This window comes from Silene latifolia, chromosome 6 (assembly GCF_048544455.1).
Source record: "Silene latifolia isolate original U9 population chromosome 6, ASM4854445v1, whole genome shotgun sequence".
Classification (NCBI taxonomy): domain Eukaryota; kingdom Viridiplantae; phylum Streptophyta; class Magnoliopsida; order Caryophyllales; family Caryophyllaceae; genus Silene; species Silene latifolia.
In genome coordinates, this window is record NC_133531.1 from 56,173,942 (window position 1) to 56,246,030 (window position 72,089).

Below are 72,089 nucleotides of genomic sequence, written 5' to 3' on the forward strand. Positions count from 1 at the left end.
GAACAGTGTATTGCAAGAATAAAGAGGGAGGAAGGGGCAAAACAGGAGAGGAAGTGCCCAAAAGGGTTTTATAATAGGAAATAAAGCCTTGGGAAACTTCTTTAAAACCAGTGCACAGCTTCCCATTCTCATCCTGAATAACACCAATACTATTCTTAGCTCTCCTATCTGCTAGCCTGGAATAGAAAAATGTAGTGCTAAGATCATCAAGCTGAAGATTCTGAACTTTAGCCCTCTGATAAAGAACTTGCATTTCAGCTCTCTTAACCATCAGGTAATCCTGTAAAAGAGTTTTTTCCATAGCAATAAGGGTAGGGTCCATAGGGGAGCAGTTAAGCTGATCTTGACATTGTTGAAGAGCTTGCTTACCTTCTGCGACCCTGGCAGAGAGATTAGTAAAGTTAGAAGTATGAATTCTCCTTAAAAACCTCTGAGCTTTTTAAGTTTCTGAAACAAAGTGGCAATATGATTCCCATAATACTGATTACCTCATCCATCCTTAACAGTATCCTGAAATTGAGGGGAAAGAGCCTAACAATTCAAGTATTTAAAAGATGATTTCCTAGAGGCAAACATATCAGCAATATTTACAAGATAAGAAGAATGATCTGAAACCCCAGCAGTGAGAAAAGCCGCAGTAGAATGAATATTGGGCAACCACTAAGGGGAGGCCAAAACCCTATCCAGCTTAGCCCATCTAAGGCCATCACCCTGCTTGTTATTCCAAGTAAAATGACAGCCAGTAGCAGGGTGGTCAACCAGACTACAAGAATCTAGACAGGTTTTAAAATCATTACTATCAGCGAGCTTCACATGAGAGCTACCCAATCTTTCCTCCATGTTCAACACCACATTAAAATCTCCTACATAGAGCCAAGGCTTGGAGACGTGAGAAGAAATACTATTGAGTTGCTCCCAGAGCTCCTTTCTATCCAGTCTAGCATTAAAAGCATATACAAAGGTCACTTCAATAAACTTTTGAGAAGCTATGTGAAGCAACAAGCAATGCATATGCTGAGCAGATTTATGCAAGACAGTAAGAGAAAGGATATTAGGCTTCCAAAAGATCCATATCTGTCCATTATAATGACTATCATTGTTATGAACTAAATTATAACCAGAGAAATTCTGACTAACATCCTTAATTAATTTGTGCTTCACATGTGTTTCAATCAGAGCACCACAATCCACCTTATTCACCAGCAAGAAATGATGAGCTTCTTGCTGTTTTAGGGGGTCATTAAGACCCCTAATGTTCCAGGCTATGATGATCATGGGATGCTGCAGCTTCCCCAGGATCCAAGTCAATACCTTTATCTGCCAACTCTAAGTCTTGATCATCCCCTGATTCAATTTCATCAGACACTAGGTCAATATAAGCAAGCTAAATGAGATCCTCATTCTGAAGCAATGAGAATCTGTTGGAAAGATTAGTAGCCACTTTCTTCTTTACTGGAGATTTCTGAGCAACCTCCTTTGGGGGGCTAGTTGAACTAGTCCCTGCATCTCCAGAGGGTCGAAGTGCTACAGGTTGTTTTGGCCTATAGACTGCTCTGGTCTTGGGTTTACCCGGATTACACCTATCCTTGGTGTGTCCAATCTTTTTGCAAGTTGTGCAAAAATGGGGCACCCATTCATATGCTACAGGTTGCATAAGAGTCCCACGGTAAGGAGTATTAAGTTTGATAGCCTTAGGTAATTCCTTAGACAGGTCAACATCTATCAAAATTTGAGCAAAAGCCAGCTTACTTTTGTTAGTAGTATGCTCATCAACACAGATGGGGTTGCCTACAACACTAGCCACCTTGCTCAGCCCAGCCTTAGACCAAAAGCAAGGCTCAAGATGGGGCCGGTTATTATTATTATTATTATTATTATTATTATTATTATTATTATTATTATTATTATTATTATTATTATTGTTCTTATTGTTATTATTGTTATTTTTTTTTTTTTTTTTTTTTTTTTTTTTTTTTTTGCAGAAAATGCAAGGTATCTTCTCATTAATAAATAGGAAGTACAAAGCAAGACCCACTAGACCACAAGCATCCTACAAAGGTAAGCCATAGTAGCCACCTAATCCAAACATACATTCCAACTAGAAACCTACCATACGATGATACATTCTGGTGGTAATGTCATAACAAATGCGAGAACTAAGAGTGTGAACAGAGGTACTCTGCCCCCTAAAGATGCGTTTGTTCCTTTCCTTCCAAATTGTGTAGAGGGTACACACAAAAGCAACCCTCCTTTTCACTTTGTCTCTAGCACAACCCATGTTTATTTCCTTAAACCATTGCATCAGATGACCCAGATTTGAAGGTAGGTCAAAAGTACACATCCTGCTGCTAACCACAGTCTAAACCTGCAAAGAGTAAGAGCAGTCGAAAAAGAGGTGTTGAACATCTTCTTCAGCAGCCTCACACAGCACACAACAGTTGGCCATACTCATACCTCGGCACTTCAGATTGTCCACTGTAGGGAGCTTGTTTAAACAGACCATGGCCCTAATAACAGCCTGCTTTGGGACAACAGCAGGGTCTTGGATTGTCCTTCCCCAAGCCACCACAGCAGCTTTAGGCCTCATTAGCTCATACAAACACCCTACATCCAACTTACCATAGGGAGAGCAGCTAGCTAATAGTTCCTCAGCCCTATTAGCAGACCCAACAAATTGAACTAGATAGTCCTTAACCTGAATAATCGATTTCCAAAACCAGGAGTGAGAAATAGTACTTATGGCTTGCCATATGGTATCCCCTTTCAACATATAATGCCTGAACCATGAAGTCCATAGACAGTCTGGTTTGTACTGAAGTTTCCACACCCAACGTATCAATTGACATTTATTCCAGCTTAACAATTCCTTGATATCTAACCCTCCTTCCCTTTTAGGTTTGCAAAGACCCTGCTGACAGGGCTGTCGTATACCTATCAAAAATAACTAACTAAACTAACTATATAGCTAGGGAAGTCAGGTCGATCTCCTCAGGGAGGCAAGATATCTGTAAGAGTCCGTCTATTTGGTCACAAATGGGGGGGGGGGGGGGGTTTGTAATTTGATTTTCTAAACTAATTAAGGCTTTAAAAGAAAAGAAATAAAGGAAGAGCAGTAAAGGCAGAAAAAGAGTGATAAACTATCAATAAAGAGGGGACATGTTAGGATTTCGGTTCACTACGGTAGTCCAGTGACTCAACTGTAAACAACTTAGATAAATTACTGCGAGACGGATATGGAAAGGTCCTTCCGGTCCACTTTCTATCCTAAACTTCCACTAACTTAACTTCCGTCCTCGTCAGGGTAGTCTACTGTTCATAGCAGGTCTATTTAGTCCAATCTTTCGATCCAGGATTAAATTTAACCAGATTAAAAAGATGACTCAGAAGCGTGCACTCAACTAAGTCGGTAAATACAGTTATATTGCTATGGGGACAGAGTCTCACAATTAATTCATCTAACCTATTTACTACATCGTCACATTTCTACCGTAGATCCCCTAATCCTAACATGAAACAGATTAGCTACTCATGCTATTAATATTGTCAAAACTAATAACGATGAATGAACTAACAATAAACATAATGAAACGATAATTAAATTGCATAAAAGTAATTAGGGCAGAAAGTAAAAGGAACAAAACAAACAATTAAAATAAATGAAAGAGAGATTAATATTAAGAAAGGAGAAAGGGATTACAATCGCAAGAATCCGGCGTAAAAAATAAAAAATCCGAGCTAGTAACCCCCGAAAGCAAAAGTTACAGTGAAAAGAAAAAGCAACGCAGCCTTTATTGTGAAAATGAATAATAGAATAAAACTTAGATAATGAAAAGAATTGATAATAGATGCTAATGACCTAGCTAATGTACGTTTAAATAGAAAATATGCTAAGTCCAATAACTAAAACAAGTTCACGGGCTAATTAAAGCCCACGCCAGCCAAAACCACTCGATCGAGTAGTCTGAAACCACTCGATCGAGTAAAACTCCAAGAAATCTACTCGATCGAACATAATTGTTACTCGATCGAGTAACTCCTAAATCCAGCTCTTCTTGATCGAGTATAAAACTACTCGATCGACCAACTCCAGCTATAGAAACCACTCGATCGAGTAATAAAACCACTCGATCGAGTACTCTTCCTCCAAAACAGCTCAAACATCGTGACCGACTGCTCCGTAGACCGTGCCTTCACGCATCCCAATGCAATATCTCACTCTAGAAAATCCCGTCTCTTCAAAATGCATGCAAAAAGGACGAAAATGGTACGATTCCACTACTTTCGCGTTCATTTCTACAAAACGGACAAAACGAACCAAAGTAGCCAATTCGGGGGCAAAATGCAATATAAACACTACGAAAGTACATAGAAATACGTGCTAAAATAGGCTAAAAAGACTATACAAAATGCACGTATCACCTGCCGCCCTTGGAAAACCATTCTTCTCTTGCCCTCAGCTATCCCCCAGTAAAAGTCCCTGCAAATTTTATGAATCTTCTTTACAATCCCCTTAGGGAGAAGGATGCTAGCCCCCCAGAAATTTTGGATGCCAAAGACAACAGAATTGATCAGAGTAGCTTTTCCAGAGTAACTGAGACTATGGTTAGCCCAATGCATGATTTTAGCTCGAATTCGTGTCAACATAGGCTGGAACATATTTTCAGTGAATCTGGAAGTTGAGAGAGGAAGGCCAAGGTACCTAAAAGGGAAATCCCCTTCACTAAATCCAGTGGTACCCATAATCAGATCCTTGAGATCCCTAGGGACACCCCCAAAGTACATACAAGTCTTCATAGGGTTAGCAGTGAGCCCAGATAAATTAGCAAACTTATCCAAACAAGCAGCAACTGCTTTGACAGAAGGTAGGTCACCCCTAGTGAAGACAAGTAGGTCGTCAGCAAACACTAAGTGAGTGAGATGAAGCTTCACATACTTAGGGTGGTAAGAAAACCTAGGGGAAGAAGGCAACCTCCTGAGCAGTCTTAAGAGGATCTTCATAGAGAGGAAAAAAAGGTAGGGGGAGAGGGGATCACCCTGCCGTAGCCTTCTCTGCCCCTTAAAATACCCTTCAATCCCACCATTGACAGCTAGAGAAAAGTAAGGAGTGGTAATACAAGCTAGGATCCATTGCACAAACCTGCTAGGAAATCCATAAAGCACTAGGCTATGCTTTAGAAACTCCCAATTAACCGAGTCAAAAGCTTTCCTGATGTCAACCTTTATAAGACATCTAAGAGTTAGTCTGGCCCTACTGTACTTTGCTGTAAGCTCAAGAGCCAGAGCAGAGTTATCAAACAGGTCCGTATCTTTCAGAAAAGCTGCTTGCTCCCATCCAATCAAATCTGGAAGCACATCTTTTATCCTATTGGCAAGCATTTTGCTAATAACCTTGTAAAAGGTAGTGCAGCATGAAAGAGGCCTGTATTTTGTAACAGAGGTAGGGGTCTCACACTTGGGCACCAGCACTAACAAAGTCAAGTTAGTAGCTTTAGGGAGCTTACTCTTAGAAAAGAACTTAGCTACAGCCTCCTTGAAATCAGTTCCCACCACATTCCAAGCATCAATGAAAAATCCAGAACCATAACCATCCACCTAGGGCTCTTATGTCTATCAATAGATCTAAGAGCATCTATCATCTCTTTTTCAGTAAATGGCTGCTCAAGGAGTTGTTTCTGAACCCCAGTTAAAGTCCCAATGTCAAACAAACCATGAGGTAGAGGTTGAACATCTGTAGTAGACCCAAGGAGGTCTTTGTAAAATTTTGTGAAAGCTTCTACAATCTCCAGTTGCCTAGTACAGATGTTTCCCCCAGCATCCTTAATGACCCCAATAGAGTTCCTAGCTTTTCTTTCAGCAACCTTAGCATAAAAATATCTTGTATTAGTATCAGACAAGTTAGTATGCATCACCTTGGCACGCTGCTTAAGGATACTCATCTCAACTTTCCTCAGAGCCACATAAGAATGAGTTAAGGCATTAACCTTATCAGCCAGCATAGAGTTCATAATATCACCCCCAAGATGGGCTTGACAAGATAGTAACTCATCTTTAGCAGCTTTCACCCTATCACTTATCCCACTAAACTCCTTTCTATGGACCTCCTTTAAGCCTTTCTTCAGCTGCTTGAGCTTTTGGAAAAGAATACTAATTCTTCCCCCCATAGAATTGGCTATCCCAGTACTTCCGCACACAAGGGTGGAAGTTTTTGGACTTAGACCAACTCTCAAGGTATTTAAAAGCATTCCATTTATCTTGAACCCCACTCTGGACCTGAACCCACATGGGGGAGTGATCTGACACTCCAGCAGGAAGGAAACAGGCAGTAGAATTGATAGTAGTTAGCCAGTTTGAGTGGCCAAGGATCCTGTCCAACTTAGCCCATTTGAGATGACCACCCTGCCTATTTGACCAGGTGTAGGAAAACCCAGTAGCAGGAAGGTCAGATAAGCCACATGCCTCTAGACAGTCCTTGAACTCCTCCATATCCCCATAATGCACCTGGTCACTCCCTAGTCTCTCCTCAGCAGTGAGAGTGACATTGAAGTCCCCTAAGCAAATCCAAGGGAAAGAGACACCCAGGGCAACCTTATGCAAATCCTCCCAAAGAGCTTTCCTCTGAGACCCCAAATTGAAAGCATACACAAAAGTTATCTCAAAAGTTTGCTGAGATAAGTGGTGAAGCACTTTGCAATGAAAATGCTGTGCTGATATCCCACAAACCTCAATGCTAACTCTAGCAGGTGATCATAAAACCCAAATACGTCCATTAGAATGAAACTTATTATTAGTAATAAGACTAAATCTAGAGAGCTTAGCCTTCCAGACCAAATTTATTGCATCCTCTCTAACATGAGTCTCAATTATTGCAGCAATCTCCACTTTATTATACAGCATGAGATCCAAAACCTCCTGCTGTTTCAGAGGGTCATTTAGCCCCCTGATATTCCAAGCTAGAATGTTCATTGGGTTGGAATAGCTTGACCCCTACTAGGATCAAGTGCATCCTCCACCATTTCCTCAGTTTCCTGTTGAACCTTCTCATTTTGCCCCATGTCATCAGTGGCAAGCTCTTGGAATTTATTCTCTAAATTCACAGAGACCACTGTCTTTGTTTGTACTGGCTGACTTTTGGTATGTGGCCTTCCAAAACCTTCCCCATCCAGATGGATTGCAGGAGGTGTATTCAACTCTCCTTCCACAACCTCTGGGGTAACATGAGCCTTGTCCTATTGGTCTACCAAAACTGGTGCCTCAGTTTCCAAATCCACCACCACTAGTACATGAACCACTTTAGCTACCTCAGTAGCAGGAACTGCACTCTGAGTAGGTTTGTGCATGTAGACTCTCTTATTCCCTGCTCTGCACTTTTCTTTGGTGTGACCAATCTTCTTGCATTGACTACAGAAGTATGGGACCCATTCATAAACCACTTTCTGCAGGATACGCCCCCTGAAAGGAGTATTAAGCCATATTGCACCTGGGAGCTCCTTTGCTATATCCACCTCAATTAAAATCCTAGCAAAAGCTAACTTACTCTTCTCAGTAGTGACCTCATCTGCACAGATAGGCGTCCCAACAGAGCTAGCCACCTTACTCAACCCTGAAGCAGACCAGAAACAGGGATCCAGGTTTGGGAATAATACCCATATAGGAGCTGTGGAGACATAGGCCAGTTCTTCAGCAATTGTGGGACTCCAATCCTTGAATACCAAAGGGAATCCATTTAAATTCCAGGAGTCATTCTTAATTTTAGTCATGTCCTCCTCATATAAGAAACGAGTTATTATTATTATTATTACTATTACTATTTGACAGGCTAGTCGTGTACCTACCAAAAATAACCAACTGGCACTAACTAATATAGTTAGGGAAGTCGGGTTGATCTCCACAGGGATGCAAGATATCTGTTAAAGGTCCGTCTATTTGGTCACAAATGGGGGTTTAAATTTGATTTTCTAAACTTATAAAGGTTTAAGGGAAAGAGTAGCAAGGAAAGAGCAATAAAGGCAAGAAAATGTAATAAGAGTGATCAATAAAGGGAGAACATGTCGGGACTTCGGTTCACTACGGTAGTCTAATGACTCAACTGCAAATAGCCTAGATAATTTACAGTGAGATGGATGTTGAAAGGTCCTTCCGGTCCACTTTCTATCCTAGATTTCCACTAACTTAACTTCCGTCCTCATTAGGATAGTCTACTGTTCATAGCAGGTCTATTTAGTCCAATCTTCCGATCCGGGAATAAACTTAACCAGATTAAAGGGTAACTTAGAAGCGTGTACTCAACTAGTCGGTGTTATAATTAAATTGCCATGGGTACAAATTCTCACTAATAAGTCATCTAGCCTATTCGCTACATCGTCACATTTCTACCATAGATCCCCTAATCCCAACATGAATGGAATTAGCTACTCATGCTATTAATGTTGTCAAGATTAATAATAATGAAATAACTAATAGTAAACATGATGAAACAATAATAAAATTGCATAAACAAATTAGGGCAGAAATTAAGAGAATAAAACAAGAGAATTAAAGCAAACAAAGGAAAGATTAAGATTAGAAGGAGAAAGAGATTACAATAGCAAAAATTCTGGCGTAAAGAACACAAGATCCGAGCAAAATAATCCCAAAAGCAAAGTTACAGTGAAAAGTTTAAGGGAAAGATTCAGAGAAGAGAAAGTGGCGTAATACCAATGTTAAGCAGTGTAAAACGTAGATAAGAAGTGCTAATGACCTAATTAGTTCACGCTTAAATAGAAAAACTAAGTCCATTAACTAAATAAGCAACACGGACTGATTAAAGCCCGTGAAAACTCAAAACCTCTCGATCGAGTGGTTTGAGACAACTCGATCGAGGACTTCAGCAAGTAAACCACTCGATCGACCAAAAATGTTACTCGATCGAGTAAACCTGATTTCCAGCATTTCGATCGAGTACAATAAAGTACTCGATCGGCCTCCTCAGCACGTGAGACAACTCGATCGAGAACTTCAGCAAGTAAACCACTCGATCGACCAAAAATGTTACTCGATCGAGTAAACCTGATTTCCAGCATTTCGATCGAGTACAATAAAGTACTCAATCGACCTCCTCAGCACGCGAAACCACTCGATCGACCAAGAAAAGCCTTTGATCGAGTGTTCTTCCTCCAAAACAGCTCCAAACTCGTTGGCGACTGCTTCGTAGACCATTCCTTCACGCATCCCAATGCAGTATCTCGCTCTAAAGTTCTTGTCTCCTCAAAATGCATGCAAAACAGGACGAAAAAGGGTACGATTCCACTACTTTCCGGTTCATTCCTACAAAACCGACCAAACGAACCAAAGTAGCCATTTTGGGGCATAATGCAATATAAAATAGTACAAAAGTACATGGAAATACGTGCAAAAATAGGCTAAAAAGACTATATAAAATGCACGTATCAAATCTCCCCAAACCGAACCTTTACTCGTCCTCGAGTAAACTAAATGCAAACTAATGGAACGGAAATGACAACTCAGAGCTAGCTATAACTTGTCTACTTGAACCAATTTAATGTAACAGAAATCAACAGCTACAGCTACAGCAGTCAGTACGCAAACGAGTTATAAGATGTTCAGAAACAAAGCTGACCTATCGACCTTGCAAGACCAACAAAATCAGACTCTCACTGTTGGAGTTAGTGTCCTCCACAATAGTGCATTTACATAATAAATCTCATTAAAGGAATATCATCAGATATTTAATTATTTGATCCTCGTCAGTTGATTAACGTAAATCGATAACGGTTGGCTGACTAGAGTTTGACGTTATTGTCGTGAGACGGCGGTGATCAACTGACTCCTTTCGGTCACACCTAAAAGAACGAACCCCAATTGACAACTAATTAATTGTATGAGATACAATTTATTTAGTCCCTTGATTTATAGACTAAAAGGTTAGTCGATTATTTTTAGAGAGATTTCGAGTTGCGAACTCGAGGAGGATAGCGATTATTATTTAATTACGTGATAATTAAATAATAAATTTTATGAGACGGGTTTTAGTTAATTAATTGTTAATTCACTAAAATTGTACTAATTGATTAATGTGATTAATATTAGTACGTAAATAATATGTGTAGCGGTACATGTATATTTACGGAGTGATTTGGACGAAATTAATTGGAAGCATTTAAACATGAAACGATGTTTAAATAAAATTTACACGTATTTGTGCGACAAATATAAGAACCAAAATAGACCCGTAAATGGGATATTGGACCGTGTAAATGGAGTGTAGTGGATGATCATGATCATTACACTTTGCTTATTTTTCTTCCATAATTGTCATGTAATCATTATGTGTGTCATAATGCATTGGACAAAAAAATAAGGAAAATCAATCCTTCACTCTACCTTACTCCACCCGCCACTTCTACTACTACACTCCATCTTTTTGTTCATTTTTCTTCACTTCATTTTTCACTTTTGCATGTGAACAAAAATTTGGTCTATCTCTCTAAAATTAATATACACCATTTACTAAGAAGTTAGTAATCAAAAACAAAATTATTACTAAGATTGTTAGTAATATTTACATATTATCAAGTGTAATCTTATTAATATCTAGTTAATATTAGTAAGGTTGTTGGGTAAGTTCTTGGGTGCTTAAGAAATGAGGTGTTCTATTTTGGACACTTGAAGATGGAGGATCTTGCCATTTATTTTAAGCTCAAGAACAACCAAGATGGGTGATCTTGGTTGTGCCCAAATACTACCTGATACCCGTCGCTGTGAGTACCAAAGATAAAATTTATAAACTCCTATTAAGACTAACCTAGGCTAGTGGTAACAGGGTCGATCCACAAGGAGGCAGTTGTAAATTCTAGTTGTTCTATGATCAGTCTAAGGTAACTATTATGGGGGTTGAATTGAGTTGGTCTAAGTCTAAAGCAAACAAAGATAATAAACTAAAAATACGATCAGATAAAAGAAAGGTACTAGGATATTCGGGTCATTACAGCTTCGGCGGCAGCAAACTAGGTCGGTCTGAAATAAACACAAGTAAGGCGGGAAATAAGAGGTCCTCTCGGTCCACTCCTAACAATTAGCATCTCTCGATCTCGCTAAAGGTCCCTAATGTCACTAATACTAACTTTCGTCCTGAAAAGCGACTAATGGTCTAAACTATACCTATCTTTCGATCTTAGCACAGTTTAGTCGAATTAATTGACGGTCAAGCAACCTACCCTACCTCTCGGTCTAATGGGTCAGTCACAAAAGAGGTATCTAACTGGTCGCATGCATTCGATTTGTTAAATACAAGTTTAAAAGCAATTAAAACGAGGGTAACCTTACAAGGTCAGTCGATCGACCAACTATGTCAGTCGATCGACTGACACGCGGGTTCAGTCCGTGTCTAACCTATTGCCGCCTAGCCATAAATCGCCTACATCCTAGCACAAGCTATTTAGCTACTCATGGCGAAGGTAAAAACAACAATAATATTAAAGATTAAGACTAAAGGATTCATGCTTGAATTGATAAAGAAGACAATAAACATAAACAATAAATCGGCTTAGGGAATTAACTAACAATTCTATATTAACGAAAATAAAGCAAAACAGGAACTAGGGCAGGATGAATACCGAGATTTCAAAGGAAGATTAAGATTAAGAACTCAAAGATCCGATGCAAAAGTCGATATAAAAACCCTAACTCGAAATAAACTAGAACTTAAAGCACTGTATCGTGTTGTGAAACTTAATGTGTTTTCTCTGATAGAAGACTTGATACTTATTCGATATGCTGCCGTTACGTTATATAGGAACTAACGCAACAACTTATTCCAAAAACCTAAAACTTCACGGGCTTTCTAAATCTCGTCTGGAATCGAAATCTGGTCGATCGACTGAATAGGCTGGTCGATAGACCGAATGTCAGCAAACAGTAGCTTCTGGGAACCGAGCCTTGGTCGATCGACTGATGATACTGGCCGATCGACCGGATTAGCTGCTACTCGACTTCTTTAAACTCGTGGATTCGTCTTTCGGGCCTTGGATTGCGCACCAAGCTTGTTCCTTAAGCGGTTCCTTAACGTCATTTGCAATGCAGCTTACTCGGGAACAGATTTGGCTTGATTTCCCGCTAAATTCTCCACATTTCTGCAATAAAGTACAAAAGCACGAAAGTAGAGGAAAATAGAGAAATATGGGCATATATAGCACAGTTGAGCTCTGAAATGCGTGTAAAAAGAGATGTAAAACATCATATAAATGACACGCATCAAATCTCCCCAAACCAAACCTTGCTTGTCCCCAAGCAAGAACTAGACTCGATCTAATGACCTAATGGAACGAGTTCAAACTCAGAGCGAAATGCAAACTGTAAGGCCTAAACCAATTTAATGCACAACCAACAATCAACTAGTAATGTGAATCATGCAAACGAATTACAAAGTCGTCAAAAATTTGAATATTGACTATAGAGACTTATCAAATTGGACTCGCGGGTCGCTCAAATCACTCAATCAAGCACGGGTGATATATTTGTAAGATAGAAAGAATTAATATTGTAGTGACTCTCACCTAACTACGACCTATGAAAACATGCCAGCAATAAATTATGAAGACGACCTCTATGACCGTACATACGCATTCCAACCAAACAGATGACCATTGACACATGCCGAGGTATAATTATGGAAATGTGAGGTATGGGTAAGAAGAGGCAAAACATTTTATGGTAAAGTGGAGGTACAGGTGATCAAGCTAGTACCAAAACGGAACCAAAGTAACAACATCCAACTTCTTGCTCAATATCGAACGAAACGGTGCTATAACGAGCACAGAACTCACAATCTCCAAACTATCAAATCAATAAAACTCCCCATAGGATATAAATAAATCATGGGAGCAAAAATCGCCAAAAGATACAGGATAAAGTATGCGAATTGATTTTTCTCTTTCTTTTTCTTATTTCACGCACGTCAGTCGATCGACCTGAATGAGCAGCGATCGATCATTGCGTTAAACAAAATCTGAAACTCTTCTTTTTTTTCTTATTTTCATTTTCATTTTTTTTTTTCTTTTCTTTCCATCTTTTCATCTTCCCAACAATATCTCAAACATGAGCAAATGCTACCAAAAATGCGTAACAATCCCAAAAACTAAGCTACTAGCTTGACAAAGGCAGGCTATGAATAGTATGTAGTAAATAGGACAAAAAGGGGTATTTTTGGCAGATGTGGAGCTTATGGGTAAAATGAGAAAAGGGGACCTCTACCACATGTGTCAACTAACCACAAACCGAATGCATACGGGTATTAAGTAGATCAAGTTCATAATCATGCAAATTAAGGAAACATGTCTCATAAGGAGTACTACTCACATTCCTAGATGAACTGGTCATGAATGTCACCAGTTATAAGCTCTAAAAACTCAGAATATATGATGTAGCTTGCCAATTATTAAAGTCAAGTCTCAGGCTCAGCAGTTAAATTAACGAAAAACTCGTAGATATGCACTAACGATTCTACTAATAACATGTAAGTCAAGCAAGGCTCAGGCAAAACAGATGCAAATGCTAAATCATCATAGAAGTACTACCGTTCCGACTCGACCTATATGCTAAAATAAACGTGCGTTTTATGGAATTTTTTTTTTGAAATTATTCAATTTTTTTTGATTTTTGTATATATGTGAAATGAACAATGCAAAACAGAATGTAAACGTGAATGCAAGCAAATGATATGCGACGCAAAACCCTTCCCCAAACCAAATCGCACAATGTCCCCATTGTGCAAAATCATGTAATGAAGAAAAATGGAAAACGGGAGTTTGCGAGAAAAAGGGAAATAAAAACAAAGACGTAAAGTAAAGACTTGGGAACTCACAAGACTTTAAGCGCAGCAAAGGAAACCTCCCCAAACCAGCGTGAGCTAGGAGGTTTCGATGGCTTTGATGCTACCAATAAGAATGCCTGAAAGACAGAAAGTACCACGCATAAGACTGAGAGAAACAATTTTGGAACGTAAATATTGTGCAAAAATGAAGCAATAGAAGAAATAGACAATATGACGGAAATGAAGTGGAGTAGAAAACTCCCGTAGGTCCGCATATCGACCAAACACAGCAGGGGAAAGGTCGTGAATGAACATAGCAGCAGCAGCAGTCGATCGACCTACAGGGGCAGTCGATCGACCAGATGATCTTGAACAGTAGCTCCTGTAACCCGCAACTCAGTCGATCGACCAAGGATACCAGTCGATCGACTGAAAACTCTGCTGCAGTGTCTTATTTCTTCGTAATTGCTCAATGATTGAGCTAATGAGCTCTAAATACCTGCAAATGCACAATAGTACGCGCCCAAAATTGCGCAAAACCCAGAAAAAGTCTAAAATGCATAAAAAATCTAAGCAAACAAAATAAAAGCGAAGTTTTCGCGCACCCAAAAGCAATAAAAAAATAGTTCGAAAGCAATAAAATGAAGTTTATAACGAAAATTGATCAACTAATAGTTGATCAAAAAGGACCATGGTATGGCCCACTTCGTCGGCTTCTGGCTACTAGAGGTAGCCTCAATGGTGCTCATCTTATCAGTTGCACCCTTCTCAGCTTCAACAGTTGGAGAGTTCAGCTGATCAGCTTTGTCATCTCCCCAATCAAGGACTTCCTCGGAATCATCGGACTCCAAATCTGCCCATCTCACCTTGGTTGGCTCATCTTCCACTTCCTCGTCAGTTCCATAACTTAGGCATCCAAGACCTCCTCTCGAAACAATAGGCTCTGTGCACTGGAGCATCCGGCGCTCTTCCTTCCCAAACCAGCTCTGCATTATCTAAAACAACAAATTCTTCCTCCTTCTTGCTCCCAATCTGGGGCGGAGGGGTTAATATAGCAGTAGTAATAGGGACAGTCAGTTCAGGAAGCACAAAGTATGATTTCTTTTCAGAAACCGTGTTACAGGTGACAGGCCACATGGGGTCCTTTTTCTTAGCCGGCTGGGCAAAAACAATGGAGTGCTTTCCCACTTTGAAAGTCAGGGTACCTTTACCGACGTCGATGACTGCACCAGCAGTGTGCAGAAATGGCCTACCCAAAATGATGGGTATATGGTCATCCTCAGGCATGTCAAGGACAACAAAGTCAACGGGGAAGAAAAACTTCCCTATTTGGACGGCACGTCCTCTAGGACTCCTATGGGCTCGACCGCAGATCGGTCAGCCATCTGAACTGTCATCTCGGTAATCGCAAACCTGGTCAGTTTAAGCTTCCTAGCTAGGCTTAAGGGCATGACACTTATGCTAGCTCCTAGATCACATAAAGCCTTTTCGATAGAAAAGGTACCTATGCTACAAGGGACGGAAAAAGCGCCGGGTCTTCTAACTTATGGGGCGCAGTGTGAGACAAGTAAGAGCAAGACTCTTTAGTTAATGCAACAGTATGAACTTGTTCAAGTGATTTTTTCTTTGACAATAACTGTTTCATAAACTTAGTGTACGCTGGCACTTGGTTAACTAACTCAAGAAAGGGTACACGAACATTTAAGCTACGAATAACTTTCTCAAATTTGCTAAAGGATACCTGTTCCTTGGTTGGCAAGAGTCTCTCCAGGATATGGGGTGTAAGGAGTACCTTAGCCCTCTCTTCTAATTCGCGCGCGCCGACGTCCTTGGACTTAGGCTGAAAGTCCGTCACCTTCTCTTTGTTGAAGCTGGACCCCTCCTCAGACCGTCTCAAATGAGACCCATTGACCGTCATTGGGTCGAACTTCGGAGCCGGGACTGACCCATCGATACTCGGGTGCCCCTAAAATCTTCGGATTGTGGTACCCGAAACAAGTGATCTCGTAGGTTATTTGGCATTAAAGGACGAGACTCTTCAATATCAGCGATAATGGTGGTCGATCGACCACCTTCCTCGATCGATCGACCGGTATGCACAGTTCGAAGCTCCGGAACCCGTATTTCGATCGATCGACTAGGTACTCGATCGATCGGCGAAATTCTGTGACGCCTTTTTCTTGAATTGTTCGTTGAAGCTTTCTCTTTGCTTGTTTCTGCCTCATCTTTCCCAACAGCATCCTTAATCATAGCAGGACCGTCAAGGGTGGACCCGCTCCTCAATGTGATGGCATTTAGGGTCTCCTTTTGTTCGGGTTGAGTGGGTAAGTGCCCGGGAGCTCGAGTGTTGCTTTTGCTAGCTAGTTGAGCAATTTGGCTCTCAAGTAACTTCATCCCGGCTTCTCTTGCTTGGGACTCCTTTAGCAGCAGATTCTTGAGCTCAGAAAACTCAGAATTTTGTGATTGTTGCTGCTGCGGCACATAAGGAGGCTTCGGCATCATGCTCTTTGTTGCTTTTGATGAGGCGGAACATACTTTCTTCTTTGTGGTGGATGTTGGGTTGGATTTTGGACATTTTGGCTTCTCCAACTCAAATTCGGGTGGCTCGGCTCGAAGTATGTGTTCGTCTGCCTATAGTGTTGGAAGGCAGCGCAAGATTCGAATGGACTAGGGCAATTTTTCGAGACATGGCCCTCAACTCCACACCTTTCACAGACGAAGGGACCGTCTGTCACAGCGTTGACTTGGTATATCCCACCTTTAGAGACCCCTCCTAGCTCATACTTGTCAAATCTTGCAGTAAGAGCCTCAAGTGCAGCTACGAGAGGAAGATTCAGCAGCTCTCCCTCGATTTCCTCTCGAATTCCCATACTCGGCCTTGTGGGTAGCGAGATCATCAATGATCTTCCACCCTTTGGTTGCTCCCAAATTTTCAGCGAATCTCCCATTGGCAGCAGCATCCAAAATAGCCCTCTGATCGTCGTACAACCCATTGTAGAAATGATTGCACAAACTCCACTTCGCAATCCCATGGTGCGGTATGGTCCGCACCAACTTCTTGAATCGGACCCATGCCTCGTGGAAATTCTCATCTGGCCCTTGTTTAAAGCCCGTAATTTGAGCTCTAATGGCGATCGTCCTTGAAGCAGAGAAGTACTTCTTGTAGAACGCCAATGCCAGTGTATTCCAATCAGTGATCTCCAGAACGGTCTTGTCCAAATCCCTATACCACTCCCTTGCGGCATCACGAAGGGAAAAGATGAACATGGTCTCCTTGATTTGGTCCGCGGTCACTCCAGCTGGTGGGGGAATAGCGCTGCAGTAGTCAATGAAAGTCTCCATGTGCTTTGCTGCATCTTCATTTGCAGCTCCCCCAAACTGGTTTCTCTCGACCATAGTAATGTAGGCGGGCTTTGGTTCGAATTTCCAGCTTCTCCCGTGTAATTCGAACCCTTTGTACAAATCGGCGGGTGTCGGCTCGGAAAAACTAGCTATACTCGCTTCCTCGGCCATGGTGAAATTTTGAGAAGTAACTGTCTCGGCTGAAGATGTAGAAACGGGTGAAGAAGGTGGATTCTCCTCGAAGAGCTCGTTCTCGTAAAAGCTAGAGTGAGAACTAGGCTCTTCCAGCTGTTGCTCTTGAAATAATCGCCTCTTAACGTGCAAAGATCTTTCAATCTCGGATCAAATGGCGTAATGGACCACCCCGAGACTGCGCATAAGAGGAAACTACAACAAAATATAAGAACAGTTTAAGGAACGAATGTTCCTTAAACTAAGAAAGACTAAAAATAAAGACAACTAAAATTAGGACTATTGCCTCCCCAAGAACGGCGCCAAAATTTGATACCCGTCATTTGTGAGTACCAAAGATAAAATTTATAAACTCCTATTAAGACTAACCTAGGCTAGTGGTAAGTGGTCGATCCACAAGGAGGCGTTGTAAATTCTAGTTGTTCTATGATCAGTCTAAGGTAACTATTATGGGGGTTGAATTGAGTTGGTCTAAGTCTAAAGCAAACAAAGATAATAAACTAAAAATACGATCAGATAAAAGAAAGGTACTAGGATATTCGGGTCATTACAGCTTCGGCGGCAGCAAACTAGGTCGGTCTGAAATAAACACAAGTAAGGCGGGAAATAAGAGGTCCTCTCGGTCCACTCCTAACAATTAGCATCTCTCGATCTCGCTAAAGGTCCCTAATGTCACTAATACTAACTTTCGTCCTGAAAAGCGACTAATGGTCTAAACTATACCTATCTTTCGATCTTAGCACAGTTTAGTCGAATTAATTGACGGTCAAGCAACCTACCCTACCTCTCGGTCTAATGGGTCAGTCACAAAAGAGGTATCTAACTGGTCGCATGCATTCGATTTGTTAAATACAAGTTTAAAAGCAATTAAAACGAGGGTAACCTTACAAGGTCAGTCGATCGACCAACTATGTCAGTCGATCGCCCGACACCTGGTTCATTCGATCGTGTCTAACCTATTGCCGCCTAGCCATAAATCGCCTACATCCTAGCACAAGCTATTTAGCTACTCATGGCGAAGGTAAAAACAACAATAATATTAAAGATTAAGACTAAAGGATTCATGCTTGAATTGATAAAGAAGACAATAAACATAAACAATAAATCGGCTTAGGGAATTAACTAACAATTCTATATTAACGAAAATAAAGCAAAACAGGAACTAGGGCAGGATGAATACCGAGATTTCAAAGGAAGATTAAGATTAAGAACTCAAAGATCCGATGCAAAAGTCGATATAAAAACCCTAACTCGAAATAAACTAGAACTTAAAGCACTGTATCGTGTTGTGAAACTTAATGTGTTTTCTCTGATAGAAGACTTGATACTTATTCGATATGCTGCCGTTACGTTATATAGGAACTAACGCAACAACTTATTCCAAAAACCTAAAACTTCACGGGCTTTCTAAATCTCGTCTGGAATCGAAATCTGGTCGATCGACTGAATAGGCTGGTCGATAGACCGAATGTCAGCAAACAGTAGCTTCTGGGAACCGAGCCTTGGTCGATCGACTGATGATACTGGCCGATCGACCGGATTAGCTGCTACTCGACTTCTTTAAACTCGTGGATTCGTCTTTCGGGCCTTGGATTGCGCACCAAGCTTGTTCCTTAAGCGGTTCCTTAACGTCATTTGCAATGCAGCTTACTCGGGAACAGATTTGGCTTGATTTCCCGCTAAATTCTCCACATTTCTGCAATAAAGTACAAAAGCACGAAAGTAGAGGAAAATAGAGAAATATGGGCATATATAGCACAGTTGAGCTCTGAAATGCGTGTAAAAAGAGATGTAAAACATCATATAAATGACACGCATCACTACCATTTCTCAATGTAAGGAAAATTGTTTTCTTCTTCTTTTATACTCCCTCCTATTCACTATATTCTTCCCTATTTCCTTATTCGGATTATTCGGGTTTTCTTCCTTATTTCCTTTTTTGGGTTGATTTGTGTGGTCCAAATTAAATTGCATGTGGGGTAGTGTGTTTTGTGTGGTCCAAATTTACTTTCTTATTTCTTGTGCAAAAAGGAAAGGGGAAGAATATAGTGAATATGAGGGAGTATTAATATGCTTTTATATTGCATGCATATTACATAGATCACCAAAATGATAAATTATGAGATAATTTATTTTTTATTAGAGAGTCTAATATGGATCTATGATCTTTCAAGTGTTATCAGAGCATAGGCTTGTAATTTGCATGTTGATTTTAAGCATATTAATGAATTATGAGATAATTTATAAAAACTCAAAAAATGTGTTAGAAGAGGTTTTAGCACGAAATTTTTGGGGCATGAATACCTACGGATCTCAAAAGATTTGTGGTTATGTTTGGTGATTTATGAAGTTATTTTGCTATTTTTAAGGATTTTTGGTAGAAAACCGAGTCAAAATGCCGTTTTTTAGTTAAAAATTGACTAAAAATAGTTAAAAGTTAATTCGGGCCATGAAATTTTTATGGTATTTCATGCATGTTTTATACTGATTGTATGCAAAAGGTTGAAGGTTGGTTTGAAATTTTTTGCATGTTTATTGATTTTATGAGATAAAAGTCGATAAAAGTGAAATAATTTAGTCATAATTTCGAAACAATTGATTCTGCCCATGATAAATTTATGTACATTTAAAAATATTATTTAAATGTTAAAAGTGAATTTTAAAATGTGTTTTCACCTTGTTTTGATGTTTATTGGTTTTAGTGGTTAAAAACCGATAAATATCGATCTTTTTCATCATAAATTTTATCCGGATTTTTGGGGAAATTTTTCTGACATTTTAGTGTTCTTGGGAGTGTTCCAGAATACTCAAAATTTTTGTTTCAATTTTTTGGGTAATATTTCAATTATTTTAGATTTTTACTTAAAAATTATGATTTTACCGATTAAATTAGCAAAATATCACCAAATCAAACTAATTATTCATCATAAAATTAGCGAGGAATAATTTTGAGGTTCAAAATAGTTTGGACAATTAGTTTGGACTTAAATGAGATTTAAGAGTTGATTATTGATTTTTACATGTTAAAAATCGATTAAATCCACAAACACCGAGATGGATACCAACGATTGATGGATAGGGCGATTTTGGCATCATTTTACAGCATTTTAAGCATATTTATTTAAGTTCAATGAATGATTGTCATTTATTTAAAGTATTTATCTTGTTGTACCTAGTATGGCCTAGTTTATTTAATCGTTATTACCCGAAATGAATGGGAATATCGATTTGTTTGTAATTAAACACGATCTCGTATCGTCTGTTTGTAATTAATTAATAGTTTTATTTATTTTATTAATTAGTGTATAATAGGAATAGCTATGTAATTCAACTGTAATAGTTGTTCTTACCGGCGTTTCCAAAAGACGGATTACATCGAGACGGAGTCTATTTTTGGAAGGTGTTCCAAATCCCACAAGAAGGAGCCACTTTTGGAATGAAGAGGCAAGGGACCAAAGAGTTGGTTTCCGAAATGTAATAGACTAGTTTTTATTAACTAGGTGGCCATACTAGGATTTATTCATATGCTTACTTGTTTGCTTGTTTTATTCTCGCGCATGCCAAAATTGCCATTCACATGCATTTTATCTTCGCGGTTGTCAATTCACGTCATTTACATTTGCCAACTTAGTTCACTTATAGGGAATTTATGACTAAATTGACAAGATCTCTCACATAACTAAAATTGAGATTAGCCTTACCAATTAGTAACACCTATGAATCTCTTGTTCATTAGAGCCACGCTCACCCAAGCGGGGTGTTCTCTTTTTACCTTGAGTAAGTAGGGTGGTAAGCGGTTATCACACGCCAAAATTGGTTGGACTCAACGGGATATTAGACGGTCTTGTGTTCCGGGGCTAGTAGATGGATTTAAGGAAATTCGTCGACCAAGAGTTCTAGTGGTAGAATTAGTCAACGTGACTTACCGAATTTACACAATTGTGGGATGTTTCGCCCAAGCGATGCTCATTTTTGTTTAATATTTGGGTCTTGGAATCATTTATATAATTTAGTGAGAGATCATTATATAAATGTTAAAACTTGTTAAAGATGTTTCACAAGTAAAATTAAAACATTGAATGTTAATTTTTCCTATTTTTCGTTCATTCTCATAAATGTATGACATCGCGCACTTCATCCTCCTTTCTCTATTTATTGTTATACTTTTTTCATTCTTTCATAGAAAGCGGTTTCTTTGAAGGAATTAATGATTGGTAACATGATTTACCAATTCACCTACATAAGCTTACAACGATTTTTGCGGTTATTATATAACTTAATTAACGTCCATACATATTAAAAAGGGGTTTCATGTTGCAAACTCATATTACGAGTTTAAAAGGAAGTCACATTTTATCAAGAGAGTCTTGATTTCGGAAGTGACACCCCCGTCATGATGATGATATATTAGTTTTAATTACTCAAGTGTAATTCAAAAGTTTGCGAAAAGAGTTTTCAAAAACACTTATAATACTCCAATATGATACCGTCAAATGGCTCACTTCGAGAAAGGCCAAATCGATTGTTTATGCGCTAAAGAGTTTAGGCATATGATAACAATTGAACGGTTAGGTAGTCCAATTTCGCAAGAAGTTGAGATTTTGCCACATGTTACACTCACTTTATAGTAATTCACTCTTACTAAGTGTATAAAATATCACGAATGACATGAAGAGAGGTCTTCATGAGATTCATTTTTGCTTGATTGAAGCAAAGAGGAATGTGAAAGTGAGAGGGAGTTAAGAAGTATCAACCCTAGATGTATGCGATAGAACAAAAGTTGAAAGAGACATCTACTCAATGGATAGGCTAGTTCCACTATCTTGGTATGCGATACTAAGTACGGGTCATTCTTTATAAAGAAGTTTACATGAATTGACAAAACGTAAGACGTCTAGCATAGGACATTTTTGTATCGAAATGGTGCTAGAGTAGCAATGATTTCGATAGGGACAAATGTACCTAAATTTGGTTTTAAAAGAATGTAATCATCTATGTTTATACATAGAAGGCATCACTCATGTGATTTAAAACAAAAGGTTGTACCTACTCCTATGATAACTTGGTGGTTGGTTTAGACCACTCAAGTTAGAGGAATTTTACATTCTTCACGAAAACTAAATATTATACTATCTTGTAGATTTTTATGTCTCTAATTCGGTGAACCCAAATTGATCAAACCTCAAGTAAATTCGTTTAAACGAATAAACGATAAGCACATCGAACAACCATTTGATTGAGAATCTTATGGTGTGTGTGCATAAATTATGTTTTCGTTTGAAAAGAAACACAATAGTGAGGTGATTGACCATATACATACGGATGTGTAAGGCCGATAGTTGGTTATAAATATACTTCGTTACTTTTACCGTAATGTTAAGTAGATATGAAAACCTCATATCTATTTAATAAGACATAAAAGTGATTTTTGAAACGTGGAATATTTTCAAAATGAAGTAGTAAACCAAAAGCACGTCAAGATCAAGATGTTGATCGGAAGTTTCAAAGTAATGACTTTGAAGATCAAATGGGTAATATCAAGTAATGACCTTGATAATCAATAAGAATATTGTGAACCAGTTCACATAATACCTTCTCCTTGGGACATCATAGAGTATGGTGTAGTCAAGTATATAAACCGAACTTTATGAGATATAGTTTGAGGTTTTTTCGCAATTTTTGTAAGCTATTTTCTCACTAAAAGTTTAAAACCCGACTATAATAGCCTAAATGACTCCATATGAGATATGGATAGGGAGAGTCCCTAACTTGTCTTTTTATACATTTGGGATCATAAATGTTTATGTTCAGAACCAATTTGTGTATTTGTGAGGGTTATCCAAAGTTGAACCACTTGGTTTTTACTCCTCCAAAACGAGAACAAAGAGTTTGTGGCTCATAATACTGTCTTTCCAGAAAGATTTTCATTTTCTGGAAGACATAGTGGGAGAAATTTTGAACTTACGGAAGTCCAAGACCCACAAACTGAGTATAATGCAAGAAGACGTTCTTTATTGTGGCTCAGTGGTTATAAGGAGATAATTTTGCGATAATATTGCGTTACTTTTCAAAAGTGACGAATCTTAAACCCTCATCAAAGGCTTTTCTATAGTATGAACTCTATGTGATGGCGTGTCACCATGCAATTCGAATTGGTCTCCTTGCACACGATGCGATAAGGAAGGAAACACGAGATGTTTTCGAGACTTGATTTAAGGTGAATACTTTGGTTGGTTACCTTGATCTTGTCGTAAAGGTTACATAAGATGTTTAAAATTTGGGTTGGTTATAGAGAGTTTGTGACAACTCAAATGCCTTTATCAATTCGTATGTTCTTAGCAATATAGCCTCTCATGAGGATGAGATTCGGCAAAAGAATAACGAAACTTTCTCCTTCGGAGAAGTTTTGTTGATCTTGTCAATGCTAAGAAGCCCGACATGCTTGAAAGATCCCTTTTGTAATCTATATACGTCAAAGAGTTGGAACTTTGGGTTCAATCATGTAGTCTATCAAAATGGTATTACTCGAGTTTCGAGGTACCATGATGATACATGGAGTTTAGTGGGAGCTAAAGTGAGTTTCTTAGTCTAAATATGTGCTTGACATTTTAGTGACTAGAAATGTAGCTAAGGTGATGTTTCTTAGTCTAAATATGTGTTTGACATATTAGTGACTAGAAATATTCTCGGGTGAATATTTGAGAGTAGCATGGCGCATCTTAAACATCCGGATCTAATGAGATAGATCTCCAAGGATATTAGCATTTTAGTCAATAGACTTATGTGATAAGATTCTTGACTCGTTCAAGTTGTTGAACAATTAATATGATCTCTTGTGCTTCCGCTGCGGGATCTATTAAATATGCTAAAAGCTTCTCTCGTTGGGACTTATCATATTGAGAATATGATAAGTAATTACCAATCATTTCCTAGTGAGTGTCACTAGATGATTATCAAGAGCATCCTTGAGTACTTGAGAAGCACTGAGGATTTACTCTTGTAGTTTGGAGGAATTTATGAATTTTGTGTAAAAGGATTACACAGAAACATTCCTATGCTTATAAGATGTTATGGGCCTCGTTAAGGAATGGTTAGCATGTAAGAGTGCTATGTGCATAAAGAATAATATGTATAAGAAGTTATACATATGTGTATAAGAAGTTATACATGTATAAAGCAAACATGTATGAGGAGTCATACATAAAAGATGTCATATGAAGGTTGTGTATGTATAAGTGTTATACGTACAAATCATGAACGAAAGCTAAGTACATTACAACATCCGATGTTGTAAGAGAGATAGTTGATAACCGGAATTTAATGAGACTAGAGTAGTTACATTAGCCGAATATCGTATCCCAAGAGATCGTGAAAAGCAGTGGGAGTGTTTGTGGCTTTAGAACCGAGTCTAAAAACTTGTTTAGACGTGTACTTAGAAATGCTCTATGTGATGAAAAGATTGCATAGAACAAAGGAAAATAGCAATGGAAATTAGAGTGATGCAACTGTTGCTTATCCTCTAACCAAAGCCATAGACATGATGGTTATGTCATCTCAATGTGAAATTGAGGAGTATACCTTAATTGCTAAAGATCGTTATGTAAATATTGGATAGAGTATTGATATTTACATAAGTGATGATCGCATTCATTGTTAGAGTTTCTTTAAGAACTCAATTATTGATTGATTTGAAAACATTGAATACCTTGTTTATCGAATAAGTTGTGGAGACAATGTTGAACACTATTCAAGTGAACAAGATGAACATTGTATTTTCTCCCTAGTCACTTAATGAGGTGACGTCTCGGAGTGACTAGATTGTAAGTCGATTGATGGTTGTTCAACACCATAAGGTCATACGTGATGACTAGTCGATTACATAGGCAGAGTGTGTGACACTTTTTTGGGACGGTGACCATTTAGAGAGTCCCTAAGTTCTATTATAGACGCTGGTCGTGGCGGGGATCTCTAAGATGTTCTAATGAGTCGATTCTTTTGATTGGAGACTATTATCCGAGCAAGTGCGGTTTCGAGTGACTTTGGTTTTTGTCCTAGGTCGTGCCGTGAAAGGAGGCCAAAAGGGCATTTACTAGGTCATGATGATCTGTATTGTGCAATAGGATAGATAGGGCATACAAGAATTGTCCACCCACGTTGGGTAACTATATCTCAAGGCCACTCGAGGAGTTAATGACTACAAATGCGTGGCCACGCTCGGAAGTAATTTGTGAGAGATTTTTCCGGTCAGGTAGTCACACTCCCGATCGAGAAAACCACTCGCAATATGTTCATGTGCAAGTGCGACCTGAAAGACACCTTGCATTGAGTGGGAGATTTAAAACGGACAAGAGAATTGGTAGCGCACACCTTGTGTCAGACAAGTGGGAGATTGTTGGAGTTAGTGTCCTCCACAATAGTGCGTTTACATAATAAATCTCATTAAAGGAATATCATCAGATATTTAATTATTTGATCCTCGTCAGTTGATTAACGTAAATCGATAACGGTTGGCTGACTAGAGTTTGATGTTATTGTCGTGAGACGGCGGTGATCAACTGACCCCTTTCGGTCACACTTAAAGGAACGAACCCCAATTGACAACTAATTAATTGTATGAGATACAATTTATTTAGTCCCTTGATTTATAGACTAAAAGGTTAGTCGATTATTTTTAGAGAGATTTCGAGTTGCGAACTCGAGGAGCGGCGGTTATTATTTAATTACGTGATAATTAAATAATAAATTTTATGAGACGGGTTTTAGTTAATTAATTGTTAATTCACTAAAATTGTACTAATTGATTAATGTGATTAATATTAGTACGTAAATAATATGTGTAGCGGTACATGTATATTTACGGAGTGATTTGGACGAAATTAATTGGAAGCATTTAAACATGAAACGATGTTTAGATAAAATTTACACGTATTTGTGCGACAAATATAAGAACCAAAATGGACCCGTAAATGGGACATTGGACCGTGTAAATGGAGTGTAGTGGATGATCATGATCATTACACTTTGCTTATTTTTCTTCCATAATTGTCATGTAATCATTATGTGTGTCATAATGCATTGGACAAAAAAAATAAGGAAAATCAATCCTTCACTCTACCTTACTCCACCCGCCACTTCTACTACTACACTCCATCTTTTTGTTCATTTTTCTACACTTCATTGTTCACTTTTGCATGTGAACAAAAATTTGGTCTATCTCTCTAAAATTAATATACACCATTTACTAAGAAGTTAGTAATCAAAAACAAAATTATTACTAAGATTGTTAGTAATATTTACATATTATCAAGGGTAATCTTATTAATATCTAGTTAATATTAGTAAGGTTGTTGGGTAAGTTCTTGGGTGCTTAAGAAAAGAGGTGTTCTATTTTGGATACTTGAAGATGGAGGATCTTGCCATTTATTTTAAGCTCAAGAACAACCAAGATGGGTGATCTTGGTTGTGCCCAAATAATACCATTTCTCAATGTAAGGAAAATTGTTTTCTTCTTCTTTTATATTAATATGCTTTTATATTGCATGCATGTTACATAGATCACCAAAATGATAATAGGAATAGCTATGTAATTCACTCACGTGGTCACTCTTCTCTCATGAAGCAAAGGGTGAATTATTATGTAAAAGAGAGAAAGAGAAAACAGTCACTCACCTAGACTGCGACCTACATAGCATGCATGCAACAAAAATGAAAGACGATTCGAGTACTAATGCACACATTACAACCAACAATGTCCGTCACAGCCGAGGGCTTACAAATGATATGGGAAAGTGAGGTTCAGGTGAGAAAAGGCAAAACAGATTATGGAAATGTAGAGGTAAAAGCGCCAAGCTAGTTCCTAAGCAGGACCATATAAGATCGTCCGAATCTCAACTGACTGAAAAATAAACACAAGTGCCCTTCATTTGGCACACAACTCACCATCCAAATACACTATCTCCTCAAAAACGTATGAATAGGAACAGAGGAGCGAGACGCTCACAAACTTCCCTTTTTTAAGACCGTCTTAATTAAACAAACAATACAAATCAAATAATTTTTTTTCAATCTTTTTCTTTCTTTCTTTTCTCTGATCACACGTGAATCACTACTCTTTCTTTTTTTTTTTTTCATTTTTTCTTTATTTCTTCACGTCTTTCTTCCTTTTTTTTTTCAATTTCTTTTTTTTTTCATTCCCCCTTCATTTTCACCAACTCCAATCAATATATACGGGCCAAACTCGCAGACAGAAAAACATACCACAAAAGACATACTAAACTAGCTTGACTAGGCAGGCTCAGTTTTGGATGTAGCTAATGGGTCAAAAAGGCTAAATTTGGCTTAAGTGGAGCTAAATGGTGAAAAAATGTAAGAAAAGGGAAATCTGAAAGCACCTCCCTGCATGTGACACCGACCACAAACCCGAATGTATGCATTTGACAAGAAATCGAATGTCATAAAAGTGCAAAAATGATGAACATGCTATGCAAGGAGTACTACTCTCAATTTCTATGTAAACCGGTCATGAATGTCACCAGTTATAAGGCTTTAAATCTTTGAAATTGTAAGTAGGTTGCCAATTTATCAGGTCAAGTCTAAACAATCAGCTAAATTTGAACAAAAACTCGTAGGTTATGCGTAAGACTCAGCTAATAACCGTCAATGAAAGTGCAAGGCTCAAGTAAAATGACAAGTTAAAGTGCAGTATCATCACGGAAATCAACCGTTCCGACTCAACCTATATGCTAAAATAAACGTGAATATTTTATTAATTTTTTGAATTTTCTAATTTTTTTTGAATTTTATGATTTTATGAAATAAATAAATACAATGCAAGCTGAAAATAGAAACGTGAATGCAAAACAAATGCAAATGCAGACTCAAAAGGATGCATTACCCTCCCCAAACCAAAACGGACAACGCCCTCGTTGTCCTCCAGCATACACCAGCAGATATATATAGGGGAACGGAAATATACAACCAATAAATGAATGAAAACAATAAAATAAAAAGGAGACAAAAGAAAATAAAAGAGCAAGAATATACATACAAAACACGAACTTCCCCAAACCAGCCTGAAAACTGGGGAAGTGAGTAGACCAGTAGCTACTCGTCAGCCTCCTCTGTCACGTCCTCCACCGTCACCGTGAAGTTCGGGTCCTCCTCCTGCTCTCTCCTCCTCCTCTGCTCAGCCTGAGCTCTCGCTGCCGCCACTGCCTCCTCCTCCTCCTCCTCCTCCTCCTCACTAGCTGTCTCAGGGTACCCCTCAGTTGGGTACCGGTAGAAGGACGGGTGTGGCCAACCCTCTGGAATGGGACGGTGTCGCCTCATGTGATACTCGTACAGAGGGAACAAAGTAAGAGCTATGTCCCTCTCCATACGAGCCCGTCTCTCTGCAATCTCAAGCAACAAACCGTCACGGCACCCTTGGTCCATGACCGCAGACGCCTCAAAGGGTGGAGGAGAAACAAAATTAGCCGGAAGAACCGGCTGTGCCTGGTCGGGCGCAGGAGTAGGAGTAGGAGTAGGGATCGGGGTAGGAGTGGCCGTGGAAGTCTGGCCACCCATAGGAGGTGTGGATCCCTCTCCGGTCTAAAGTCGACGCCGCTTCCTAGAAGCGGGCAAGGTAGTAGGTGGTCAGAGCGGTATGTGGTACATGGGTAACGGTGGTGGTAAAATGCCCCGTGCGACAGTGGGCAAGGGGACGAGACGAGGAAGGGTGGTGCAAGGAAGGTCGACGGACAAGGAACCACTAATCTTCCAAGTCCGGCAGTCAGAAGTTAGCCAAGTCATGGACAACATAGATGCTCGGTCCAGGAACCTATCTCCAGGTATGTACGGTAAGTCACGAGGTAAAGCAGGGAGGAGAGAACGAGCAAGGAAGGTGGCTATGCCACCACAGACAATGGTGCCCGTGGTCTTCTCCCCCGAGACCGGAAATCGGGCGGTCAAGTAAGCAATGTTGAGGGCAAAGGGGCCCTCGCTGTCAATGTTCAAGTACCCGCCCAGAATAGAAAGCTCGGTGTTGGTCACGTTGTTTGGCTCCTTACGGCCAAAAATAGTACTTCCCATCAGTCGCAGGAAGTAACGGGCAGGGGGAAGGTGGACCGGAGCGAGACGTCGCTCCTTGTAGGTAGTCTGTGCCAAAGTCCACCAAAGCTGACGGAGGACCTTCCTAGGGGCGGCAGTGGCGCCCGTAAAGGAAAGGCCAAGTCTAGTACCAAACTCCTCGAAATTCAAAGAAAAATTCCGGTTGTACAACCGGAAAGACACAGAAGCACAAGTAGGGTCAGCCTCGTGTGCCCCAGAGGAAAAGGTAAAGGAGCTGAAAAACTCAAGGGTCAGCTCCCTGAAGGTGTAGGCACTCATGGTCACAAGTCCAACCATCCTCGTACCCCTCAAAATCTCACACACCGGCTTGTAGATACCAAGCCTCTCAAGTGACGAACGGCACAAAAAGCGAGTCGGGAAAAAATCACAGTCTACTAAAGCATAAAATCTAGTGCGATGAATACCGTTAACAAAAATTACCTGGGGGTAGTCGGGATGCGAGTCGAGGGAGTCGTCCCCTCGGATGGTAACACGGCCAGCAGAACGGCCAGCAGCAGGTGTAGTTCGTGTACGACCCCGACCTCTAGAACCCGAAGTAGAAGCCCGTCCTCCGACAGGACGAGGAACTAGAGCCGCCCGGTAAGCAGCTGTGACTGCGGGTGACCACGCAGCAGGGGTGGTCACCGTACATGAAGTACTAGCTGTAGGTGCAATAGAAGAAGCAGCAGAGACTGACACATAGGAAGAAGGGCTAGCAGCAGTAGCTGTGACGGAGGTGGAGGCTGAGACGGAGCTAGCAGCAGTGCTAGCTGCAGTAACGACAGTACCAGCCGACGTAATAAGGAACACGGGAGCAGTGGCAGTGGTACTAACGGTCGTGGGGACGGTGGTGACAACAGGGACCACCGTCTCAGGCAAGGACGGACTAACAGACGAACTGGAATAGGGCATTGAGCTACTGTCCATCCTAATCAAGTAAGTAAGGAGAAAACAATAATCAATTAACAATAAACCAGCGAGATTTCCCCAAAACAGTCGAAATTTTCGACTTAACAAACGCTAGTTCCCAATTTTACCTCAATAATTTGAGACAAGCAGATAATCAACGATAGGGGAAGGGGAAACAATCATCAATGAGAGCAATTTAGACAGAAAACCCCAATTTCAGTCGAAATTTTCGACTGGCATAAACCCTAATCACAAATTACCTCAATAATTCGAAAGAAAAGAAATTAAACAACAATGAGGCAAAGGGAATACTTACTTGATGATAAGAAACCTACAAGGAAGCAATTTAATCGACAAAAACATGGCAAGAATGGCGATTTTCGAGCAAGAAACCGCAAACCCTAATACCCGCAATTGACCGTGCAAATGAACAAAATTCAAAAGGGAAAATAATGGGGAAATGACGATTAATTAGCAACAAAGAGAATGTAGGTGTTTGATTTGGTAATGGGCAAAGATTTATGGAGGATTTGGGAAATTTTTATCGCAAATAAGGTTGAACAATGAAAAATGAAGGTAAATAATGAAAAGGAGGGAGTTTAGAAGGCACTTCCTGCGTGTAAAAAATCATATTCACTGGATCGAGTGATTTTAAATCACTCGATCGAGGAGTTTCAGCTTCAATCCACTCGATCGAGTAAAAATATACTCGATCGAGGACTCCCTTATTTAGTCAACTCGATCGAACAGCTGCAAAGCCTTCGATCGACCCCTTTTCCTACAATATCCTCTCGATCGAGTACAAAAAGTACTCGATCGAGTGCTTTTCCTCGTGTGAGTCATCCAATTTGCGTAATATCTCCCCAAACCTGCATAAAAACACTCGCAAGCATATCCCAATATACCAAATACAAAAAGTAACAGTCTATAGCCTTTCTAACTATACTAAAAATGTCTAAATTCTAATTGTCCTAATAAACGCAATAAAGAAATTCAACGGAAATTTAAAATTAGTTTTTACAAATTGTTACACGGGGCATTCCCCGCTCATTTCTCAAGACAATTCAGTAGCGCCACGGAGGGCTTCTGACTGGAGGACGTCCCTTCAGCATCATTGACCGTCCTCGTCATTCTCCACGAGCTTGAATTTGAACCAGTAGGAGGAGAATAGTTGACGTGTACGTACGCACGAACTTTTCTCGTCCCTTTTTCCTTCTCACCAGCTTTGACGTTGTCATCCCCAATTTGATTGATTTTAATTGCACAACGACCCTTGATAACTCCTGCATCTTTTTCATCTGTACCTGCAGCAAGGAAAACAGACGAATTGTCCTCCTTTTTGCTCTCAGTCTGAGGCGGAGGGGTCACAATAGCAGCACAAAATTCCAAATTTTCATCTGGAGTGTCAATATGAGGGTCAGTAGAGGAAAGGGCATTGCAAGGTTGAGCTTGCATGGGAGCCCTACGAGACTGAGACTGATGGAAAATTAATTCCTCGTCTCCTACCTGAAATGTTAGTGTCTTACCCCCGACATCTATCATTTCTCGAGCAGTGAATAAAAATGGTCTCCCTAAAATAATAGGGGTGTGAGTGTCCTCGAGTATGTCTAGCACTACAAAATCAACGGGAATAAAGAATCTCCCGATTTTAATAGGTATGTCCTCTATGATACCTAACGGCCGTGATATACTACGGTTGGCCATCTGTACAGTCATGTTCGTGCAATTGAATTTAGTCAAACTAAGTCTCTTAGCAAGATACAAAGGCAAGACGCTCACACTAGCACCAAGATCGCATAGCGCGTTATCAATCAAATAGGTACCTATATGACAAGGAATTGAGAAACTACCCGGGTCTGACTGTTTAGGAGGTAACTTATTTTGAACTAGAGCAGTCCATACCTCGGTCGAAGCTACCGTCTCATGATCATTAATATGCCTCTTACGTGATAAAATTTCTTTCATAAATTTTAAATAAGAGGGTACCTGTGTCAGCAACTCGGCGAATGGAACAGTGATTGGCCTTCGTGTTCAGGAGCTCGGCAAATTTACCGAACTGTTGATTGGCCTTCGTGTTCTGTAATCGCCTCGGGAAGGGCACCGTAATAGGTATCTCGAGCCCTTTGTTTCTCTATTCCAACGTATCAGCTGGATCAAGCTCCTTATCACTCGATCGAGACTTTTTGCCTCTCGATCGAGTCCTTCCAGGTGAAATATCACTCGACCGAGCACTAGCAGGCTCTCGATCGAGGTCTTCAATATCAGCAGTGTTCGATCGAGCAAAATTGCCACTCGATCGAACGGTTCCCTCAGCAATATCACTCGATCGAGCTGTCTGCACCTCTCGATCGAACTCTTCATTATCCTGTTCACTCGATCGAGTAATATTTCCACTCGATCGAGTCCTTTCAGCTTCAAATTTACTCGATCGACCCCCAGAAACCAGTCGATCGAGTATCTTCTTCGTGGTCAGCTCGTTTTCAGCAACAAATGACTGTATATCGTCATTAACTTCCTTCCTCGGGTCTGAAATACTCCTGTCATTAGATAATTTTAGTCCTTAATAAGAACGACCGCTTCTCAAGTTAATTAAATTCACCGTCTCGTGCGGATTCTTGTCAGTTTGAGATGGCAAATGACCCTGTTTCCTTGTGGTCTGGTTCGCGGCTAACTGAGCGCCTTGCATTTTAAGTGACTTGATGGATGCATCTTTCTGTTGGTCACTTAATTGCCATTGCTTTGTCAACGACTGCAACATCGACTTAAGCTCACCTAGCTCACTTACCCCACCTGAAGATGATGCACCTTGATTTGGAGGAGGAAAGGAAGGAGGCTTTTGAAAGCCTTGTTGAGCCTTATGAGGAGGGACATATGGTTGCTGCTGCTGCGGTGGAGGAGTGGGATTGAGCACATTTTGACTTGTCCACCTCAAATTAGGATGGACTGCCCCTTGATTGTTGTAATAAGAACCCCCTCCTTGCCTGTATTGTTGAAAAGTAAGGACCTGTTCTTTCTCAGTAAGACAGTCAATAGCAGTATGACCGTCATCTCCTCCACATCTCTCACAAATGACAGTTTCCTGTCTAGTCAGCAAATGAACCGTCTGTGGCTCCCCAGCATTTTGCAACTCAAATTTATCAAACCTAGCATTCATGGCTTCCAGCTGAGCCACAACTGCCTTGTCAACTGAATGGACTGTTCGAATACCGTCCCGTGGGTTCCCATATTCAGCACAATGGGTCGCCATCTCCTCAATAATGGCCCATCCCTTGTCATCATCAGTATTCTTTTGAAATCTTCCGTTGGATGAGGCATCAAGAATAGCTCTGTGGTCATTGTACAACCCATTGTAGAACTGATTGGACAGAAACCACGGATAAAAACCATGGTGAGGAAGAGACCTCACCAATCTCTTGAAACGACACCAAGCTTCATAGAAAGTCTCATCAAGTGCCTGTTTGAAACTCGTAATCTTCGCCCTCAGCTGATTAGTGCGCTGTGGAGGGAAGTATCTTTTGTAGAAGGCAAGTGCGAGAGTTTCCCAATTGGTGATACCAACAGCTGTACGGTCCAAATCAGTCAACCACTCACGGGCTGAGTCAGTCAGTGAAAAAGGAAAGAGCACCTCCTTAATCTTGTCTTGAGTTACTCCCTTTGTAGCGGGAATAGTAGAGCAGTAATCAGTAAAGACCTCCATGTGCTTCCTTGGGTCTTCACCCGCCACACCCCTAAACAAGTTTCTCTCCACCAGATTAATGTAGGATGAACGGATATCAAAGGTGTTGCCGTCCTCAGTCTGGAGGTTAAAACCTTTAGGAATAGAGGATGCCGTAGGCTCTGAGTGACTTGCAATATTCGACATCTTTACTGGTTGGTCGGCAGAAATGAGATTATCTTCTACTAAAGATTGATCTTCTGCAAATAGGAAATGCTGTAGTTCGGGCTCGAAAGTACTCAAGTCTTCCTTTCGAAGTTCTCTTTGCAGACGGAGTCTATGCCTAAACAGTCTCTCTGGCTCAGAATCAGCTGAAACTAACTCCGATCTGTTCGACCTGGGCATACACAACACTGAAAAAGATAAATGAAAACTGTCTCAAGGAATAAAAATTCCTTGAGACGGATAAAAATAAACGAAAACAAGAACAGATAGGGCTATTGCCTCCCCAGCAACGACGCCAAAATTTGACAGGATAGTCGTGTACCTACCAAAAATAACCAACTGGCACTAACTAATATAGCTAGGGAAGTCGGTCGATCTCCACAAGGAGGCAAGATATCTGTTAAAGGTCCGTCTATTTGGTCACAAATGGGGGTTTAAATTTGATTTTCTAAACTAATAAAGGTTTAAGGGAAAGAGTAGCAAGGAAAGAGCAATAAAGGCAAGAAAATGTAATAAGAGTGATCAATAAAGGGAGATCATGTCGGGACTTCGGTTCACTACGGTAGTCTAATGACTCAATTGCAAATAGCCTAGATAATTTACTGTGAGATGGATGTTGAAAGGTCCTTCCGGTCCACTTTCTATCCTAGATTTCCACTAACTTAACTTCCGTCCTCATTAGGGTAGTCTACTGTTCATAGCAGGTCTATTTAGTCCAATCTTCCGATCCAGGAATAAATTTAACCAGATTAAAGGGTAACTTAGAAGCATGCACTCAACTAAGTTGGTGTTATAATTAAATTGCCATGGGTACAGATTCTCACTAATAAGTCATCTAGCCTATTCGCTACATCGTCACATTTCTACCATAGATCCCCTAATCCCAACATGAATGAAATTAGCTACTCATGCTATTAATGTTGTCAAGATTAATAATAATGAAATAACTAATAGTAAACATGATGAAACAATAATAAAATTGCATAAACAAATTAGGCCAGAAATTAAGAGAATAAAACAAGAGAATTAAAGCAAACAAAGGAAAGATTAAGATTAAAAGGAGAAAGAGATTACAATAGCAAGAATTCCGGCGTAAAGAACACAAGATCCGAGCAAAATAATCCCAAAAGCAAAGTTACAGTGAAAAGTTTAAGGGAAAGATTCAGAGAAGAGAAAGTGGCGTAATACCAATGTTAAGCAGTGTAAAACGTAGATAAGAAGTGCTAATGACCTAATTAGTTCACGCTTAAATAGAAAAACTAAGTCCATTAACTAAATAAGCAACACGGACTGATTAAAGCCCGTGAAAACTCAAAACCTCTCGATTGAGTGGTTTGAGACAACTCGATCGAGGACTTCAGCAAGTAAACCACTCGATCGACCAAAAATGTTACTCGATCGAGTAAACCTGATTTCCAGCATTTCGATCGAGTACAATAAAGTACTCGATCGACCTCCTCAGCACGTGAAACCACTCGATCGACCAAGAAAAGCCTTCGATCGAGTGTTCTTCCTCCAAAACAGCTCCAAACGCGTTGCTGACTGCTTCGTAGACCATTCCTTCACGCATCCCAATGCAGTATCTCGCTCTAAAGTTCTCATCTCCTCAAAATGCATGCAAAACAGGACGAAAAAGGGTACGATTCCACTACTTTCCGGTTCATTCCTACAAAACAGACCAAACGAACCAAAGTAGCCATTTCGGGGCGTAATGCAATATAAAACAGTACAAAAGAACTTGGAAACACGTGCAAAAATAGGCTAAAAAGACTATATAAAATGCACGTATCACTATTACTATTACTATTACTATAAAACGCCATTTTTACCGAGCTTCAACCCGAGATCCTGCCCTCATTTCTCAACCTTTTTCCTTAATTTTCATACCATTATCCTCCTTACTTCCTCCTTCATCTTTCAAGGTAAGAAAGACGTAGTCTTGTGGGGTTTTCGCCTCGACCTGTCTTATGGGTGTGACGTTTTTAAGCTAATTTTGGGTGTCATTTCGGTTTCTAGGTGAAGGCATTGAGGACCCTGAAGGAAACTCGTTCATAATAGACCATTCCCTCGAAGATTGAAGAAGCTATAAAGTAACGGTGATAGGTTACTCGACAAAAATGTCGAAACTCCATCTTATGTGTCGTTTTATATGTGCTTGTTTGACAAAGTTCGGTTCTTTACGCTTTTTCTCACTTGTATGCTCGAATGTATGTTCTTACTCTATATGTATGTACACTTTGAATTTAGAGTGCTTTCATTTATGTTTGTATAATGGGAAAAATGAAGAAAAACAGGCGAGGCAAGTCCGTTTCGAATCTAGCTTGTTTTCACTTTCAGTTTGCATTTATCTCAATTATATACATGAAAAATCAAAATGTGTTTTGTTTTATACTAATCTTGTGTTCAACCTATCAAGTTCGCATTGTTGTAAAGAGGAGTAGGACGAGATGTATGTGATGGTGTTTGGTTTACCCACTTTGTTTTCCCTCTTCCATTTTTGGTGATTTGTGTGGTTTTAATTAGTTGGGCTTGCCTCTATCTTATGGTTGTCGGGTTAACCCATTATCACGGTGGACCCTTAGGAATTACCCATTTGTTGCTAGTTACGTCCCATCTCGTATTTTACATAGCGTGAAGCATTCATTACCGCCTGTTGTATTTTATTTAACCGACACGTTTAATTATGAAATGAAATATTCATTAATATAACACAAGTATGAAAGAATCATTATAAACAATTACTTGTAGTGAGTCGTATTCTTATGATAATGCCTTTATGCTATACCTTTTTGCTTGACTTATCTTTACGCCTCTTTCGGACTGTCCTGCCGATTGTGGGTTTAGCTCATATCTTCCGCCTCTTTCGGACTGTCCTGCCGATTGTGGGTTCTCGATCTCCGATTTAGGTTCGGGTCTTGGATGCGGACTGTAACACCCCCTTCTTACCCGGCCAAGGTAATTGGGAGATGTTACCTTCTCGGTTTCCCGAGGTAGTAAAATCGGAGTCGCAATAGAGAAACGATTAACATAAATAAGTGTGATGTGACTCATATTTGGGCACATTTAGTCCCCGAATCTACCTCGTTCCTATGCTTTTTAGTGCATAATTGGTTCATTTACTATCTTTAGTTTCCCACTTTGCATATTCTTTGAGGTTTTGTTTCGTTGGTAGGAGAGGAGTGCAAACCTTGCATTTACATGGCAAAATGGAGCTAAATTGATCGCATCTAATGACCAAGCATCAAGGAGAAGACAATATTAGATGGCCTATGTAGATAATGAAGTAAATTGGGCAATGACGGAAGGATCCTTGCATCCTCAACAAGATCCCCGCGGATTGTTGAGGAACGAAGAGAAAAGAAGCTGTCTGACCCAGGATCCGAGCGGATCACAGACCATCCGAGCGTCTCCCCTGGCAATTCGCTCGGATCTTACTACAGGGAACCCATGCCTATCCTCAAGACGCTCGTCCCGTGCCAAGACCAGCAAAATGGAGATGCTCATCTCCTTGGAGAGGAGCATTTCCTCAACTTTTCTTAAGGACTTAATAGTCATTTAAGCCCTTAGTAACCCTAATTTTTGTCCCTAATCTTTAGTATAAATACCCCTTTGTACTACTTAGATTATCATCAAGTTGTAATCAATTAGTAATCATTCCTTAATCTTGTAATCAACTCAAAATCTAGTCTTAATACAAATCTCAATACTTAATCTTTTCTTAATTTCTCTATTGTTCTTCATTTATTTTGGGTAATTAGAAGATTATTTGGGTTTATTGGGAGATTGACAGCCTTCCATCAATCATCAAGTACTTCTATTATTCTTTGCATTATTATTTTGGAATCTCCATAGGTATAATTCTCTTAATCCTCTCTTTAATTATTGTTAATCATTCTCATTCATTCATCATGTTTTGTCTTGTTAATGTGATTGACAACCTTGTTATCATGTTAAACTTAATAATGAATGAGTAGTTTCCTTAGCTAGGGTTAATGGGTAATTAGGGGAAACCAACATGGGGAATGATTCATGCTTAATCTAATATGTTCACATAATTTATTTGCTTGCTTGTTGTGATTTCAACTTATGCACATGTTATGTTTGATGAAATGCGAGCCTATGAATCCTTGCATTTTTTACCCATCACTTATCTTTTCAATGAGGCTTGTAAGACATTTACCAACTCGAGCCTCATTAGACCATGCATAATGTTGAATAGGAAGGATTAAGTCGACTTGTAGGTGTTGTACAATCTAATCGATTCGGCTCCGGGACCCAAACCTTCTTAGGGATTGTAAGATATACACTAACTCGATCCCATCACAACAATAATTGCTTGCTTATAATTTGAGAACATGTTTGTATGATCAACTCCCATGAATCCCCTATGAACCCATGATACCCTAGTGCTTTTAATCAATTGTTTACACCTTCATTTTATTTACCTTGCTTTGTTTTTATTATTGATTAGTTTTAATTGATCTCCTATCTCAACCCCAAATTGTGACACCCTAAGACACGACCATTTACAATTGAAAATCCTACATCCATACCCGTCCCTTGGGATCCGACCTTTACTTGCCTCTTTACTAAGAGTAGTTGGTGAAGTTATAAATATTGTTTTGGTTGGGTAACTTTTGACGACGAGTTTTAAACCTTCGAACCAAAAATGGCGCCGTTGCCGGGGACGGTGTTAACTTGATTTGATTTTCTTTAGTTGTTTTTAGTTGTGCCTTTCTTTACCTTGGGGAAGTCAAACTCCTCAAGGTTGTTCTAATTGTTTTCAAGTTGTTTGATATTTTGCATGTCTAGGAGATCACAAGGTAACTTGTTACCCATTGATCTTAAAATTGAAACAACCTTGACCAACAATAGAAGACTTGCTAGAAATACTTCAAGAGTTGTAGATATTGGTGAGATTGTGGACATTCAACCAAATAACATTGAGTTTACCAACCCTTTTCCAAGAGAAGGAGAGGACAACCCAATACAAAACCCACCACAAAATCAACCCACAATGCCTAAATTCTCATCACATTCCGTACCAACCGAGGAGAACCTACCAAATTGTACTCGTACACCACAACATGTAACCGGTAATTTCATTGCCAAATCCGCATTCATACAATTAGTTGAGAGAATTCAATTTGGAGGGATGCCTAGTGAAGACCCTCATTCTCATATGGAGACTTTTTGTGACTATTGTGATGCGATTTCTCAAACCGGAGTTACTCACGACCAAATCCGATGGGTCTTATTTCCTTTTTCTTTAATTGGTACCGCGAAACAATGGTTGAAAAGCCTAGACAAGGCTACTCTTGGTATTGATTCATGGAAGAAATTTGCACTTGCTTTCTACAAAAAATTCTATCCTCCGGAGAAGACTAACATGTTGAGAGCCCAAATCACCGGGTTCAAACAAAGGGATGAGGAATATTTGTATGAAGCATGGGAAAGATTCAAGGGCATTTGTCGATCTTGTCCACACCATGGACTTAGCGAGTGGTTCCTTGTACAACAATTTTGGAATGGTCTATATGAAGACTCCCGAAACATTCTCAACATGGGATCCAATGGTATGTTCACCGAAGTTGATGAGAATCAAACATGGAACAAAATTGAGTAAATGGCGGTCCATAACTCGCAATATAGTAGACCTCGGAAGGCTACTAGAGGAGGAAAGCATGAGGTAGACTCCATTACTCAATTAGGTGCTCAACTAAGTGCTCACATTGACACCATTAATTTGAAGTTTGAGAAGGCCATGGCTAAACTTAAAGAGGCCTCCAAATCACCCAAGCAACATGTTAATGCCAAGATGGCATCATCATCAATTCCAAGTGGAGTATGTGAGAATTGTGGAACTTTGGGACATGACCAAAGTGAATATAGGGGAACAAGTGAACAAGTGAATGCTTTCCAAGCTTACAAAAGTGGCACCCCTTATTCAAACTATTACATTGAGAACACCAAATTCCACCCCAATCTATCATACAAAAGTCAAAATGTCCAAAACCCTCAAGCATACACCCCACCTCCAATGAGAAACCAAGCTCAAAGACCCTTTTACAATAAAAAACAAAGTTATCAAAACCAACCTCCATACAATCAAACAAATGACCAAGGTTTTGATGTTCAAAAAGCGGTCCTCCAAATGCAAAAGAACCAACAAGAATTTTTCACTCAAATGCAAAAGGATAGCCAAGCAAAAGACATCACCATCAACAACATACTAGCTCACACAAAGATGTTGGAAACCCAAATGTCTCAATTAGCATCTTCTAGTTCTCAAAGACAAAAGGGGCAATTACCACCTCAAGGTAATCCCCCAAGACATGAGCCGGTGAGTGCCATCCATTTGAGGAGTGGTACTAGGTATGAAGGACCAAAGAAGCCAATTGAGGAAGACATTGTGGAGGCTAGTGACAAGGAAAGAGTTGTGAAGAGCTCTAAGGAAGAAGAACCCACCATCCAAGAGGTTTCAAAGAAGAAAAATGAAGAAAAGGCCAAGGAGAAAGAGCCTATTGTGATTAGACTTCCATTTGCAAGTCGTCAAGCTAAGCCTAAGCTTGATGAACAATTGAGCAAGTTCATGGAAATTGTGAAGAACTTGGAAGTCTCAATCCCATTCACCGAATTGATTAATCATGTTCCGGCCTATGCGAAATACATGAAAGACATTCTTACAAAGAAGAAATCCATCCGGAAGCTAGAGACTATTGCCTTCATCAAAGTGAGTAGTGCTATTCTTCAAGGAAGTTCCCCTCCAAAGCTCAAAGATCCAGGAAGTTTCTCCATTCCATGCACCATTGGCGACACTACAATCAACAAAGCATTATGTGACCTCGGGGCAAGTGTAAGTGTCATGCCATACTCGGTATGCAAAAGGCTAGGAATGGGAGAGCTCAAGTGCACCAATATCACGCTTCAAATGGCGGATCGATCAACAAAGATACCTTTAGGAGTATGGGAGGATGTGCCAGTAAGAATTGGCAAGTTCTTCATCCCGGTAGACTTTGTTATTGTAGACATGGAGGAGGATTCCAACATTCCTATCATTTTAGGAAGACCTTTCTTACACACCGCAGGAGCGGTGATCGATGTGAAACATGGAGAGCTCACACTTGAAGTAGGAGATGAAACAATCACTTTTAACCTTGACAAAACAATGAGAGCTCCCCGACTACATGAGCCATGTTTCATGGTTGATCATTATAGCCGTAAAAGTTATAGGAAGAAGTTGGCATCTCAATGCAAAGGACAAGCTATGGGTAAAGAATCGCCACCTATATGGGAGAAGAAAGTGGATAATCTCCAAGATGCTCCATCCAAAGAGCAAGAAAGTTTCAACAAGAATGAGAGCTTGAATAGCTCACCACCACTCATGACAAGAGAAGAAGAAGGCCTCATTGGCCATAATGACAAGAAGAAAGAGGAGTTGTTCTCATAAACTCATGATACTATTGGGAAGCAAGCTAATGAAGTATGCGGTCTATGGGATGATGAATTCGAAGGATTAGTCAATCCTTATATTGGCAATGCTATGACCGTGGACCAAGGCTTTGGTGACCATTTCCACTCAAGTCACCACAATGAAGGACACAATGTGCAAAGGACTATTGAAGATCTTTATAATGACAATGAGCAAGCCTTCGACTACTTCTTCAAGGTGTTGAGCAACATCAACAACACCTTGGCTATGCCTCCTTGACATCTCATACATGAATGAGCGTTTGGTGGAGTCCTCCCTAAACCACCATTTGTAAATATTCTAACCTCTTAACTTGCATTTTACTTATTGTATTGCATTTTTGTAAATTTTTGGATCTACCATTTTTATACTTTGATCAAGATCATCATTTTGAGAGAAAGTGAGGGAGGTGCTCTAATGTTTCTTGATGTGTAGTGTTTTGACTTAGTGTGGGGATAACAATTGCCTAGGCTATCCAAGCCTTCGTAGTGCCCCCACATTGAATACCAAAGGAATGAAGACGAAATGACTTGGGTTATGAAAATACCCACGGGTGGAACTGAATCCGTGAGGTACAGGAGCAATCCGAGCGTCTCAGAGAGAACCCGCTCGTCTTGGATGAAAATCCAAGCGTCTTGATTGAAATACGCTCGTCCTGGCAGAGCTGGGAAGGAAGAATATGCACTGGGTGAGAATCTGAGCGTCTCCTCAAGAATCCGCTCATCTCAACCAAAAGACGCTCGTCTCAGAGAGAATCCGCTCGTCCTGGTTACACCAAAATCTGGGATTTCACTCTGACCTGGAATCCGAGCGTCCTCAAAAGAATCCGCTCGTCTCCAGGCAGCAATCCGCTCGTCTCCTCCTGAAGACGCTCGTCTCCTCCTGAAGACGCTCGTCTCAGCACAGACTTCATTTATTAAAACTGGCTGAACTACGATCCGAGCGTCCCAGCCAGAAGACGCTCGTCTCCCCTGCTGAAATTTAAAAACATGGGATTTAAATCCCCTTTTCCCATTTCATTTCCTTCATTCAAAACATAAACACACATTCAAAACCTTCAAAACCCTCAATCTCTCCATCCACAAAAATCAATTTCCTCAACCAAATTCACCCAAATCAATTCCAAACTTCCTCAAAACTCAAACAAATCACTCCTCTATCAACAAGAAGCCATTAAAACATCAAAATCCTCAACAATTGAATCGATTTTCTAGGATTAAGGGCAAAACTCGAAAATCCTAATTAAATCGATTTGGGTTTTATTGAAGCTTGAGGATAACACAAGAATTCAAGCAAATCTTTGGTTATTGATACATACAAAGGAGAAGAACAAATGGCTAGGACCAAAGGTGGAAGCAAGGCACCCACAAAACCAAACCTTTCCAAAAGGCAACAAGCACTTCAAGCTTCTAAGGCTTTGGTGATACATCAAGCAAGAGAGGAAACTCAAGGAACTCCTATTTCTATGGTGGAAGCTACTACTTCTATCCCGGTTATTGAGCAACTAGAAAAATATCCGGAGGTAACTTTCACATCCGATTCTCATAGGAAAAATTTTGTGTCTCTTGCTAAGAAGTCGATTTTACCCACCAAGTTTATTTGCCAAGATCCCTTGACCAAATTGGGTGTCCTTGAAAAGACCAAGAACTTCTTTGAGTCTATGGGATTGCTTACATTGTTTGATATTCAAGAATTGACCTACCCCTCCCTCACCTTGGAATTTCTAAGTTCATTAAAAGTTACAAAGGTGGAGACTCGAACGAACATTGAATTCTGCCTTGAGAATGTGGATAGAAAGATGGTCTTTGGTGCGTTTGGTAAAATTTTTGGTCTTAGTAATGACTCAACCTATGTGAAGAAACCTCCAACAAAATATGATCCCGCTCCTTTATGGAAGGCTATTACCGGAAAAAAGTTTACGTCTTACCATGATTGTCGTGCCCTTTATGTCCACCATTCGGATATAAGGGTATGACTCAAGGTTGTTGGGAACACTTTAATTGCTAGGAAGGGGACTAATCATTTTACCAAACTTGATTTCATCTATCTCGAGTCAACCTTGAATGTCGATAAGAAGTTAACCACGAGATACAATATTCTTCAACTTTTAATCGAAAGGTGGCTTAACATCGACCATGTCAAGGAAGGTGCGGCCTTTATAGTAAATGGGGGATTGGTAACATGGTTGGCAAAGCACTTCAACCGGAATTTCAACAAAGATAACACTTATAAGCCGGTTAAGGGAGGCCACCTCATTGATCTAGCCACTATGGTTCACAAATTCCATTGGGTCAAGAACGACAATCTTGACAACAAATTTGAGTGGCTTACAAAAGATGCCAAGTCCTTCATTTTACCAAGCAAAATATGCCGACTCAATGTCCGTAGGACAAACTATCTTATTCTACTCTCCAAGGAAGCCGAATTGATTATACAACAACAAAGGGAGGACATTGCAGAATCCTCATCCTCCTCTATTGTCACTCCACCCTACCCGTTTACCTACCAAGAATTCCAACCTGAAGATGGTGCGGTAGGTAACGATTACTTGACTCTATTGATGCAACACATGCACAAGCAAGCCTATGAAGACCGAGTCAATGCATATAGAGCTCAATATCCGCCCCTCTTACACCTAGCTAGGCAAGGACTCCTTGACCCATCATGTCCTTTGCCTAGTTAGGCGGATAGGAAAGTGTTCTTTCCTAATGCTCCTAGGGATGCTAGAATGGGTGATGAGGAGGTTGTTGTTGAGAGTGGTGATAAAGAAGATGAAGAAGGTGAAGAAGTAGAGGGAAGTGAGGAAGAAGAAGAAAGTTCAAGTGATAGTGGTGAAGCCTCCGGATCTATGGAGGTAGATGATGAAGATGATACTAGTGAGGAAGATGATGATGATGATGGAGATGGTAGTGATGTCGCTATGAGCGATGATTGAGGATTAGACAAGCTTTTAGAGGATACCACAACCCATTGTGAGTTTCCTACCCCTCCTTTTAGCTTTGTCTTTATAACATTTTTAATTTATTCTTGATCATGAGTGTTGAGTCCTAGCACCACCTAGAGGACTCCCACCTCGGTCCCATTGAGGTGTCTTTTATTGTTCCCACATGAAAAATCCAAAATGACAAGTTTAGTTGCATGCATAGCACTTTTATGCATGAACTCCCTCACGCTCATTTGGTTTGGGGAAGTTCAAGCATAAGCATTGGGAGTTAATTTAAATTATGCTCTCCAACCAAACAAAAATTCATGCATCATATAGCATAACTTAGTTTGCATTCACTTTTGTTTATATTGTTGGAATATGTGTCCTCCGACAATAATGCGATCACAACTGTTGATCACGTTGATCACATGTTTAAGTCTCATTATAAAGAATACAATTGGGAAGTAATATTTTACTGTCAACTGGTCCACACATATCGGTAATGATTGGCTGACTAGAGTTTGACATTACTGTCGTGAGACGGTGGTGACCAGTTAATCCCCTTAGGTCATACCTAAAGGGTAACACTCTTAATTGATCATTTAATTGATCGTATGATTGATACGGGTCAATTAAAATCTTAAAATTGACGGACGATTTTGGAAGTAATATTTACGTGTCTTATTGAAATTTGATTAAATAAGATACGGTCTGAGTAATCGAATTGTTTCATTAATTAGATGAAATTATTGTTTAAGGAAACAATTGCATTTGAATGAATAAATTATTATAAATACAAGTTATTGTGATTTATAATTGGTAAAAATATTTTGGTACAAGTAATTATGAATTACTAAGTCGATTTTTGTATGTGACGTATTTTTATTAATACGTTGATTTTTAATATGTTAAAAATACATAACAATTTTATGTGACATGTGACATGTGACATGTGACAAATTGACATTTTGACAAAGATAAAATGGAGTCCATTTTATCCATATGTACCGAAATTAAGGGGAGTATTAGGATGATATTGTGTTGATTATGTTAATGGAAAACATAATCATTTCCCTAATAAACTAGCCATGCAACCTAGTTGTCATTGTGAAGACAAAGTAGTGCATGCATTGGTCCCTCCTCTTCCCCTTACCCGGTTTTTTATAGAAGCAAAGCCAAGGGTTTTGCCTTATAATTTATCATTTGCACTACATCATAGTTTAGTGCATTAGCTAATTTATTCATCCATCTAAAATAAGAACTTTTAGAAAGATAAAAATCTTCCTCTTCCTTCTCTCTTAACCGGTTTAAGAGACCAAAAACCAAATATTTTTGGGTCATTTTTACACTAAATTAATATTATTCTAGTAATCATAATATTAATTTGATTAAGAGTTTGCCTTAGGTATTTTACTTTGGGAGGGATCCTACACTTGGGTCCTAGTTCATCCATTAAGGAGAGCACAAGAACAAGAGAGAAGGAGAACTCTCTTGTGCCCATATAAACCGAAATACCAATGTAAGATGAAGATTTCTTCTTTAAATTGTTTATTGTTTGCATGCATAAGATCACCATTTAATTTTATGACTAAATTAACAAAAACATATATGAATATGTTTGTAAAGAGATCTAGATTTCTAACAAGCGATATCAGAGCCTTGGTTGTTTGCATGCAAATCGGTTATAGTTTTTTCCGAGTTATACGATTAACATATAAAACTTGTAAATTTGTGTTATTATGTCATATCACGAAAATAATTTATGCATGTTAAAGTTTCTGGTCCTAAAATGTTTTTAGGATATTTTGGTTATTTTATGGATTTTTATTGTTCATATTATACAATAATGACATTAAAATGTGATTTTATGATTAAAATGTCATTTTCGGACTAAAATTAGCTAAACTTCGAATTTTCAGGTGATTTTTGGATATGTTATCACATATATTATTTTGAGATGACCTGTAAATTTTCATAATTTTTGGAGTTCTTATGCTCGAAATTTGGATTTTTCATGTTTAAAATCGGATTTAGAAGAAAAATAGGTTAATATGAGATAAATTTCGAATCTGGTCATAGAAATTTAGTATGTTGTCACATGAAATTTTACAAGATGTGTGTAAAATAATAGGCTATAATGAAGTCTTTATGCATGATTTATGGATTTTTGAAGAAAAATAGCATAAATAGTGACTTAATTAGTGAATAATTCCTAAAACATACTCAATGACTAAGGAAAAACGTCACATGTTGCATTTTATTATCTTTTTCAGATCTAAAATTGAAAAGTTGATAAATATAATTTTTCTCATGTTTTTATGATTATATTTGTTAAAACCGATTAACCGCAACATTGTTTTTCCGGATAAATTTCGAAATTTTTAACCTAAGTTTTTGAACATTATGAGTGTCATGGTATTTTTCCAGAATGTTCATGAGTTTAAATTTCAAATTTTGAATTTATTTGAAATTTTTGTGATTTATTTGAAGTTTATAGCATTTTATTGTAATTTTGAGTCCATTAATGAACAATTTTAGAAATATGAGTTAATTATGGTCAAATAGTCAGTGAAGACTAATTTTGAGTCCTAAGAGGTTAGGGTAATTAACTCATGCATAAATATGAATTTATGTATTTTATTGTGATTTTAAAATGTTGAATCACGCAAATCCGTAAAAACCGTGTAATATACGATATTGGCTACTTAAAGGCGATTTAGCATAAAATTGGGCATGTTCATACATATTATAATGCTGCATTTTATTTATGATTGTCATAATTTTATTTTATGTAATTTTTGAATTATGTAATTTTACTTAGTATGGCCTTAGTTTTTAATTGGTATTACCCGAAATGTATGGGAATATCGATTCGGTTGTAATTTATTGTGATCTCGTATCACCGTTTTGTAATTTAATAGATTTATTTTTATTTTAATTACAAATGTATAATAGGAAATTATGTAATTTGTTATGTAATTTATTTATTTATTCCGGAGTTCCTTGAAGACGGTGTCACAAAAGATGGCGATTCATAAAGACGGTGTTACATCGAGATGCGTGCCATAACCGAAGTTCAAGGGACCAATGGAGTTGGTTTCCGAAAATGTAATAGTTAAATAGTTTTTCTATTTTAGGAAGGCCATACTAGGATTTATTTTATGCTTTGCATTTTATTTATATGTCGCATGCATCGCTAAATCGCCATAACTAAAACATGCATTGTCTTTTTAATCGAGTTTATCGACCGTGTCAATTAGAATTATCGTAGTTCACCGCTTTAGTTCACTTAAAACGTGATAGATAATAAATTGACATGACCTCTCGCTAAAACAACAATTGAGACATAGCCTTACCAAAGAGTAGAAACCATGAAAACCTATTTCGTGAGGGAGTGCACTCGGCCACACCGGGGTACAAACCTTGTTACGTAGGGGAAGTGGGTGATAAATGTCTATCCACCGAATTCATGTTGATGAAGGTTTCATCGGCCACACCGTGCCTAAATTAATATGGGTTTGGATCAAGGACACATTTATTCGAAATTTGGATTGAACTCAACAAAAGTTTTTCGATAAGGGTTTTATCGGCCACACCGTGCCCTTGTTGAATGTGTTTTGGGCTAAAGATAAATGTTAATGTAATATTATCAACCAAGAGTTCTAAAAGTAGAATCGATTAAAGTGTTAATCCACCGAGTTATATTGATAAGGGTTTTATCGGCGACACTGTGCCCAAGTTAATATGAATTTGGGTCTTGGAATCATTTATCTAGTTGGGTAGAGGTCACTAGAAAAATGCATAAAACTTGTTTAAATTATAAATTTTACGAGTATTATTATTGAAAACGACATTTGTTTTACTCCTTCTATTTTTGTTTTGTAGACCGCTCTTATTTCTCTTAACAAATGGCAAATCCAAACACCAACGCCACACCTCTCACTAATACTTCATGGCTCCGATCCTTCATGGATCAATGTAAACTTGAAAAGAATGGGTCAAATTTCTCCGATTGGGATGCCCAACTCAAACTAGCCGCCCAAGGTGACGACAAGCTTCGTTACCTTACCGAGGCCTCTCCACCCGAACCTAATACTAGGTCGACCGCCGCGACTAGGGAAGCATATGAGGCTTACCATAAGGAGTCCGCCGCAATGAAAAACGTGTTCATCTTTGCGATGGAGGCGGATCTCCAAAGGAGAGCCTCTAAGATGGGCACCGCTAATGCGATTTACTCCAAGCTTGTGACAATGTTTTCACAAACTCCGCGGATCGTCCAATATGAGGCGGCCGCGACATTCTTTGATCTCGACTTTAAAGAGGGCCAAAAGGTTAGCCCTCATGTGCTCAAATTAATGGAGCTTGTCGAGACCTTGAAGATTCAAAAGGTTGAAATCCCCAAAGAACTCATTGTAGATAGGATTCTACACTCCTTATCCAAAGTCAAGGCATATGTTCAATTCCGGGTGAATTTTAACATGCAAGACAAGGATGTGTCTCTTGAAGAATTGCACAAGTTACTTGTGCAAGCCGAAAGGGACATGGGGTTAAATGTGAACCCACCCAAGGATGTGCTTAACATTAGCACCAAAAGCAAGGGGAAGTTCAAGAAGAATGGGAGGAAGGGTAAGAAGCAAGCTCCCACTTTCACCAAAGCTAGGACTTATGAAGCTAGCACTTCAAAAATCAAGAAGGGTCCTCTTGATAAATGCCATTATTGTAATGGTATTGGACATTGGAAAAGAAATTGTTCCAAATACCTTGGTGATATTAAGGCTGGAAAGATCACTCCAGTAGGTAAATGACTATCCTTTCTTTTATGTTTCTAATTCAACTATGGTATTGTGATACAAAGTTGTGATAATGTATCTCCCTTTTATTGTAAACAGGGCCTCCACCAAGCAAAGACAAGGGAAAAGAAAAGCAAGCTTGAGAAACCATCAAGAAGCTAGGAATAGCTTTCATGGAGCTTCGCTTTTTATTGTCTTATTTTAATTATGTTTCGGATTTTAGAACCTTTTAAGTTTCCGTGTTCGACATGGAAAGGTATTTTGGATAATTGGTTGTATTTTGGATAATGGTGGCTTGGTTTGCAACCCAAGTCACCCGTTTTATCATTTTATCCTTGTTCTAAAATTCGTATTTACATGCTTGTTCTTAGAAACATATGATTATTCACTTAAAGTGATCTAATAGACAACTATAATGATGGGATTCATTATATGTCCACATGCTTAAGGCTTGTGTATGATCATTTACAAAGTGTCATTGAGTTTATGAACTCTCTTAAAGGAATGTCAATCACCAAGTACACTTACAAAATCTAAAAACTATTAGTCAAACCTATGAGATAGTCCTCCTTATACTTCAAATCATTATTTGTGTCCCATAAAGCTATCTTTGAATCTCTAGTGTATTTATTCTAAAGATAGAGTGGGAGAAAATGAGGACACAACACCAAGATATTATTTGTGTACTTGTGTATACGAGATCTACGCAAGGAAGAATGATTTGAATAAAGGTATATCTATTTATATAGTATAACGAAATAGATGAGATCTATGGTCTCGAATAGATTTACATGACAAAAGAGACCAAGTGAAGTAATCGAAAGAACATATTCTTAAGATAACTACGTGAGGACACCAAAAGAAAGTTTTGGAAGAAGAATGACTAATGTAAAGTCTTAATTGACTAGTTTATGATATTTTTGACCAATAGTTTCAAACTTTACTTAAGAGCCTAAATGAATCAAAGTTACATCCTAGGAAATAAACGAGATTTATGACTAGAAATTGCAAGGATTGATATACCGATATCCTCAAATAGCTAAGTTAAGTATTAACCACGCAAATGTCATTACTTAACCTCATTATAAAAATGAAATGGTTAAACCTCCTTCCGAAAAGGGTATTTCGAAGGACGTGTTTTAGATATTATTTTATATTTGAATAATGACATTGCCACACATCATTATGATATGTGTGAGTTAGAGATTAAAATCTCTTTTCATAAGGTTAAGATGAGACCACTTCAAAATAGGTATTTTGAAAGGATATGATGGGAACATATATGGTTTTATCTTAATAACTTGGCAATGCAATTTATATTTCAATTCTTGAAATGTTTCGATTAAGAAGTCAATTTCGAAACATGTGGAATTGAGTGGGAGTTTGGAAATTATCATGTGAAGACATGGAATTTAGTGGGAGTAATCATCTTATAAAAAATTTATAACTCATCACTCATTGAAGAATGATGAGCTAATACCTTCCTTCACAGAGGAAGATTTGAGTTTTCAATTCTGGATGAAAATGGACCATGATGAATCCAACTACATCATGAGATGTTGGATAAGTATTGAAAGATACACATCGAATCAACGAGAAACGTAGGTTATTCATTTAAATGAAAATGGAATTGCCATTAGCATTCATGGTCGTTCCTTGAACCTAAATATAGTTGATGACATGATTAAAAGTTGCTAATGTTTCCGCCATTAGAATAATCATGCACATGTCCAATTATGAATCATATGCATAAGAGCATGATGAATCATTGGTAAGCCATAGTAGAAATGTCATGAATTCTCGAGAAGAATCCGATGAGCGATTTCGGTGTTTGACAGAATACTCTATTATGTGTCAAGAGGATGCACATATTAAAGAAAATCCGAACACATGTAAAGATTTATGAAAATCCTAAACTTTTCAAGCTAAAAGGAGAAATAAAATTTTTGGAATACTACTTAGTTGAAGTAAGAAGTTACTCAAAACTAATATTCCCAAATAATGCTAGGACTTGTGAGAAGTGCTAGGCTAATCATCTTGACAAATTGTTGCAAGACTCTACAAAACATATACCTAGTGCATTGAGTGTGGGTGGAGTACTTGATCAGTGCAAGTTATATCATTCACCACAATTCGTTTGTTATGTGATAATCGACAAAGAAGTTCTTTCAAGAAAAGAGCCGAAACCGAGGTTGGGAACCTAAGTGTGTACTTGGTAAGGTTCATGCTATGATAGATAACATGAACGTAAAGGAAAATGCGATAAAAAGAAGTTTGAACACATGGACACTTGATATGTTAATCTTCTATTGCAATTAACAAGTGTTTACACACTTACGATATGCATCACAAGGTTGTAATATAGTATCGACCACCCGAGTGTGATGTCGACATTTGTCGTTTGAGTTGTTATTAACTCACCTTATACTTTGTTGTATCCAAACGGGTTGTAGAGACAACTGAACCCCGTTAAAGTGAACACGGATTAACATTGTATTCGCCCATAGTTACTTACATGAGGTGACGTCTCGAAGTGACTAGAATGTGATGCGATTGATGGCAAGTTCAAGTGCCATGGAGTCATATGAGAATGACTAGTCGATCACATAGGCAGACTGTTAGGAACATTTTGTCGGGCTTTATGACCGCTTATAGAGTTCTGGCAAATTTATATAGCCTGGTCGTGGCGAGAGCTGCTATAGTATTCTAATGAGTCGATTCTTTTGACTAAAGACTATTCGCCTAAGATGGCACAGTTTCAGATTAACTTTGATTTGTGTTACTACGACCTTCGTAAATGGGGTCAAATGGGCATATTTTGGGTTATGATGGCTGTGGCTAGTCGAAGGGAATGAGTGCGATAGGAATTGTCCACCCCTAGTCAGGGTTATAACAATATCTCAGGGCCACTCGAGGAGTAATGAACTGGAAATGCGTGGCCACGCTCGGAATGTATCCATGGTGGATAAATCCGGTCAATCAGTTATTCTCCAGATCGAGGAAACCACTCTCGATATGATCACTTGCAAGTACGACCTGAAAGACACCTTGCATTGAGTGGGAGATAGTAATAAGACAAGAGAATTGGTGACGCACACTTGTCGAGGACAAGTGGGAGATTGTTGGAATATGTGTCCTCCGACAATAATGCGATCACTGGCTGTTGATCATGATGATCACATGTTTAAGTCTCATTATAAAGAATACAATTGGGAAGTAATATTTTTTGTCAATGGTCCACACATATCGGTAATGATTGGCTGACTAGAGTTTGACATTACTGTAGTGAGACGTTGGTGACCAGTTGATCCCCTTAGGTCATACCTAAAGGGTAACACTCTTAATTGATCATTTAATTGATCGTATGATTGATACGGGTCAATTAAAATCTTAAAATTGACGGACGATTTTGGAAGTAATATTTACGTGTCTTATTGAAATTTGATTAAATAAGATACGGTCTGAGTAATCGAATTGTTTCATTACTTAGATGAAATTATTGTTTAAGGAAACAATTGCATTTGAATGAATAAATTATTATAAATACAAGTTATTGTGATTTATAATTGGTAAAAATATTTTGGTACAAGTAATTATGAATTACTAAGTCGATTTTTGTATGTGACGTATTTTTATTAATACGTTGATTTTTAATATGTTAAAAATACATAACAATTTTATGTGACATGTGACATGTGACATGTGACAAATTGACATTTTGACAAAGATAAAATGGAGTCCATTTTATCCATATGTACCGAAATTAAGGGGAGTATTAGGATGATATTGTGTTGATTATGTTAATGGAAAACATAATCATTTCCCTAATAAACTAGCCATGCAACCTAGTTGTCATTGTGAAGACAAAGTAGTGCATGCATTGGTCCCTCCTCTTCCCCTTACCCGGTTTTTCATAGGAGCAAAGCCAAGGGTTTTGCCTTATAATTTATCATTTGCACTACATCATAGTTTAGTGCATTAGCTAATTTATTCATCCATCTAAAATAAGAACTTTTAGAAAGATAAAAATCTTCCTCTTCCTTCTCTCTTAACCGGTTTTAAGAGACCAAAAACCAAATATTTTTGGGTCATTTTTACACTAAATTAATATTATTCTAGTAATCATAATATTAATTTGATTAAGAGTTTGCCTTGGGTATTTTACTTTGGGAGGGATCCTACACTTGGGTCCTAGTTCATCCATTAAGGAGAGCACAAGAACAAGAGAGAAGGAGAACTCTCTTGTGCCCATATAAACCGAAATACCAATGTAAGATGAAGATTTCTTCTTTAAATTGTTTATTGTTTGCATGCATAAGATCACCATTTAATTTTATGACTAAATTAACAAAAACATATATGAATATGTTTGTAAAGAGATCTAGATTTCTAACATATATATCATATAGTTTGCATTTAGTATAGAAATCATGCATTTTTATATAGTTTGCATAATTTTCTATCGTATTGGCCATTGAGGACAATGCCCATACTAGTGTGGGGATGGGAAATTCTAACACGACTTTTATAAAACAAAAATGATAAAAATTGAAATTTTTTGAAAAATACAAAAACATGTCTTTTTTATTTCATAAAAAAACATAAAAACCATAAAAACTTGAAAAATTGAAAAACCCAAAAACATGTTCATTTCCTTTATAGTTTAGAATTGTATATATTGTACATACTTGTTTGTTTGCTTGTTTGTTTATCCTTTTTCACATTGATCGACTACGCCACATCCGAGACATGAGGATATTGAAGACCGCATGGTATGATCTTTTCAATCCCCCTTTTCCTCTTTATGTTAATGACTATGTGGCTTTATTTTGATTGATGCAGTATAAACAATGTGATTATAGGATTTAGATTATATGGCATACTAGTTGGTAGAAGCATATGCATTAGGTTGTATAAATGTTAGTTGCATCATGGCATATAGTTGCATTTAGGAAAATTTTTGTGAAAGCATCTATTTGGGAAACTTGACAAGTGTATATAGGCCCTTGTAGATACTTTTTCTTTATGAGACTCTGCTTGTTAGAATACTTGTAAAACACCCTAGGATGTGTCATGCTAGTATCCTTTGACCCATGGATTAAGGCCTAGTCAAGAGTACCTTGTGGTGTGATAACTCCTTGGCTACCGTTTATTCCAAGGTGACCCTTGAAACCATGCAACCATCATCCATGTTCTACCACATTTTGTCATCAAAAAGGGAATGGGCACAAAAATTGTTCAAATTTGAGTTCAAGAAATAAAAAGAAAATAAAAAGTTTGCAATTGCATCAAAATAAAAGAGGAGTAACAAAAATGAAAACTCCTATGCTTCAAATATAAGCCACCCTCGTTACTAATTGGGATGACTTTGAAAACGTTCAAAAGAAAATGCAAAAAGTTGAAAATTGTCAAGTATTGAAATGCCAAACATCAAAGAAATGGCAAAAAGAAAATGTTCTCAAATGTCAAATGCCACAAGAAATTGGGGGGAAAAACAACAACAAAAGCAAACTCCCATATGAAACTCAAATACAAATGATCCCTTTATCCATCGAATCCACTTTTCTGCATGGTAGAGAGGGGACGACCCTTCTTCTTGTTTAAGCAAGAAGGGGAATTCCGCGATCCTCCAGTGTTTTTAACACCATAGGAAGACTACTCTTGACAAAAGCATTTAACAATTGAGGACAAAGGTACCCTAGTTTGACACAACTTGGAGGTGATTTATTAGTATCCTCCTAGCCTTAGTAACTTGAATAAATTGTATCTATAATGGAATGTGTACCCTTAGATTGTTTCCCTTATAGATAATTTCCGCCACTTAGATGAGGAAAGTGGCTATTCATTTTTGTAGATGCATCCATTACTTGTTTTATGTGCTTTAATGATTGGATGTGTCGCCATTTTGGCAAGACCCACCTTGCCTTGCAAGAAGGCATCCTACCTCATGGTTGTCTTGTTGTGAGTTGAAGGGGCGGAGTGAGACCCGCTAATTGTATCACATCGGCTATATTAGTAGGTTAGTTTGAATAAGGGTCCTAGTTTTTGTCACCTCTTTACTCGGGACGAGCAAAGGTTCGCTTTGGGGATGTTTGATGTGACTCATATTTGGGCACATTTAGTCCCCGAATCTACCTCGTTCCTATGCTTTTTAGTGCATAATTGGGTCATTTACTATCTTTAGTTTCCCACTTTGCATATTCTTTGAGGTTTTGTTCCCTTGGTAGGAGAGGAGTGAAAATTTTGCATTTACATGGAAAAATGAAGCTAAATTGGTCGCATCTAATGACCAAGCATCAAGGAGAAGACAATACTAGATGGCCTATGTAGATAATGAAGTAAATTGGGCAGTAAAGGAAGGATCCTTGCATCCTCAACAAGATCCCCGCGGATTGTTGAGGAATGAAGAGAAAAGAAGCAGTCTGACCCAGGATCCGAGCGGATCACAGACGATCCGAGCGTCTCCCTTCACCACCATCCGAGCGTCTCGTGCTGAAGACGCTCGTCCTGAAGCAAGATGATCCGAGCGTCTCCCCTGGTAATCCGCTCGGATCTTACTACAGGGAACCCGTGCCTATCATCAAGACGCTCGTCCCGTGCCAAGACCAGCAAAACGGAGATGCTTATCTCCTTGGAGAGGAGCATTTACTCAACTTTTCTTAAGGACTTAATAGTCATTTAAGCCCTTAGTAACCCTAATTTTTGTACCTAATATTTAGTATAAATACCCCTTTGTACTACTTAGATTATCATCAAGTTGTAATCAATTAACAATCATTCCTTAATCTTGTAATCAACTCAAAATCTAGTCTTAATACAAATCTCAATACTTAATCTTTTCTTAATTTCTCTATTGTTCTTCATTTATTTTGGGTAATTAGAAGATCATTTGGGTTTATTGGGAGATTGACAACCTTCCATCAATCATCAAGTACTTCTATTATTCTTTGCATTATTATTTTGGAATCTCCATAGGTATAATTCTCTTAATCCTCTCTTTAATTATTGTTAATCATTCTCATTCATTCATCATGTTTTGTCTTCTTAATGTGATTGACAACCTTGTTATCATGTTAAACTTGATAATGAGTGAGTATTTTCCTTAGCTAGGTTTAATGGGTAATTAGGGGAAACCAACATGGGGAATGATTCATGCTTAATCTAATATGTTCACATAATTTATTTGCTTGCTTGTTGTGATTTCAACTTATGCACATGTTATGTTTGATGAAATGCGAGCCTATGAATCCTTGCATTTTTTACCCATCACTTATCTTTTCAATGAGGCTTGTAAGACATATACCAACTAGAGCCTCATTAGACCATGCATAATGTTGAATATGAAGGATTAAGTCAACTTGTAGGTGTTGTACAATCTAATCGATTCGGCTCCAGGACCCAAACCTTCTTAGGGATTGTAAGATATACACTAACTCGATCCCATCACAACAATAATTGCTTGCTTATAATTTGAGAACATGTTTGTATGATCAACTCCCATGAATCCCCTATGAACCCATGATACCCTAGTGCTTTTAATCAATTATTTACACCTTCATTTTATTTACCTTGCTTTGTTTTTATTATTGATTAGTTTTAATTGATCTCCTATCTCAACCCCAAATTGTGACACCCTAAGACACGACCATTTACAATTGAAAATCCTACATCAATACCCGTCCCCTTGGGATCCGACCTTTACTTGCCTCTTTACTAAGAGTAGTTGGTGAAGTTATAAATATTGTTTTGGTTTGGTAACTTTTGACGACGAGTTTTAAACCTTTGAACCAAAGTGTTTAGACGATTACATATACATACATAAATGAAATACATGAAATGAATAATACAACTCATGACTACTAAACTAGTCTAATCGACTATGCTAGACTCAAATATCATCTCGGGTCGTCCCGTCTCCCGCATGCTACCATAGCTAACCTATAAACAACTGCTCCCCATATGATCGGAAATATCATATGGATCGACACAGGCCACCCCGGAAATAGGTGACAATTACACGGACACAACAAACGTCAGTTCCAATGATAAATGTAAGACATGACATAATATGGAAATATGCAACATGATGATTATATGAATGAGACACGGACCAATCAACATCACACCGGTACCGGGACACGCCCAGACATACCCCAACCTCTACTCCGGTACCGGGACACGCCTAGGCATACCGATCACCACACTAGGTACCGGGACACGCCCAGACGTACCGGGTATGGAAGCCAACCGGATCCCCTGCCACATGTCGTGTCTCAACCACATGCGTCCCTCCGTACTCAAGCCATTAATGTGCACATTCCTCTTAGAGTGGGAAGCTCCAAGAGGCGACTTAAGCATAAGACGATCTCCCAACCGTCTTACGTCTCCAAACGATAACAAACAACACCCACAAATCCTCCAACACAATTCATTCACAACTATACATTGAATATGGAAGAACCACATTAAGCATATGACCAATTCATGAATTCTATCCCCTATGTTATGAGCAACAACCCTTCCAATACCCACATGACATGCTAACCAATTCTTAAATGCATATGACAAGGAAAGACATACAAACATGCTTATACAACATTGAAACCGAGTAGGATAACCTACCTTTAAGCATAATCCTCAAGCTAATCGAAATCACCAAGTATCCATTTCATAAAACCGTCTCATCCTACACAAATTACGTAATAACTATCACAATCCACTTTATACTAGATATAACATAAAATCCATCATTAAAAGTCAGTAATAACTCACTTAACATAACTAATTACTAATTAGTCTCTCTTGATAAACCCTAACTTGAATTTACTCAAAATACAAAGGGGAAAGGTGAGATTTCCACTTACATGGGTAGATCACGGCATAAGAGGCATGTTCCACCATTAATCCAAGCTTGAAGGTTGAGGGAAAGGCATTGGAAACATTTTAGAGAGAGGGGAGGGAGTTTGGAGAGATAAGGATGAAGGTGAGAAATAATTTTAGGGTTAGGGAAGAAAGGGATTAAATCCCGCATTCTGAAAACAACGGCACTCAACCGAGTGCCGAGTCCACTCGGTCGAGTGAACTCACTCGGCTGAGTAGCACTCCACTCGGTTGAGTGGATGTACTCGGTCGAGTGTACCTTTCACTCGACCGAGTAAACCCACTCGATCCACTGTAATACCACACGGTCTAGGCTCAGGTCAAGTGTAAGGCCGTCTTTTCCTTCCTTTCACATGTTCCAAGGTCTAAGTATGGGTTCCACAAATGCCGGGTATTACACGGACTGTCCTGCCGCATGTCGAATCGGGAACTGTGCTGTCCCGAGAGTCTGGCCAGATTTAGACTAGGACTGAGTCTTGGGAGTACCATTGTCGTCTTACCAGGGGAATTATGTATATATATGAGTAGTAGTGGTCTTGCTTGGTTATAGATATTGATATATGTCATTCAAGGCAAGAGTTGTGCCTTGTGTTGTTGGTTGTGAGAGTCTTGGTCCTATCGGATATTAGAGGTGAGCTATAAGCCCTCTAGTTGCGATATGATCGTCGGGATTGATGTTCCCATCCGTTCTTATGGTGAGATGCAAGCCATAAGTATGAATGTGACATTAGTAGCCACGTCCCGTACAATGTTTGCTAAGTGGTTTTTCGAGTAATGGCTACAGTTTCTATTCTTGTAATTTACATTGGTTGATCCTTTACTTAACTGCTTCACATGATTCGGATTCTAATCTCATATCTATGTTGTATTTCCTTGAAATGCGTGCTTTTGTATAAATGACCGTATTCTTGTCTTTCATATTATTTAATTGTCTCACATGAATAGTTAAATCTTTGTTATGCTAATGTTATCTATCTTGTTCTATCTCATTTAATTGCCATGTTTAAATATAAACTTGATATTCATATCTTTTGTAAGTATCTTACATGACTTACCTGTTTTAGTTCTTTGTTATGTGCATTTTGACAATTTGTGGCTGGGAGAACCTTGAGTTACTCCCCATCGACTGTGGCATTCATGTTTACATGAATGACAGGTATTAGTTGGTGCATCTATGGGGTGAAGACATGTGTGAGCTAGCGAGCACGTTGGACTAGTAGTCAGTTTAGTGTGATTGCTTAGACTCACCTTTTATCATTTGTCATTCGAGGGATATATTTTCCCTCACCTTGACTATCACGTTTGTATAATTTAAATCTTTATTTGTGTTTCATATTTTAATGAACCCGCGCTTTAAATTTTAAAAGTTTCAAAAATTTCCTAATTTCCGCTTGAATTTATAAGTTATATTTTCCGCGTTATTGCGGGGGTTCACAGTTGTAACATGATACTGTAATGTAGACAAAACCCAAATACCTTTCGATTTTGCAAGACAAATTAATCGGATTCTCGCGGATTCACTCATGCACTCATAAGTATGTAAGGGTGAGTTATTTGTAAGATAGAAAGAAATAAGAACACTCACTCAACTTATAAAACATGCATGCAATCTAATGTGATAGAAATTTTCCCCAACTAATACGCATTCATAATATAGACAAAAGTACATGTATCAAGGACAATAAGGATGACTAATTGGTGGAGGTAAAGAAGTGGTTTGTGCCAAGGCACGTATGGATATGTGGGGCTAAGACGGTAGTCGCAGCTACACTTGCTAATCAAAACCAATTCTATAATGATACGCATAAATTAACACCCACTAAAGAAATCATCTTAAACTTTGACAACTCAAGAGAGAGAATGTTTTTTGATACGTGCAATTTATATAGACTTTTTAGCCTCTTATTGCACGCATTTTCATGTCATTATCATTGCTTTGTATTGCAAAATGCCCCCGAATTGTCTACTTTGGTTCGTTTTGTCTCATTTGCAGGAATGGACCTTAAAGTAGTGGAATCGTGCCTTATTCGTTCCTCTTAGCATGCATTTTGAGGAGATGGAGATTTAGAGCAGAATGTCGTACCTCAAGAAGCGTGAAGGTGGTCTTTGGAAGCTAACCAAACGAAGTCAAGGCTGTTTGCAGTAGAAGATGCTTGATCGAGAGTTTTTGTAGGTCGATCGAGTAGTTTGGCAGATGAAGATGTTCGATCGAGTGGTTTCTGTGCTCGATCGAAATGTGCTTTATTGGAAGTGTTCGATCGAGAGCTGCTTGTGCTCGATCGAAATGAATTTCTGAAGAACCACTCGATCGAGAGGAATAAAAAGCCTCGATCGAGTGGCTAGCTATTATACACGGGTTTCTTAGTCCGTGTTAGGTTTATTTATGTTAATAATGACTTCCCTATATAAAGGAAGTCGGGATTAGGTCATAAGGACGTTTTTGACGACTCATACTTTACTCTTAATCTCTGTTTCTCTTAATTACTACTGCTACTTTGTTCTTTACGCCGGATTCGCTCTTTTGTAATCATTCTTTCTCCCTTAATCTAATTATTTGCTTGCTTTTAATTATTGTTCTTCTTTATTGTCTTTTAATCTCTATTTTATTGTTATCGTTGCTAGTATACAATTCATCTTTATTATCTCTTTAGTATGTCTTCTCTTAGCATATTCATCGTTATTGTTGTTAAATCTGATAGCATGAGTAGCTAAATCCTTTTATGTTAGGATTAGGGGAGCCATGGTAGTAAAGTGACAATGTTGTGAATAGACTAGATGATTGACCGTGAGAACCTGTTCCCATAGCAATATAACTGTAATATGTTTAGTTGAGTGCACGCTTCTAAACGACTTTAATTTGGTTAAATTCGCTCCTAGATCGGAAGATTGGAATGAATAGACCTGCTATGAACAGTAGACTACCCTAATGAGGACGGAAGTTAAGTTAGTTGTAATCTAGGGTGGATAGCGGACCGAAAGGACCTTTCCCTTGCCCTTCTCACAGTAGATTGTCTGGACTATTTATGACTAAGTTAGTGAACTGCCATGGTGAACCGAAATCATGACATATTTCTCTTCATCTGATCACATCCTTAGCTTTTTCTTACCTTTATTGCTCTTGTCTTTACTTCACTTGCCTTATATCTTCAATAGTTTAGAAAACAAATTGAAAACCCCCATTTGTTACTAGACAGACGAGTTAAACAGATAGATACTTTAGCCTCCCTGTGGAGATCGACCCTACTTACCGCTGACTTCTGTTAGTAGTATTAGGTATTTACGTTTGATACTAAAACGACGGTATCAAATTTTGGCGCCGTTGCCGGGGAGGCAATTAGCCTATTTGTCTGTTTTTCTTTCGTTTGTCTCTTAGTCTCAGGGAATTTCTTATTCCTTGAGACAATTCTTATTTATTTTCTTCAGTGATGTTTATGCCCAGGTCTAATAGGTCAGAGTTAGTTCCAGCTGATCCTGAACCAGAACGGACCTTTCGTTATAGACAGAGACTGCAAAGAAAGATTCAAAAGGAAGCCTTGAGTACTTTTGAACCCGAGCTAGAACATTTCTTATTTGCAGAAGACCCGTCTTTTGAAGAAGACAATTCTATTTCTGCCGCCAGTCCTGTGAAAATGCCTAATATTGCAAGTCATTCGGAGCCTACAGCTGCTTCAATCCCTAAAGGTTTCAATCTCGCGACTGAAGATGGCAATACATTCGATACTAGGCTGTCTTATATCAATCTGGTTGAAAGAAATCTGTATCGGGGTGTAGCTGGTGAGGACCCACGGAAGCATATGAAGGTTTTCAAAGATTATTGCTCAACCATTCCCGCTACTAAGGGAGTGACTTAGGACAAGATTAAGGAGGTCCTATTTCCTTTCTCTTTGACCAATGGAGCCCGAGAGTGGCTCACTGATCTTGATAGAGAAGAGGCCGGTATTACTAACTGGGAGACTATGGCCCTTGCCTTTTATAAAAGGTATTTTCCTCCACAACGAACTAATCAGCTGAGAGGAAAAATTACAAGTTTCAAACAAGCACCAGATGAGAACTTTTATGAAGCTTGGTACCGGTTTAAGAAGTTGGTGCGGTCTCTTCCTCATCATGGTTTCGATAAGTGGTTCTTATGCAACCAGTTCTATAATGTGTTGTATGACGACCACCGCGCTATTTTGGATGCTTCATCAAACGGTCGATTTCAGAAGAACAATGATGATGACAAGGGATGGGGAATCATAGAGGAGATGGCTACCCATTGCGCTGAGTATGGGAACCTGAGAGATGGTATTCAGACAGTTAATTCTGTTGATAATGCAGTTGTGGCTCAGCTTGAAGCCATGAATGCCCGTTTCGATAAGTTAGAGTTGCAGAATGCTGGTGATCAACAGACGGTTCACTTGTTGACTAGACAAGAAACCGTTTCATGTGAGAGGTGCGGTAGTAATGACGGTCACACTGCTGTTGACTGTCTAACTGAGAAGGAGCAAGTTCTTACCTTTCAGCAATATAGGCAAGGAAGCTTTTATTATAACAATCAGAGTGGAGTCCATCCTAATTTGAGATGGACTAGTCAGAATGTGTTGAATCCTACACCTCCACCGTAGAAGCAACAACCATATGTTCCTCCTCATAAAGATCAACAAGGCTTTCAAAAGCCTCCATCTTTTCCACCGCCTAATCATGGAGCTTCTTCCAGTGGGGTAAGCGAGATGACTGAGTTGAAGTCAATGATACAATCATTGACTGTCCAATTGCAAAGGAGTGAACAACAAAAAGATGCGGCAATCAAGTCACTCGAGTCCCAGATAGCTCAACTCGCCACTAACCAATCTTCAAGGAAACCGGGTCATTTACCATCTCAACCGAACAAGAACCAACATGAGATGGTAAATCTGATTAATTTGCGAAGCGATCTTTCTTATGAAGGACCCAAATTGTCAACAGACGAGAAGATATCAGACCCAAGACCTGTTGTTGCTGAGAGTGAACAGTCGTTAATGGACGAATCTATGCTGAATCCAAGGAAAGTCCTCGATCAACTCATTTCTGGAGGTCGATCGAGAGGAAATGCTGAAAAAGGTACTCGATCGAGTGAAGTTGTTGGTCGATCGAGTAATGCTGATATTGACAATTTCGATCGAGTGGAGGAAACTCCTCGATCGAAGGAAATTGCTGAGGAAACTGCTCGATCGAGTGAATTCATATCTCGATCGAGTGATGCTGAAAAAGAGGACTTCGATCGAGTTGTTGATTGTTCTCGATCGAATGTTGTTGCTGATGAAAGACCTCGATCGAGAGGAAAAAGGGATCGATCGAGGAAGAAAGATGATGATTGTGTTGAGACGTTGGCAGAAAGAAACAAAGGGTTGGAAATTCCTATCACGATTCCTTTTCCGAGGCGATTGCAGAACAAGAAGGCCGAACAACAGTTCAGGAAATTTGCTGATATTCTAAAGAGCCTTCATGTCAACGTTCCTTTCGCTGAACTGCTTACTCAGGTACCCTCTTACATGAAATTTATGAAAGAAATATTAACGCGTAAGAGGCATATTACTGACCATGAAACAATGGGTTTGACTGAAGTAGGGTCCGCCTTAGTTCAGAATAAGACACCACCCAAACAATCAGACCCGGGTATCTTTTCGATTCCATGTCATATAGGAACCCACTTAATTGATAATGCGCTATGTGACTTAGGAGCTAGCGTAAGTGTCTTACCATTGTCTCTCGCTAAGAGACTTGGTTTTACCAAATTTAATTGTACCAACATGACCGTTCAGATGGCCGACCGTACTATATCACGGCCACTAGGTGTCTTAGAGGACATACATGTGAAGATCGGGAGATTCTTTATTCCCGTTGATTTTGTGGTCTTAGACATACCCGAAGACTCTTATACTCCTATTGTTTTAGGGCGACCATTCCTATTTACTGCTCGCGCGGTAATTGATGTCGGGGGGAAGACCGTTACTTTCCAGGTAGGAGATGATGAGCTGACATTTTATCAGTCCAAAGCTCATAGGACCCCTATGCAAGTTCAACCTTGCAATGCCTTACCCTCTATAGACCCTGAAATAGATTCTCCAGCTGACGATATTGAGTATTGTGCTGCTATAGTGACACCTCCGCCTCAAACTGAGAGCAAAAAGGAGGACCATTCTGTTGTTTTCCTTGCTGCAGGTACACACATAGTGGATACTGGAGATGCTGTCGGTCATGGTGCAGTGAAAGTCAAGTCAAGTGATCGGAATACTGCAAATGATTATGCCACTGGCCGTAAGGCTGCCAGAGGAAAGAAGAAAGTGAAGGCGTATGTTGACGCGAATTATTCTTCTTCTATCAGTTCAAGTTCAAGCTCATGGCGATCCAAGAGGACGGTCCGCGATGCTGAAGGGACCTCCTCCAGTCAGAAGCCCTCTTTTGGACTGTCACAGTGTTTTGGAAGATGAGCGGGGAATGCCCCGTTGTAAAACCTTGTAGTTTGAATTTCCGTTTAGACATTTTAATTGCGTTTTAGACTGTTAGACAATAGAGTAGTTAGTTTTAGCATAAGACCAAATATAGACTGCGTATTTTGTGAATTTGGTATTTGCGGGAAGCTTTTCTACTTGTTTTCATGCAGTTTTGGGGAAGATTTATTGCCTTAGGATGCGTGCCAAAGGAAAAAAACTCGATCGAGTACTTTTTGTACTCGATCGAGAGGATTGCCCAGAAAAGGAGTTCGATCGAGCTGTTTATGTCATTCGATCGAATGGTTAAAAAAGGAGAGTTTTCGATCGAGAAGGTTTTTACTCGATCGAGTAGAATGAATGAAGAAGTCCTCGATCGAGTGGTTTCAAATCACTCGATCGAGTGCCTATGGCTTATATCACACAGGGAGTCTTCTTTTTCCCTTTCTATTTTTCATTCTAATTCTTCTTCCTCCTCTTTTTGCGATAAACCCACGAAAATTCCCCCAAATCTCCCTTTTTTCTTCCCCTTTTCCAAATTCATATCCCACATTGTGTTTATTGCTCTATTTTCGACAATTGCCCTTTACTTTGCCCTTCAAACTTGTGTTCTTTGCTGTTTAATTTGGGAATTAGGGTTTGCTTGAGTCGGGTCAAAATCCGATTAATTCTTGCGTTTTTGTCGATTTCTTTGCTTCTTTTTGTGGGTCATCAATCAAGCAAGTATTTCCCATTTGATTCTTGTTGTTTAATTGCTTATTTTCGACCTTAATTAGGGCTAGGGTTTCGAAAATTTCTGATAAATTGGGGAATTTGTTTAGTAATTGTTTAATTGTCTGATTAATGTACTTATTTGATTGTTAGGATGGATAGTAAACCCATGCCCTCTACTAGTTCCACTGTTACCCCACCCCTTTCTGAGACGGTGGTCCCTGCTGCTACCACTGTCACTAGCTCTGTCTCTGCTACTGCTGTTACTGCCACTACTACCACTGCTGGTACTATCCCTTCCTCGGTGACGACCCCTGCTGCGTCATCACCGTCTGTCACTGCAGCTCCCTCTTTCGCGCTTGTTGCCAGCCGACCTGTCACAGACCGTGTTCCTACAGCTGCTGGCCGAGGGCGGGGTCGAGGTCGAGGTCCTCCTACTGCTGGACGCGCTGCTGCCACGTTCCGGGCAGACAACTCCTTGGACCCGCTCCCTGACTTTCCTGAGGTACGTTTTGTGAATTCTATTCATCGTAAACGTTTTAAAAGTTTAATGCGCTGTAACATTACTTCTACTAAATTCTTGTGTCGGACTTCACTTGAGAAACTGAGGATTTATGATCCTGTTGCTGAGTTGTTAAACGGGACGGGGATGACCGGGTTGACCACAATGCACGCACTGACCTACGAGCAGCTCACACTTGAGTTTTTCAGCTCATTTACCTTTTCAGCTGGTGCCTACGACACTGACCCGGAGAGCCTTGTGTCTTCTTTAGGCTGTTTAACCAGACCACCACTTGGAATTTACCAGAGTTTGGGAGGCGGTTAGGTTTGTCTTCCCACGGTGACCTGGACCCTCCACGGAAGGTCATGCGTTTACTTTTGCCTAACTGGGCACAGACACCCTTTGAGGAGCGTAAGCTGGCTCACATCCATCTACCCCCGACTCGTTACTTTCTTTGTCTCATTGGTGGGACGATTTTCAGCCGCAAGGAGCCTAACAACGTTAACAACATTGAGTTGTCGATTTTAGGGGGCTATCTGAACATTGATAGCACTGGCCCCTTTGTTCTTAACATTGCCTATTTGACAGCTAAACATTTTAACGATGTCGGGCAGAAGGTGACGGGCATGATATCTTGTGGAGGCATAGCCTCTTTTATTGCCCGTTCCCTTTAAACAGACTTCCCCAGAGGCCTGAGACACATAGATAAGGAAGCGAATTTGAATATTAATGCCATGTTGGCGATGTTTTGGGTAGCTTCAGACCAGCGGACCAGGAAGATTTATCGTTCCAGGTCCGTGACCTTACCTTTTCCAGACCTACCCCGTCTTACACCTTTGACCTCTGTGGCGGGTGGGTTACCTCCACCTCTACCTTCGTACCACCTTCCACTCTTTGCCCCCACTACTTCCGCTCCTAAGAAGCGGAAGAGACTTGAGATCGGGGAGGGGTCCACACCGACTGAGGCTGGGCGGACGACCACGTCCACGCCCACGCCTACACCAACCCTTATCCCTACTCCTTCTGTGACACAGCCGGCTTTGCTGGTTAACTTTGTTCCTCCTCCACCCTTTTTGGCGCCCGAGGTCATGGACCAAGGGCCTCGTGATGGTCTTCTTCTTGAGATATGCACCAGGCAGGCTTATATGGAGCGGGACCAGAAACTTGCCTTGTTTCCTATATACGAGTATCACATGCAGAGAGGACGCCCTGTTCCAGACGGCTGGCCACACCCTTTGGTCGGACTTATCGTTTTCGGTTACTTGTCGTTAAGAGTTACCTAGACCAAAACAATATTTATAACTTCACAAACTACTCTACTATTAGTAAAGAGGTAAGTAAAGGTCGGATCCCAAGGGACGGGTATTGATGTAGGATTTTTGATTGCAAATGGTCGTGTCTAAGGGTGTCACAATTTGGGTTGAGGTAGGAGATCAACTAAACTAAATAACAATGCAAACAAAATAATGAAAATAAGCAAGATGATTAAAATGAGATGTAAAAAAATGATTAAAAGCACTAGGGTGTCATGGGTTCATAGGGGATTCATGGGATTTGATCATACAAACATATTTTCTACTAGATGCAAGCAATTATTGTTGTGATGGGATCGAGTTAGTGTATATCTTACAATCCATAGGAAGGTTTGGATCCCGGAGCTGAATTGATTAGATTGTACAACACCTACAAGTCGACTTAATCCTCCCTATCCAACTATATGCATGGTCTAATGAGACTCGAGTTGGTTTATATCTTACAAGTCTCATTGAAAAGGTAAGTGATGGGTAAAAAATGCAAGGATTCATAGGCTCGCATTTCATCAAACATAACATGTGCATAACTTGAAATCACAACAAGCAAGCAAATTAATTATGAAAACATATTAGATTAAGCATGAATCAATCACCATGTTGGTTTCCCCTAATTTCCCATTAACCCTAGTTAAGGAAACTACTCACTCATTATCAAGTTTAACATGCTAACAAGGTTGTCAATTATACTAGCAAGGCAAAACATGATGAACAAATGGAGATGATTAACGATAATTAAAAAGGATTAAGAGAGAATTATACCTATAAAGATGATTCTAAATAATAAAGCAAAGAATAATAGAAGTACTTGATGATTGATGGAAGGTTGTCAATCCTCCAAATAAACCCAAATAATCTTCAATTACCCAAAATAAATGATGAACAATAGAGAAATTAAGTAAAGATTAAGAAACGAGATTTGTATTAATGCTAAATTAAGAGTTGATTACAAGATTAAGATGAGATTAAGAATGCATAAGAAGAACATGATAATCTAATTAGTACAATGGGGTATTTATACTAAGGATTAGGTATATAAATTAGGGTTACTAAGGGCTTAAATGACGATTTAGACCCTTAAGAAAAGTTGAGGAAGTGCTCCTCTCGAAGGAGATGCGCATATCCGTTTTCATAGTCTTCAAGAAATACGCTCGTCCCGAGCGGCTTGGCTGAGGGACGGTTTGCACTGGAGAGAAATCCGAGCGGATTGGGGGTCGGGATGCTCGGATCACAAGGCCTCAAGACGAGCGTCTTTAGCACGGGACGCTCGGACTATAGCAGGGCGACGCTCGTCCTGGGCACTGCGACGCTCGGATTGCTGGGCAGTCACTTCTCTTCTTTTCTTTCTTCAACAATCCTCAAGGATCTTGTTGGAGATGCAAGGATCCTTTCACCATTGCCCAAGCTACTTTATTATCTACATAGGCCTTCAAACATTGTCTTCCCTTTGATGCTTGGTCATTGAATTCGATCAATTTAGCTCCATTTTGCCATGAAAATGCAAGGTTTGCACTCCTTTCCTACCAAGGGATCAAAACCTCAAAGAATATGCAAAACGAAAGACTAAAGATAGTAAATGACCCAATTATGCACTAAAAAGCATAGGAATGAGGCTAATTCGGGGACTAAATATGCTCAAATATGAGTCACATCAATTATCCCCAAACTGAACCTTTGCTCGTCCCGAGTAAAGAGGTGACAAAAACTAGGACCCTTTTCAAACTAGCCTACTAATATAGCCGATGTGAGACAATTAGCGGGTCTCACTCCTCCCCTTCAACTCACAACAAGACAACCATGAGGTAGGATGCCTTCTTGCAAGGCAAGGTGGGGCTTGCCATAATGGCGACACATCCAAGCATTAAAGCACACAAGATCAAGTAATGGATGCAACTACAAAAATGAATAGCCACTTTCCTCATCTAAGTGGCAGAAATTATCTAAAGGGGAAGCAATTCTAGGGTACACATTCCATCATAGATACGGTTTCTTCAAACTACTAAGCCTAGAAGGATACCAATAAATCACCTCCAAGTTGTGTCAAGCTAGGGTACCTTTGTCCTCAATCGTTAAGTGCTTTCGTCAAGAGTAGACTCCCTATGGTATTAGAAACACTGGAAGATCGCGGAATTCCGCTTCTTGCCTAAACAAGAAGAAGGGTTGTCCCCTCTCTACCATGCACAAAAGTGGATACGATGGAAAAGGGATCAATAGAACTTGAGTTTCATGTGGGAGTTTGCTTTTGTTTTTGTTTTTCCCCCCAATTTATGGCATTTGACATTTTGAGAACATTTATTTGCCATTTCTTTTGATGATTGGCATTTTCAACACTTGACAATTTCAACTTTTTCTTGCATTTCTTTTTTGAACATTTTCAAAGTCACCCCATATGTAGTGAGAGTGCTTATTTTTGAAGCTTTAGGAGTCTATTTTTGTTACTCCTCTTTTCTTTTGATGCAATTGCAAACTTTTTCTTTTTCATTTTCAATTCATGAACTCAAATTTTTGAACAATTTTTGTGCCTATTCCCTTTGGTGACAAAATGTGGTAGAACATGGATGATGGATGGTTGCATGGTTTCAAGGGTCACCTTGGAATAAACGGTAGCCAAGGAGTTATCACACCACAAGGTATTCTTGACTAGGCCTTAATCCATGGGTCAAAGGATACTAGCATGACACATCCTAGGGTGTTTTGCAAGTATTCTAATGAGCAAAGTGTTAAGAAGAAAAAGTATCTACAGGGGCCTTATATACATTTGTCAAGCTTCCCAAATAGACGGTTTCACAAAATTTTCCTAAATGCAACTATATGCCATGATGCAACTAACATTTATACAACCTAATGCATATGCTTCTACCAACTAGTATGCCAAATAATCTAAATGCAATCCTAAATTCACATTGTTTATACCGCATCAATCAAAATAAAGCCACATAGTCATTAACATAAAGAGGAAAAAGGAGATCTGAAAGATCATACCATGCCGTCTTCAATATCCTCATGTCTCGGATGTGGCGTAGTCGATCAATGTGAAAAAGGATAAACAAACACAATATATACAAGACTACACTACAAAGGAAATGAACATGTTTTAATTGGTTTAGGCTATTCAGTTTGCAATTCGCTCTGAGATTGAACTCGTTCCATTAGGTTTTAGGATCGAGTCTAGTTCTTGCTTGGGGACAAGCAAGGATTTGGTTTGGGGAAGTTTGATGCGTGTCTTTTATATGATGTTTTACACCTCATTCTACACGCATTTCAGAGCTCATTTATGTAGTTTATGCTACTATTCTCCCCATTTTCGTCTACTTTCGTATTTTTATGTAATATTGCAGATTTATGCGGAAATGGGTAGATAATGAGCTAAATCCGTCCGCGAGTACCCTGCACTGCATTTGACGTAAAGTATTCAGTCGAGGAACGAGCTTGGTGCGCATTTCGAGGCCCGAAAGACAAATCCACGAGAAGTTAGAAGTCAAGTATCAGCTGAAGCAGTCGATCGACTGGTCCCCTTAGTCGATCGACGATCACACGACTTACAGAAGCTACTGTTCTGCATAGGTTGGTCGATCGACTGAGCAACATGGTCGATCGACCAGACCGTGATTCAGACGTGAATTAAAAGATCGATGAATTTGAAGCCCATAGTACATTAGGTTTTGGAATAAGAACTACGTTGTATTCTATATAACGTAACCTAGTTTACAGAAGTTACCATCTAGTTTTATACATTCAATTTTCATTAAATTCTTTATCAGTTTTAGAATATCAAATTAGGGTTCGGGATATTGTTTCATACAATTTACTCTCGCTTTTGGTTTGATCTTTCTTCTGAAATTCCTCACGGTATTTTTCTGTTCTCGTTTTCAGTTTATTACTTTATTTGCATTCATAGGTATAGAATTGTTAGTTAGTTTCCCGAAGCCATAATTATCGTTTTATGCTAGGCTTTTATTCCGTTAATTTAAGCATGAATTCAGTAGTTAATTTCGTTAATTTCATTGTTGTTATCATCCCTAGTATGAGTAGCTAAATTAATTGTGCTAGGATGTAGGGGAACTATAGGTTAAGCGGCATTAGAAAATCGCATGCCGGTCGATCGACTGGGCTCCCTGGTCGATCGACTGGCCACGCTAAGATTGTTTCGTTTTAATTGTTTTAATTGTTGTGTTTGGCGAATCGAGTGCACGCGACTAGTTGAATACTTAGGATTTGACCGACCCAATAAAGATCGAAAGATAGGGAAGGGAGATAGCCTACTTAATTAAGACGACTAGATTAATTAGATCGAAAGATAGATTAATTTAGACCTTTAGTCACTTTTCAGGACGAAAGTCAGTATTAGTGGTATTAGGGACCTGTAGCGAGATCGAAAGATGCTACCTGTGAGAGTGGACCAAAAGGACCTCTTATTTTCCCGTCTCACGTGATTGCTTTAGACCTATCTAGTTTGCTGCCGCCGAAACTATAGTGAACCGACCATCCTAGTACCCCTTTTTATATTTGATTTAATACATTTCTTTAGTTTAATTTATATTTCATTGCCTTTAGCTATAGACCAAATCAAAGAAAACCCCCACATACTGTTACCTTAGACTGAAATTAGACAACTAATAATTACATCCGCCTCTATGTGGTTCGACCCTGTTACCACTAGCTTTTGTTAGTTTTAATAGGTTTTATAAATATTATTTTTGGTACTCACAACGACGGGTATCAAATTTTGGCGCCGTTGCCGGGGAGGCAATTGTTCTAATTTTTAGTTGTTTTATTTTAGTCTGTTTCTTAGTTTAAGGGACATTCGTTCCTTAAACTATTCTCATATTCTTT

The 72,089-nt window shown here is 39.1% G+C and overlaps 1 protein-coding gene and 3 non-coding genes across 4 annotated transcripts; 1 reads left to right on the forward strand and 3 right to left on the reverse strand.

The window, feature by feature from the left end:
- Positions 1–660: 660 nt before the first annotated feature.
- On the reverse strand, positions 661–1,275 carry LOC141588105 (uncharacterized). Its single transcript, XM_074409560.1, has one exon. The coding sequence runs from the start codon at positions 1,273–1,275 to the stop codon at positions 661–663; it is 615 nt and encodes a 204-aa protein (XP_074265661.1).
- Positions 1,276–33,717: 32,442 nt separating this feature from the next.
- LOC141589519 (small nucleolar RNA R71) lies at positions 33,718–33,823 on the forward strand. Its single transcript, XR_012520453.1, has one exon. It is a non-coding gene; the product is annotated as a small nucleolar RNA R71 (small nucleolar RNA).
- Positions 33,824–39,606: 5,783 nt separating this feature from the next.
- Positions 39,607–39,713, reverse strand: LOC141589449 (small nucleolar RNA R71). The gene has a single exon (XR_012520387.1). It is a non-coding gene; the product is annotated as a small nucleolar RNA R71 (small nucleolar RNA).
- Positions 39,714–62,289: 22,576 nt separating this feature from the next.
- On the reverse strand, positions 62,290–62,395 carry LOC141588941 (small nucleolar RNA R71). Its single transcript, XR_012519906.1, has one exon. It is a non-coding gene; the product is annotated as a small nucleolar RNA R71 (small nucleolar RNA).
- Between the last annotated feature and the right edge of the window lie 9,694 nt (positions 62,396–72,089).

Excerpts from the sequence above, each read along its gene's own strand:
- LOC141588105 (XM_074409560.1), bottom strand. The coding sequence starts at position 1,275 with ATGATCATCATAGCCTGGAACATTAGGGGTCTTAATGACCCCCTAAAA.